This window comes from Thalia democratica, unplaced genomic scaffold (genome assembly GCF_965202585.1).
Source record: "Thalia democratica unplaced genomic scaffold, ktThaDemo2.hap1.1 HAP1_SCAFFOLD_67, whole genome shotgun sequence".
NCBI classification, from domain to species: Eukaryota; Metazoa; Chordata; class Thaliacea; order Salpida; family Salpidae; genus Thalia; species Thalia democratica.
Genome location: NW_028139251.1, coordinates 19,211 through 91,299, shown reverse-complemented (window position 1 = coordinate 91,299; position 72,089 = coordinate 19,211). Strand labels below are relative to the sequence as shown.

General features: G+C 27.0%; 3 protein-coding genes and 1 pseudogene across 3 annotated transcripts; 3 read left to right on the top strand and 1 right to left on the bottom strand.

The window, feature by feature from the left end:
• The first annotated feature begins 13,675 nt into the window (after window positions 1-13,675).
• Window positions 13,676-25,863, top strand: LOC145845461 (porphobilinogen deaminase-like). Its single transcript, XM_082952727.1, has 6 exons — window positions 13,676-13,843; window positions 18,139-18,319; window positions 19,570-19,748; window positions 23,101-23,309; window positions 24,455-24,590; window positions 25,681-25,863. The coding sequence occupies exons 1-6, from the start codon at window positions 13,772-13,774 to the stop codon at window positions 25,861-25,863; spliced, it is 960 nt and encodes a 319-aa protein (XP_082808853.1). The 5' UTR covers window positions 13,676-13,771.
• LOC145845463 (serine/arginine-rich splicing factor 5-like) lies at window positions 21,471-22,253 on the top strand (annotated as a pseudogene).
• Window positions 25,864-37,995: 12,132 nt separating the features above from the next.
• Window positions 37,996-42,638, top strand: LOC145845460 (ubiquitin-conjugating enzyme E2 J2-like). Its single transcript, XM_082952726.1, has 4 exons — window positions 37,996-38,118; window positions 38,654-38,800; window positions 39,488-39,695; window positions 42,337-42,638. Exons 1-4 carry the CDS (start codon window positions 37,996-37,998, stop codon window positions 42,636-42,638), a joined length of 780 nt encoding a protein of 259 aa, XP_082808852.1.
• Window positions 42,639-65,864: 23,226 nt separating this feature from the next.
• On the bottom strand, window positions 65,865-66,971 carry LOC145845459 (polyubiquitin-B-like). The gene is made up of 3 exons (XM_082952725.1): window positions 66,869-66,971; window positions 66,405-66,623; window positions 65,865-66,097 (listed from the first exon to the last, which is right to left on the bottom strand). Exons 1-3 carry the CDS (start codon window positions 66,969-66,971, stop codon window positions 65,865-65,867), a joined length of 555 nt encoding a protein of 184 aa, XP_082808851.1.
• Window positions 66,972-72,089: the final 5,118 nt, after the last annotated feature.

Genomic DNA, 72,089 nt, shown 5'->3' with positions numbered 1-72,089 from the left:
ATTTATGTACCACACAGAAAAAATTCGTCATGTTTTCTTAGGTGTTTGTAATGTATTAAAAAAATTAAACCATTTTTTTACAATTTAAAACCGCAACCAATTAAGTTATGTAACTTATATAGTTTTTTTCTAAAAGAAATAAATATAAATTAGTAAATTTTAATCAAAGACTTTTATTAGTAACAGCATTTGTTTTTTCACCGTAACTGTGAGTAAACCTTTTTTATTTTTATTGATTAATGTTTCAAATCGTCCAGGCGTTGTTGAATTAGCACGAAGCAACAAAATAAAACAACTGAATCATTTATACGTTGTTAGACTGAACTAAATAATTTAAACCAGTTAATGGAGATCTGTTGAGGTAATATATAATTTTTGGCTAATGTAACTTCAGAGTAACGAGTTTCAGGAACGTTAAATTTAAAATATAAGTTTTAGAAAAATTTAATATATAAATATTAATATCGGATAAAATTTATAATATTAGTTCAGAGTATACTTGAACTTCAGACTATGGAGTTTATTTTTTAAGTTATTATTATTTTTCTTAATAAACAACAAAAATCGTAGTTGAAGATTATTTTAAATTTATAGATTCTACACACATAGCCGTAAATATTAGGTTTTGAAATTATTTTTTTCTTCTATTGCAAAGTTGTTTAAAAACATACATATACAGAAAGAACATGTTAGCTTTGTATGCTTTTATTTTAAGAATTAAGAGATTGCACTTTATTTTTAACCGGTCAAAAGAATTACGTTTTAGAAAGTTTTTGTCACAAAACTTTGTTTTAGGAAATGAATAAAAACTAATAAGCTTTAAAACTATTTTCTACTTATGAATAAATATATTATGCCATAGTTCAGTACTTCAACTAAACCAAATTTAAAGCATACTGTAATTTTCTGTTACAAATTTATAAAAATATAGCATATTGCTTTTTGAATTTATGCTTTAGCTTTTCAAAATTAAGTTATTTAAAGTCTGTAATTGGTGTTTTTACATTTCCTGGCTAAATAGGTGTTTTTAAGTACTGTGGAATGGTTCTTAAACTTAAGGGTCATTCTGTTTTTAGTTTTAGTCAGTTTTCAACTAATCTTTTATTTATAAAAATGCAGCTACAGGTAGCTGTTCTGATGCAAAAAGTCAAATATCTAAAGATAATCAGAAGTTTTGCTTTTAAAATAGGAAAAGGTGTTGGTATGTTTAAATAATACACTTGTGTAAAGTGTACTTATTCTTGTATGATTTTATTTTGTGATTATTATGTGGATGTGTATTGTGAATGTGACCTTTTTTATGCTGTAAGTTTATGTTTTAAAATAAGTGAACAACAAAAGTTTATGTTTAATTTGTTATAATTAAAATATATAATTCATAATAGTTTTTGTATAAGTGTTTTAAAAAGATATATCAATTTTTAATCAATATTACTTAAAAACCACAACTATTAGGGTTGTTAAGATTGACATTAAAATTCATCATGATAATTTTAGAAGTAAAACTCAACTTATAATAGATGTATGTATATAATTGCTACTAGCATAATTTTGCTAAGTTTTTTTATTGTCTAAGTATAGTTTTTAATTCTCATCCTTTTTATTTGAATGTACTATTGCAAATAGTACGAAACACTTACTTTAGTTTTAAGATAACTTTCAATTTCAAGGTTTTTTATTTTGTATATTTTTCAATCCCTTGGTTTTAGTCTTTCGGTTTAACTCAGAGTGTTTTAAAGCTGTCATTTAGGACTCCTACGCCATTAGACCACACAAAAATAATAATAAAATGTACAAAAAATAAAATATATAATTCAAAACGAATTAGAAATACAAATTTTAAATACAAAACAAGTTAGTTAGTTTTACTTATTGTATAGTCTTAGGTTGTAAATACATAACTATCATTTTTATGTATTGTTTAAACTTAAATTCTTATATTTTTTTAGGAAACTCTTTCTTAAAATAAACAGTTTGATTAAAGTTGATGTATATGTTTTTATTTCTTTATTCAGGATTTCAATACACAGGTTAATTAGATATTTTTTGATAAATTTATAATATGGTGGGTATGGGACCCGGGTCATTAACTCGCGGGCCGGATCATTTTTATGCGGGCCGTGTTCCATTCAATTTTAAAAAAGGTTTTTCGGCCGGAAATTTTATCTCCGCAGGCTGGATCAGGCCCGCGGACCGTATGTTGCCCACTCTAGGTTGGGGTAACAGTGAAAGTAAAAACAAAAATAAAAATCAACCAATAAACATTATTTTAATATCAAAAATAATAATTAAAATGAATAAAAGCTACCGACCAAGGGTAATGGTTAGAGATAACAGTGATAGTATAAAAAAACTAAAAATGAGAGAAAAAAAAACAACAAAAACATATACCTACCCAGGGTAAGGGTTAGGGGTAAAAGTGATAGTAAGTTAAGATGAAAGGAAAAAAAATGAAATTAATAAAAAATAAACTATTTTTTTTAGTTTGGTTTTGTGACTGACAATTTTATGCTTTAGTTTTTCAAAATTAAATTCTTTAAAGTCTGTTGTTTGTTTTTTTTACATTTTCTGGATAAATAGTTGTTATAAAAGTATTGTAGAATGATTTTTTAAACTTAAGAGTCAGTCTGTTTTTAGTTTTAGTCAGTTTTCAACTAATCCTTTATTTATAGTATGCAGCTACAGGTAGCTGTTGTAAGGCAAAAAGCAAATAACTAAAGATAATCAGAAGTTATGCTTTTAAAATAGAAAAAAGTGTTGGTATGTTTAAATAATACACTTGTGTAAAGTGTACTTATTCTTGTACGATTTTTTTTGTAGTTGTTATGTGGATGTGTATTGTGAATGTGACCTTTGTTATGCTGTAAGTTTATGTTTTAAAATAAGTGAACAACAAAAGTTTATGTTTTATTTGTTATAATTAAAATATATAATTCATAATAGTTTTTATATAAGTTTTCTAAAAAGATATATCAATTTTTAATCACTATTACTTAAAAATCACAACTATTAGGGTTGTTAAGATTGACATTAAAATTCATCATGATAATTTTAGAAGTAAAACTCAACTTGTAATAGATGTATGTATATAATTGCTACTAGCATAATTTTGCTAAGTTTTTTTATTGTCTAAGTATAGTTTTTAATTCTCATTCTTTTTATTTGAATGTACTATTGCAAATAGTACAAAAAAAAACTTACTTAAGTTTCAAGATGACATTCAAGGTTTTTTTTTTGTATATTTGTCAACCCCTTGGTTTTGATCTTTCGGTTTAACTCAGAGTGTTTTAATGCTGTCATTTAAGGCCCCTACGCCATTAGACCACAAAAAAAAAAAAAATTTACAAATAAAAAAATATATAATTCACAAACAAATTAGAAATACAAATTTAGAATACAAAACAAATTAGTAAGTTTTACTTATTGTACAGTTTTAGATTGTAAATACATCACTATGATTCTTAATTTATTGTTTAAACTTAAATTCTTATATTTTTTGAAAAAAACTCTTACTTAAAATAAACAGTTTGATTACAACTGAGGTATATGTCTTTAGTTCTTTAATCAGGATTTCAACACACAGGTTAGTTAAATATTTTTTGATAAATTTGTAATATGGTGGGTATGGGTACACAGCTAGACAAATTCTCAAAAAAATGTTTAAGAACCCAAGTCTTAAAAAATCATGAATATTTAAAAAAAAAATTTTAATTAGTTAATTATCTACAGACGCTTTTTTTATTTTGCAAAATTTTAAACACTTTTTGAAATATGGTTAAGTGTGTAAAGACTTCAATAGTTTGTTTTGCATGTATAATTGTTTTATTAATAGTTTAGAATTACCAAGTTTTGTTAACAAAACTGATTTGAATGTTTAACTGTTGGTATTTAAACTCAACTTTATGTTGTTAAGCTACTCAAAATATTGTTAAAGTTTTTCTTATTCAGCTTTAGATTCTATGATAATGATTCTTGCTTTTTCCACACTTTGTCTTTCTTTTTATCAGAGTTCCTGGAAATCTGGAAAAACCTGGAATTAAACAATTTAGGCAAAAATAACCTGGAAAAACCTGGAGTTTTTCATAATTTTAACTTTCAGTAGTAAAATGCAATTTGACACAAAAATTCTATCATACAAATAAAATTTTTTGTCATCTTAAATTTTTTTTATTAAAAAATACTTTTAAAGTAACTTTACAGTATCTTTTCAAAGTTTTTATACTATTTAACACAGTTTCTTTTATAGAAATTAACTTAAAACTAAAAATAGACCCAAAAATGTGTTTTTTTTAAACCTGGAAGAAACTTGGAAAACCTGGAAAAAAATTTTAAAAACGAGTGGCAACCCTGTTTTATTTGGTAATGAACAATACAGTTTCAGACTACCTTTATTTACTTTAAATTATGTGAACAAAGAAAAGAATGATTTAAAATATATAGATCATGGTATAATGTATCTATTACTATCAAGATATGTCCCTAGAAAATAGTACTCTAAGATTATCTAAAACTTTTGGCTGTCTAAGTTAATCTTGCAGGTTAACTGCTTTTTGTACCTTTAAGGTATTAGTCATTAATATTTGTTAATATACATTTTAATAATACCCTTATTTTAAGATTGGCTGTTTCTTGCATTAGATTTCCTGATAACTTTGAAAATACTTTACCTGGCAATAAAATCCTAGTTTCTTCTTTATTGTTTTGACCACTAAACTTTTTGTGGATATGGAGGTGAATTTTTTGTAGAACATTAAATTTATTTCAAAATAGAAACACTTATTTATAATAAAATTGTAAATGGAAAAGTTTTTAATTAGTTTAGCCTTTGTAAAAAATTTTAGTTACAATACATTAAAATAAATTTGTTACCATTTTTATTTTAAGCTAAAAGTTTACATTATTAGACATATTTCACATATCTAACGAAAATAAATCAACAGTTTAAAATATAATCATAACAAGTTATACAGTATCCTTCTTTTATCCCACTGACATACAGGGTTGCCACATGGTCAGGAAAAGTCAGGAAATCAGGAAAAATCATGATTTTTTTTTTTATGACAAAAGTCAGGAAAAAATGGGGGGTTTTGACAAAAAGTCCGGAAATTCGAGACAATTTAAAATTAAAGTCAGATTTTTCAGTTTAAATTTACAAATTTACTTATTTTCCAAAGCCTTCAAATGGTAAAAGTTAATTAAAAATCCTTCATTGTCAGAAAAAAATCCAAAGTTTTCCTAGAAATATACAAAATTATTTAATTTCCACTGCCTTCATCTGGTATAAACTAATAAAATATCCTTGATAAAACTGCAAAATTTTTCTATTAACATACTGAACAAGTACCCTACTTGAACAAGCAGATTTTATAATCTTTTTAGTATTGATGATCTGTAGCAAGGACACTTCCATAGTGAAACTGTGATATATACACAAAAGTTTAAATGCAAGTGGTGTTCATGTACTCTGTCACTGTCAAATATGGAAAGAAAAGCACTCACTGTTCATATGAATGGAGCCGGACATAGAAATAAAAGGCGAGGAGTTCAAAGAATACAATAATTTTTCTATAATGCTGGATCAAGCTCCAATGGGGTAAGTGGTGAGAGCAGCGGCAGAGTAGCAAGTTGTGAGAGCAGTGGTGTAAGCCTATCAATAGGTTTGGTAAGTATGTCATAAACCACAACCACTGAAATTTTATAGGCATTACACACTGTCAAGCACAATTACTTAGCTAGTTTGTGTAACAAACTAGCTGAGCTGAACAAAAAATATTTCCTGACAGTGCAATAGCACAGTCATGTCAGATGGCCCGAACAAATACATGATAAATTTTTGCCTTGGACGCATTTCGAAAACATCTTGCTGGAATAATAATGGATAAGCTGTGTTATTAGGTAATAATAAAGTATTTTGCTGATAAAGTAGTTTATTGCAAATACATCAATCATACACAGATGGTTCAAGTGATGTAATGGAATTTTGATGATTGAGTTCAGCAAAAAAATGTTGTTTCAACCTGTATTAAAATTAGATTTAAAGCTTTATATAGTTTCAAGTGATAGATTATGTATTTTAGAATAAGTTTAAATTAAGAGTTTGATTTAAAAAAGTCAAGAAAGTTTTGATAAAAAGTCAGGAAAAAGTCAGGAAAAGTCAGGAAATTTATCTCAGCTTGATCTGTGGCAACCATGGACATATGTTTCAGTGTGTTAACAGGTTAACACACTTCAACTGAGCTCTGTAAAAAATGAGTGTTGTAAGAAAAGAATAGAAGCTAAAGTAGGTGTATACATGTGTTCATTAGATAAAAAATAATTGCCATAGATTTTTAGAGGTTAATGGTTAATAATAGATAAAATACCTAATGTTAAATCCGACTGATATAAAACTGTCTAATATTTGTTGCTATTAAGTCTAAACTAAATTAAATAAACAATAAAACCACAAATCATAACATAAACTACTTACATTAACTGAAAGGGAGAACTAATTCAAATTATTTACTGGTTGCTAATCATTGAAAATATATATATATAATAATTACCTCACAATATGTATAAACATTAGTGTTAGCTATTTAATTTATACTTTAAAGTTAGATAATTTATTCTTTAATGTTCAGAAAAAGCATTAAAGCGCTTAAATTTAAAAAAGTAATATGTGTTCTATTGTGAATAAAAAGTAAAACAACAAACCTTGATTATTGAAAAATAAATTAAACAACAGTAAAGGTAATAAAAGCCATAGGAACTTGGTATAATGTATATTTTATTTATTAAATGTTTTTGATGATCAAATCTAAACTGATAAATTAGTTAGATGCAATTAAGAAGCAGATTGAGTTTAAATTTAAAAAATAAAAAGATTAAGAATACAAAATCACAAAAAGCACAAAAAATAAACTTGTTATTAAGCTTTCAAAGCCCTGACCAATATTTAAGTTACAGCGACATACATAAAACCACAATGACTTAAACTGCATACATATTAGACATAACTAATAAAATAATTAATTATTTTTTTATAAAATTGCAGTCAGATATTAAAATTAAAGATCTTAAACAGATTTTTTAAATATTTAATAATTTACGGGCTTGTGTTTAAAATGAAAGTTAAATGTAAAACATAAAACAACAAGGTGGTTAAATGCCAAGTATAAACCTGCAGTAAAAAAAAACATATAGCCATTCTATTGGCGTAGTAGGTAAAAAAGCACGGTTTATCTATGATTTGAATACAGGTTTCCAATTAAACTTGGAACTTAACACACAAAATATGAAGAATTGTAGTCGGAGGGTAAAATGAATATACAAAATGTCGAAGAGTAGAAAGTGACATATATGAAATAAATATAAAATAATAAATTAATAAAACAAAGTTTTACTTAGGATATACAATTATATAAAAAATGTTAAGTGAGTGTGTGTGTTTATGTAAAAGGTGAATGAAAAATGAAAGGTGAGAAGTCGCAAAGGTGTTTTTTGAAGAAGAACCGTCGGTTGTGTACACAGTTGTTTAAAATTTATCGTCTTTTATTTAGTAACTGTTTACTATCTTCTGCAAAAATTGTCATTGGTTTAAGGTTGCATATTTGGCAGATCTTGCTCGGGCTACTGATGTTATTGTTGGTGTGGTGAAGAATGACCCATTCCATTTCTGGTTTGGTTCCATACCTGTCAAAATAGTGCCAAACTAAATCTGACAATCTTGTGCTATTCTTTTTATTTACATGCTTAAAAGTATACTTATGCAGAGTATACCTATTTTAAAAAAGAACTCCTGTCAAACCAATATACAATGGATACTTATTTTTATCCTTATTATTATTATCACTAAAATTACATTTATCACACAAAATGGTCAGATTTCGTTTGGCAGTATTTTGACATATATGGAACCAAATCAGAAATGGAATGAGGCATTCTTCACCACACCAACAATAACATCAGTAGCGCGAGCAAGATCTGCCAAGTATGCAACCTTATACGAATGACAATTTTTGCAGAAGATAGTAAACAGTTACTAAATAAAAGACGATAAATTTTAAACAACTATGTACACAACCGACGGTTCTCCTTCAAATAACACCTTGGCGACTTCTCACCTTTCATTTTTCATTCACCTTTTACATAAACACACACACTCACTTAACATATTTTATATAATTATATATCCTAATTAAAAATATGTTTTATTAATTTATTATTTTATACTTATTTCATACATGTCACCTTCTACTCTTCGACATTTTGTATAATCATTTTTACCTCCAACTACAATTTTTCATATTTTGTTTGTTAAGTTCCAAGTTTAATTGGAAACCTGTATTCAAATCATAGATAAACAGTGCTTTTTTACCTACTACGCCAATAGAATGGCTATATGTTTTTTTTTTTTACTGCAGGTTTTACTTAGCATTTAACCACCTTGTTGTTTTATGTTTTACATTTTAACTTTCATATTAAACACAAGCCCGTAACTTATTGAATATTTAAAGTATCTATTTAAGATCTTTAAAGGGTTGATCATGCCAATTCGATCATCAGGCCACAAGTATCAGTAGACTGAGACCGGTTTCGTCCTTATTAGGACTCATCAGTCAGTCACAACCGAAAAACTTGCAGTTGTCAATCTACAAACGGCGTGATGCTTTGACATGAAGCACCCATTTGCTGGCAATGATCAGTGACGTCAGCATTGTCGTTTGCCGTGCAACGTTTCAAACATTGTCCACTAGGCAAGACATCTGGTATGCTCGTTTTAGTACAATCAACGAGCGTACCAGATGTCTTGCCTAGTGGACAATGTTTTAAAAATTGCACGGCAAACGACAATGCTGACGTCACTGATCATTGCCAGTAAATGGGTGCTTCATGTGAAAGCATGATAAACCGTTTGTAGATTGACGACTGCAAGTTTTTCGGTTGTCACTGACTGATGAGTCCTAATAAGGACGAAACCGGTCTCAGTCTACAGATACTTGTGGTCTGATGATCGAATTGGCATGATCAACCCTTTAAAGTTAAACTTGAGCTTGTCTCATGGCAAACGAAAGTCCAGGCTTCTGCTCTGCTGACTTTCGCCGATGTATTTTGTTGACTGTTTAAGATCTTTAATTTTAATATTCGACTGCTCTTTTATAAAACAATAATTAATTATTTTATTAGTTATGTCTAATATGTATGCAGTTTAAGTCATTGTGGTTTTATGTATGTCGCTGTAACTTAAATATTGGTCAGGGCTTTGAAAGCTTAATAACAAGTTTATTTTTTGTGCTTTGTATTCTTAAATTATTTTTTTCAATTTAAACTCGATCTGCTTCCTAATTGCATCCAACTAATTTATCAATTTAGATTTGATTATTATAAACATTTAATAAATAAAACATACATTATACCAAGTTCCTATGGCTTTTATTACCTTTACTGTTGTTTAATTTATTTTTCAATAATCAAGGTTTGTTGTTTTACTTTTTATTCACAATAGAACACAAATTACTTTTTTAAATTAAAGCGCTTTAATGCTTTTTCTGAACATTAAAAAATAAATTATCTAACTTTGTAGTACAATTTAAATAGTTAACACTAATGTTCATACATATTGTGACGTATTTATTATATATATTTTTTTCAATGATTAGCAACCAGTAAATAATTTGAATTACAGTACACTACCGCTTAAGTACGCAAATTGAACCCGACCAAAAAGTGCGTACTTAGCACGGGTAGTGCGTACTTTTTGACGACATAGTATAGTATGAAATTTAGTTGTTTGTTTTCTTTCTTACAACTAGCCACCAAATAATTAAGCCAAACAAATAAGTCTTTTTATTTTAAATAACATTTGATACATAATTCTAATTTGTAAAATTTTTTTATGAATTTTTAAATGATTTATTTTTTCAATAAAAAGTTTCTACACAATTAATACATACATTTAATATAGAAAGTCAATGTCAGTCAATGATTTAAAAAAAATATTAAGCTACATTTTGTTTTGTTAGAGGAAAAGTACCAAACTACATTGTGTTTACCAAACATTTTCAAAACATTAATGTATGTACATTTAAATTTATTTATGACTTAACTATTTTGTATTTGTAGGCTTTTTTAACTTTGTCATCTATATTTTTTTATTTTATAGCATTACAGCTCAAATATCATTATTCTTTTTACTTTTCTGCAACCACTACATAAGTATTTAGTTTATTAACATTTAATAACAGGACTGTCACAATCTCAGGTTACTTTAGACTACTCAGGATTACTCACCCTAGTTTAAAAGTTGTGAAGTCTCAGGCTAACTCAGCAGGTTGGCCATTCTACCTAGAAACATAAAATAATCTGGAAAAACTTGATGATTGAAAATTTAGGCAAAAAAACTGGAATTTCTTATAAGTTCTAGTATAACATCCTTTACTTTGTCTTTCTGGATAAGTGCGTACTTAAGACGTGATGCGTACCAAAAAAAGTGCGTACTTAAGCGGTAGTATACTGTAGTTCTTCTTTCCACTTTATGTAAGTAGTTTATGTTATGATTTGTAATTTTATTGTTTACTTTAGTTTTTTTATTTATTTAGACTTTATATTTACAAATATCAGACAGTTTTATAAAGTATCGGATTTAACATTAGATATTTTATCTATTATTAACCATTAACCTTTAAAAATCTATGGTAATGATTTTTATTTTAATGAATACATGTATACACCTACTTTAGCTTCTATTATTTTCTTACAGTTCTTATTTTTTGTAAGAGCTCTGTTGATGTTTGTTAATCTGTTAACACACAGTAACAAATGTTTGTGCAATAAAAGAAGGATACTGTATAATTTGTTATCATTATATTTAAATTGTTGATTTATTTTCGTTAGATATATGAAAAAATCTAATAGTAAAAACTTTTAGCTGAAATTTAAATGGTATAAAATTTATTTTAATGTATTAAAACTAGGTTTGTTTATTTATCCACATACTAGTTATTAGGTATTATCGACTACGACTTGAAACTTATAAGTTTGATAACGACTTTTTTAAACTGAGAGTTAGGATTATAATTGCAGACAAAATTATAAAATTAATTATATCATTTACTTGTCCCATCAGACCATACTTTTTTAAATCAATTGCTTAATTCACAAATTAGTTGATTGAAAGTGACATTTTAACTTAAAGCAAGCATTATACGCTTAGTAGCGTTTATTAAGTACTACTTAGTCTTCATTTGGAAAATGACAATACCATTTTGCCAATTCTGCTCTAGACATTGTTTTACATTTTTTATCTTTGCTAACTGATATTAACTTATTTATTAACTAATGGTGAAAGAATGTTTTGAAATATACTTTAAAAAATTTTTAGTGTTTAAATAATTAAATTACAATTTTTACAAGGTTGTTGTTACAATTAAAACCACTTAAAGTATAATATTACAACAATGCAAGAGAAAAAAAAAAGAAAGAAAGTTTTAATTAACTAAGGAGAACATGTATCATATTTAGGCGGGATATTTTTATTAAGCAATGCTAGCAAATAAACAATACCCAAGCTTTTGTTAATTTTTTAGTTTGAATATTAGGTCTAGTTGAATTATTTACCAACAAAAGTTGATAAAGTCATAGTTAAGTTTAAAATTGTTTTAAGAAGTTGATAAAACTTTTAAATTTTAATAAGATGCTTAATATAGTTAATTGTTTTGGAAAGTATCAAAAAAAACATTTCAAAAAAATTTAAAACTTAATATTTCAAAAACTTGCCTTAAAATTTTTACTTTTTTATTTGACAAAGTTTTGTTTAATTAAAGAACTTAAAAATTTTTCAGGTGTTTCTAAATTTATTTTCAGGATTTTTTTTATTTTTAAAAAAGAATTAGCAGAAATAGTACAATCTTAAAAAAACAAAAAAAAATTGTTTTACTCAAATAGTTTAGATGTTTATAAATTATTATCTAAATTATATCTTTAAAGACAAATAGTCTTGAAAATACTTCTACATAGAAGATTTTAGCTAGTTTTTATTGCTTTGAATAGATATTTTTTTTAGTTTAGCAAAATTTTTATAACATTTTTTTAAGCAACTTGAAAAAAAATGCATTTTTTTGTATAATTTTAGGTCCTTAATCCTGTAAAGGTTGTGATAACCTAACAAATAAAGATCCTTAAATGTGTATAGTATTTTAAGTATTAATAGCCAAGACTTTTACTGTGAAGTTTTCTTATAAATGAATACACTTTTTTTTAAATACGATTTTAGATGATTCAACTACCCATACCTAAAAAAACTTATAAAAATCCAAAATTGCAAGAAAGTTTTTAGGACAAAGAAGTTTAAAATAAAGTACTACTAAGAAAAATGATGAGCTTCATATGGTTCTATTCGAGTGCTTTTTGAATATAGAAAAAGAGAAATTTCAAGAGAAAACCACTGAAGCATGCTAAATTCTGCTCTGAAACTGCATATGTTTAGCTCATCATTAGAAATATTTAGCTTTAGTATGTAGGAGTAGGTGTAAAGTATGTACGCAGGGACAATATTGTATGAAGATATTTTTGCACAGCGTCAATTTTGCACGAGGGCCGAGGGGTCACTTTTGCTCAATGACACTTTTGCGTGGGTTAATTTTGTTTTTATTTAATTTATTTTTATTAATTTTTATATTAAATTTTTTTTTTATCACTGTTACCCCTAAACCCTTACCCTCCGTAGTTTTTTTTTTGATTTCTTTAAAATTTTCTTTTTCTTTTTATATTTTCTTCTATTTAGTAGACAATTTTTACTTTGTTTTTTTTTTCTCTTTTTAATTAATTATCACTGTTTCCCCTAACCTATACCCTCGATCGGTATCTTTTTTCTTTCGTCTTTTTTGTTTTTGTACCTTTTTTTTTTTCCTTGATTATTATCTCATATTCTCTAAGGTTTTTACTCTTGTTCAAAAATGACCCTTGTACAAAGTTTACTCTTTGTGCAAAATAGACCTCTTGTCCAAAAGTGACCCTTTATGCACTAATGTCCCTTTGTGCAAAAGTTTTCGTTTGATAGTATTTGACCCTTGGTGCTAAATTGTCATCGCGGATATTTGTCCCGTTCCAAATTCATAGGCTACGATAAAATCTTATTTTTGTTGGTGTTCATTCATTGATTTTCTTCAAAACCTTGAAATAAATTAATACCAGTGGCGACAGTTGTTTTTTTTTTTGGCTTAAGATAATTTACAACTATTTTAAAAACACTTAGTTTGATTTAAAAAAAAAGGTATTAATATGATAAATAAAACTCAATTCCGAAATATTTATATCAAATAAAATTTTATTTAAAAAGTAATAATCTTTACAGCTTTATAATACTACTTTTTTTTTTTGACGAAGCATCTGCTCCAATTTTCGACAAAGGCGTTGTCCTTGATAAATAACCTTACTTTTAGTTTAGTTTGAAAGGGTCTAATGTGGCTTTAGCTAGATTTAAGCACAGTATTTCGTTTTACCCAAACTTAACAAAAATTTGTACTTTTGAGCTTTGTCAATTAAGTCTGCTACCTTAAGGTGTTGTTTTATTTTATAAAAGTGTAACTAGAATTGAATTTACAATGAGATAAGTTTCTTGAAAATCATTTCAGCTTTGTTTCACAAATAAATTATGGACGCTGCGCAAGTTGTACAGACCAAAACTTACAAGATCGGCACCCGAGACTCCATACTGGCTGTGATACAAACTGAATGGGTGAAGGCGAAGTTGTTGGAGAAGAACCCGGGTCTCAACATCGAAGTGGTGCAGATGAAGACCAAAGGCGACAAGATACTCAACAAGGCGCTGAGCAAAACGGGGGAGAAGAACTTGTTCACCAAGGTATGTGGAGTTGATGTTTTAGAAAATGTTTTAATTGTGTTTTGTTTATAACTTTATAAAGTGATGGTTAATAATCATTGAGTTTTGAACTTTTAAAAAAGTGGCGAAATGAACTAGTTTACCAAGGTTTTTTGAAAAATGGTATTTAGTGTAGTTTGAAAAATTTTAAAGTTTTGTACCTTTACATACTGTAATACTTGTTATTATAACACTCTTAGACTTTTATTTTTTTTAACTTAAATACAGCTATCACTCATAAGTTTAAACATTAAAAAAAAGTAATCCTTCCTTTACAGACAATACAAAAGTATTTAGCCAAACTAAAAACATTATACAATTGTTTTATATCATGTTTACAATTGGCAAAACGTAAATAAGTTAAATTTGAACTTTTGTAAATTGTGTGTTTAAAATAGTCACAAAAAAACTTTAACATATACTGCCTTAAAATTAAACATAAAAACATATCCCAAACTAAAGTTTTTATAGATTTTGATTTTAATTTCTGAAAATTTCAAATTGATCTAACACGATGATTGCAATTCTAAAACTGCATCTTCTAAATATCAAAAAGTTTTGAATATACTTATAGAACCATATTTTTAAAAATATGTATGTGGTACACATATGTTTTAAGTTTTGATTTGTTTTAAGTTTAAATTTGTTTTAAGTTTAGATTTGTTTTCTACCTTCAAAATATAAAATGACTATCTAGAACAAGTTAAAACAAAGCATGCTTAAAAAATCTTCAATCGCCTCAATGTTTTCTTTTTGTCCTACCACGATAGATTATCAAAACTTAATATTTATTCTCTAGCTAGAGTTCGAAAGACTCTAGCTTTACCTCATTAATTTTTTTAAGCTAGTTAGCGTTAAAACTGAATTTAGTTTACAAAGCCTTTTTAACCTGATGAAAAGAACTACTTTCTGAGGTTGAAAAAAAAAATACATGCAAACATCATTTCAATAATGATGTTTAGCATTACTCATTCGTTAATCGTTCAGTTAAAATACGGAATAGTCTCCTAAAATAAATAGTAACATGTAAAAACATTAACTATATTTATTTTGAAAAATGATTAAAATAAAAATTTTATCAGTAGACACTTTTGTTTTAATTTTAACTATCACTGATTAAGTTGATATGACCTGATTTATTTTGTAACCTGTTTTAAATTTTTAGCAACGCTTTTTCTCTATTAATGTTAGTTCCTTTTTTAAAGTTTCATTAAGTGTTTTTAAGGCTTTTTTTAATAATTTGATAATTTCCTTGGGGTTTTAAGCTTGTAAGTTTTGTAATTTATGTTTTCAAAGATTAAATTTTTGATGTACTTTACTGGGTAGGTGTCAGAAAAGCACAGCGTCACTTTAGCACGGGGTGACACTTTAGCACGAGTGTCACTTTCGCACGGCGTCAATTTAGCACAGAGTGACTCTTTAGCACGGAGTGTCACTTTAGTACGGCGTCACTTTAGCACGGGGTGACATTTTTGAACGTAATAATTTTAAATATTTTAAAATGTTGATTTAAATAATGTTTAGTTATCTAAAATAATTAACTTAACGAACAATTAATTGTGAAAATTAGTTCTAACACTTTTAAAAACATTGTCTTAAAAAAAATATAAATAAAGTCTAACTATGGACTTAAAATGAAATAAGAAACATTTTAAACTTTATATTTATCACTTTTTATTTAAAACTTACGCTTAAAGTTTAGTCTTATTAGAGTTTATTAAAGCAATTATTTTTTTTAATAATCTTAGAGCTTGTATTTATTGCCAACTTAATTAAATAGTTTTATTTCAAAAACTTTAAAGTAAAAGTATCAAAATATTTTCATCTGAAATTAAATAGTAAAGAAAGTTAATAAAGTTTTTATTTTTACTTTAGTTTTAGTTTAAAGTAAAGCTTTAACTTGTAACTCATTAAAAGCTTGTTAAGTTTAGTTTACATGTTGCATATTTCGTTTTTATATTTTTAAACAATACAGTACCTAATGTGATTTCAGCAAAAAAAAAATGCAAAATCAGTTCTGTGCTATAATGACACTCTGTGCTAAAGTGTCACTCCGTGCTAAAGTGGCACTCCGTGCTAAAGAGACGCCGTGCTAAAGTGTCACTCCGTGCTAAAAAGTCATTCCGTGCTAAATTATCACACCGTGCTAAAGTGTCACTCCGTGCTAAAAAGCCACTCCGTGCTAAAGTGTCACTCTGTGCTAAAGTGTCACTCCGTGCTAAAGTGTCACTCTGTGCTAAAGTGTCATTCCGTGCTAAATTATCACACCGTGCTAAAGTGTCACTCCGTGCTAAAGTGCCACTCCGTGCTAAAGTGTCACTCCGTGCTAAAGTGTCACTCCGTGCTAAAGTGTCACCCGTGCTTTTCTGACCCGTTCCCACTTTACTACTGTCCCTACCGTATATGTGATATTTTCTATGATAGTTATTTTTACTACATATAACATTTAGTATATAGTTTGCTTGTTTTTAAGATTAAGTTTATTTATTTTTATCTATAGCTTTTGTACTTAATGAACAGTGTTTATTTTTATTTTTTCCTTATTCGTGTGTCTTTAAGTTTAAGTGACCCAGGTTTTGGTGCCTTGATACAGCGTTTGACAATAAATTAAAAATAAAAGTCAACAAGGCTCTTAGAAAAAAACGGTTTATTAAATTTTTATTATGGTTAATAGAATTGGTGCATTTTAATCTTTTGTAAAATACAACAAGGCACAGTGGTCTCGGCAAGCGGACATTGACCGTTAAAGTGACTGATAAAGCACACTTGACCGGAAATCTATAAACAATTTACAAAATTTATATCTATAGGTATATAACTATTTTTTAAGTTTTAACAAGCAATATTTTGAGGACAATTTACTGTTTATTTTTTAAATATGTATTAATATAATAAAGTATGAATTAAAAAAATAAGGTATAAAAAGTTTAGTTTTATAATAACACACCTTGTTTTTTATATAAATAATAAAGATTTTTTTTTTCAAAGATTTTCTAGATAAGAATTTCGGGTACTTTTTGGTAACTTTCTGCAAGGAAATTTTATTAAAAACAATGAAGAGTTTTGAGTATTTTTTACTCTGTAAAAGGCAAAAACTGGTTGGGTTTAGACTTACATAACTTCTTAAATACTTAAAAGAGAAATTAAAAAAATCAATTTTAAAACAAAGAAATCAAGTTTCTTTACTTATATTTAACAATAATTTTGATCTTCTTTTCAGCAAAAACTTTTTTTATAATCGTGGCAGCTTGAATTTCTTTTTTAGCCGTCGTACAAGGTCTGTTTTCTAAGATATTACATTTTCAATTAAGACATCACTTTTAATAGTTTTAGAGCCTTGTTAACTAATAATTATAATTTATTGATATAGGTTTTTGATATACTTTTGTATTAATAAATGAAAGTTGTTTATGTTTTTTACGTTGTTGATATTTAAAAAAAAAAATAAAATAAAAAATTGTAAAAAAATTTAAACCACTGTTGAATTTTTAGTTGCTTGATAGTTACTTATTTATCAAACAAAAATTTTTTTTGCTAAATAAAGACTTATAAAATAACAATTTTTTTTATCAAAATTTCAAGTTTAAAATGTTGTAGTATTTACTTAAAACACAATATAACATATTTTCAATAGTTTCAAATGTTAAGAGCTAAAACAAAATGTATCAAACTATGAATAAGAAAAAAAAATTTAAATTTTATTTAAATAAGCTTTAGAACTGTTAAATATTGACTACATGAGAACTAAATTTATTATTCTATCAAATAATATTATATAATTACATATGAATCTTTTAGTTTCAGGAAATTTACTTTTAATGTGTTTCGGTTAATAAAGTATTGTATATAAAGCAGCAGATTAAGTTAAAAATCAACTCTGAATACATTTATTGTTGCATTGGAAAAAGTTTGTGACCGAATTTAATTTACTAAAAGTAACTCACTACCAACTTTTTTATGAGAACTTTAAGATTGGTTATTAATAAACTGAATAGTTAATAACAATTGACTGACCTTAAAAAAAATTAGTTGAAACAGTCAGAAAACAGAAATTATAATCTAAATCTAAATATCTCCAGGAGCTCGAACGGGTGGAAAGATTTTACTATTTTTTATTATTGCTGCACAAAAAAAGGTATACAACCGAAGTTATTTTTCAAAACAAAAACTATTTCTTCAAGTTTAAAGACTGCTTTTAGATGAATTGAAAAACAAACAACTTTTACCTGCTGTAGAATATAATGATAAAATAAAATCAAAATATTGCAAACACACAGGAGCTGGAAGACGCGCTGACGGACGGCAAGGTGGACATCGTGGTCAACTCGCTCAAGGACATGCCCTCCACCCTGCCCGACGGCCTCACCATTTCCGCGGTGTGCGAGCGGGAAAACCCCTTCGATTGCGTCATCATGAGGAAAGACAAGAAAGTGAAGAAGCTTTCCGAACTGGAGCCAGGTGGGTTGTTGAATTAATTGTTACTAAATTACAGGTAAATAATAAACTATTGCTGCGTATTTATTTTCTAAATGTGTTAATTCTGTTCTTTTTTTCTTCTGGGACACTGTATTGGTTTTACTTTTCGTTATTTTAAGTAAGGTTTTATCATAAAGCGAATTAGTATAAATACGCTAATTTTAATTGAGTTAGGAAAAAACTTAAATTTTAGCTAAAAAAAAATTACTTTTTATAACAAAAATTATGTCAGGCTACTTTATTAAGTATTTATTAATTTACAATACACGTGGGAAAAAGCTCGTACCTTAAGTTTGGAGACCAATTCCTTAAGTTTTTTTACGAAACTACAATCTAAACAGGCTAAAAGTGATAATATTTTTAAACAACAGTTATAGTATATTTACACTAATCATTGTTGAATCATTGTTTTTGCTCACTTACCTTCATTGTTTACTAAAACGTTGTAATGAACCTTCTGCGTTTACTTCCATATCATACTTTGAAGAATGAACATGTAGTTTTAGTAAACAAAATGACCATATCTAAACTTGTGCAATCAAGCATAGTATAGTACAGTGTATAGTTATAGCTACATGTAAATATACTAGTGTATTTTTATGGTTTAAATATAAGAAATATTATTTAACCAACATTTAATTGTTTTAGAGTTCTTTGAATATCTTGTAGTACACACTAGTTAAAGGTTTTAGTTTATTTTCACTTAAAATTAAATTGTTTTCAAGTTTCATTTATTTTAAGTTATTTTCAAAAGTAACTTAAATTATTAAAATAGAGATTTTTTAATACCTTTAAGAGGTTCTTTTTATAACAAATACATTGTTTAAACTGTCTTGTCTGATTTATACAAAGTAGTCCCAAATAGAATATAGTATTTATAAAATAGTAACTAAACAAGGTAGGATTTAATTATGATGAGTAGTACCAATAAATTAAGTGTACCAACATCTATACCTTAAAATATTATGAATTTTCTTTAAAGTACTTTGACTCAACCCATTTTTAAGATCTGATGTGTATAATACTTGGATGTGTAAATCTTAAAGCGCGTATCTATGTGTCTACTGTATACTTTACAGTACTATCTCTAATTAAAGTGCGTCTAAATAATAAACTTAATTCCATGTACTTGCATTTTTCTGATAAATATTTAGTTGAGCAACGTGTTTTTTGGTCAGAACCAGTAGTTTACTTTCTTGTTATACTCAAAAAAAAATATATTTTGAACACAGGAAGCGTGGTAGGAACGTCGTCGATGAGAAGAGTGGCTCAACTGTCTCGCGCCCACCCGACCTTGAAGTTCAGGAGCATCAGGGGAAACCTGCAGACGAGGTTCAGGAAGTTGGACGAAGCTGGCGATTTCGACTGCATGATTCTGGCCGTGGCCGGCGTGAAAAGGCTCAACATGCAGGTTTGATCATTTTGTGAATGAGCTGCAGTGAATTTGACATCTGAGCATTGTAACCTGACTATTAAAAAACAAGACAAAAGCGTAAAAGTTAATTAAACATAAAAATTTATAATTTTTGAAAAGAATCTTAAGGAAAGTAGGGTAATTTTATTTTCAAAAATAGAACAAAAAAGTTTTTGTTTATATGATAACTTTTATATTTGATCATAAAAAAAATTGCAAAGTTGTTGTTCAACATTATAGCTGTAGAATTGTTAAGATTTAGCTCTTTTCAGTTTATATTTTTATACTTGTTTTGTTACAATGTTATTAAATTCACTTAATTTAACGAGGAATTTTTTCATGTAAATATCTTATTATGGTTGTGATAAAGTGCCTATTCAATAATGCAGCTACCAAACGCCAGATGAATCATGTGAGTTAGTTTGCAGGCTTCTGGACCTGCAGAAAATTGAGCATGAAAAGAATTCTGGTTTATCAAAAATTGTATCAATGCCAAGTCAACTGCAACTAATTCGGCCAAGAGTGTACCATGGAATCAGAGAAGAAACATTGCTTGCTTTCATTCGCAGGTAGGAGGCATTCAAAATTGGTTGAAACATAAGAAGCCAGAATGCAAGCATACAACTGTTTCAATGTGCGCATGAAAAACTTAATGATCTCATGTTGGCAAATGATCCTAGGTTGATGGCCAAGTCAGAAGATTATGTAGCTAAATTGATGGAGTCAGTAGCAGTCATAAAAGTTGCAGTTAGTATCAAAAGAGCAGAACTGGTGAGATTATATCAATACCATGATAAACCTTTCAGAACATTTGCAACCCGTGTTCAAAGTAAGGCAGAAATTTGTAATTTTACTGCAGTCAGTGAGTTTGAATGTGGAAAGAAAATATTACAATTTATATAGAAGAAGCAATTAAAGAAGTGATGATTGCAGGTGTAGGTGACGAAGATATTAGAAGAGAAGTTTTAAGCACTGAAGATATCTTGTTCAGGTCATCGTTTGAGGTAATTTCAATAATTAAAAGTAAGGAAATGGAGAGACATGCAACAGAGAACTCTCGGAATGTATCAGCGGTATCTTCATTTCATCAAAACAAATTCAAAAAGCAATCTTTTAAAGTAGGGGATAAGGCTAAATATGTACTTTGCCAGCGCTGTAATAAGTTGTTTTATGCATTCAAAGGAAAATGAACTCAGAATGTAAAATCTTTCAGACATTGTTTTTCTTGTTGGCGCAGCCAATCATAGAATGTTAATGCTGTTCAAACCTATGATGATAGTTCCTATTTTATGCAACAGAATACACAAGTAATGTCATTACAGGCTAATAAACGAATAATGTTGAACAACATGATTTTTTACAAGACAAATTTGCGTAGAAGCAAGACATTCAACCATCCGCATGCATCAATTAAAGTAACTGAATACGGCACAAATAATTTTTTAATGGTTAGTGTGTTAGTTTATACTGGTACATATTCAAATCTTAGGGGATGGAAAAATTTCAAGATGCTGTTTTTGGTAAGAATGACCTACTTCCTGTATCAATCACAATTCGGGCTGCTAACAAAACTCCAATAAATATTTTAGGTGCAATCAGAGCTACTGATAGTGGAATGTCTTTAAAGAATGAGGTAGTCAGCTGCAACAGTAATATTTATGTAAGTGACTCAGAGACTCGGTTTTTCTCTCGTTTGAAACAATTGTTGAACTTCTAATCATGAATAGAGATTTTCCAACTATTGGTTCTCAGCTGCCTCATCAGAATTCTAAAGTTATTACAAATTTGAATGATAAAGAATTGTCATCTAACAACGGCACTCGCGTTTTCATTCGTGGGCTTTTCCCCGGAGCAAAAGAGTTTGACGTGGAGCGCTTCTTCAAGGACTTTGGCAAGATCTGTGAATTCAATCTTAAGCAGTGTTACGGGTTTGTGGAATTTGACGATGCCAGAGACGCTGACGACGCAATCTATGAGATGAACAAGCAGCCAACATGAGAGAATCACTGTTGAGCATGCCAAGGGAACTCCTTGGTCAAGAAAGTCTTACAACAATAGGGGAGGTGACAGATACGGGGACCGCGGAGGCGGTTATGGCGGCGGAAGAGGAGACTACGGTCTTGGTGACCGCGGCAGCTTCAATGACAGAAACAGGTCCAAATACGGTCCGGCTTCAAGAACCAAGTACTGGTTAATTGTTGAGAATGTGTCGTCCAGGACAGGCTAGCAGGACTTGAAAGATTTTTTCCGCCACGTTGTTGAAGTGGCGTACGCTGAAACTCACAAGAGCGTCAGGGGAGAAGGGATGTAGAGTTCCACTCTCAAAAAGATTTTAATAAGGCAGTGGACGAGTTTGATGGAACTGAACACAAAGCTAGGAAGTTGCGACCTTTGTACGTTGACAGTAGGTGTCTACTGAGAAACAGAGCGGCACTTATCAACGTAAATAAGACAGGAGTGGAGTTGTTATGGAGGTGCTTCCACATGCTCAATTTGTGGTAAGAATCGACTGCTCAATGAGATTTACGCAAAGGAATAGAAGGTTTTCGAGGTTGTACAACCCAATCTCAACGCGTATTGATACAAAGGCATTCCATTGTTGGCTTCGAGATCAATCTAACTCACAGGAAGATAATGTAAGTCATCAATCTTCTGATTCGCCTTCAATGTTGTCAGAAAGCTCGATTGATGCCAGAACTGATGTGACAAATGAAGCTGTTGAGGATCATAAGAATTTTAAGGAAGAAAACGAAAGTACTACTTGCTCTAAAAGGTTAAAAGACTTTAATGCTCCAGGTCTAAATTAGTGATATTAACAAAGAGAGAAGGGATTCACGTTAAATTGGATATATTTAGTAGAATTTAATTTTAATGTTATTTTTGTTGTATTACAGTTATATTATTTATTAATTTAAATTAATATCCTAATGTTTTAAGCGTTTCTTTTGTTAGGGCAAATTGAATTTTATAAGTATATCCAATTTATTTCAGTTTTTAATAAATGCATTTGTCACTTATCTAGATTTCCTTACTTCAGCTTTGTTTTACCTTAAGTTTATTTTTCCTCAAATGAGCTGAAGGGGATGTTGAATTTTTAAGCCTTAGCTCATATTAGTTTATATGTTTATACTTGGTTTGTTTTAAATACTTACTTTCTTATTAAATTCACTTAACTCAACAAGGAGTTATTCTTCATTAGCAGACTTCTATTTTAGACCACTACGATGTTTTAGAACTGCCTATTATACTATTTATTACTACAATTGCAAAAAAACATACTGCGAACCATACATATTTTATTCAGAACAAAAGATAACTGCTTTGTCTATATCGAAAAAAATCTTCACAGGATCGCATCTCCGAAGTGCTCGACCAGGACACTTGCCTGTACGCCATCGGTCAGGGCGCGTTGGGGGTGGAAACGAGGGCTGACGATGACGTCACGATACGGTTGGTTAGCAGTTTGCACTGCAAGAACACCGTGTTGAGGTGCGTTGCCGAGAGAGCGTTCCTGAAGACGCTGGGTGGAGGTTGCTCCGTTCCACAGGGTGTTTGCAGGTCGGTTGTCTTATTTATTGTTAGGTGCATCACAAAAATGCTGTTTTAAAGTTTAAGTTATTTATTTTATTTATAATATTTTGTTTATGGCTTAAGAACTTATGCACTACGATCTATGATACTTGTAACACAGCTTTTGGATCATGTGATACCTTTGTGATTGACTAATTTTTTTTTCGTTATTTGTTATGTTTAATAAAGCATATGGCTTGTTGTTCTTTTATTTGAATTAGTGTTAGTATTTCATTCGTAAAATTAGAAAACAAAGTTGACTGCTTATTACTTTAAAAGTTGTAGCTAAATTTTATTGTACCCTTCCTACATGTGCATTATAACTTTTTTTTCTGACTAGTTTTTATTTGTATATTTTTTACTGTTAGTTAAATTTTTAAATACAGAAGAAATATTATGACTTTCAATTTAGGGATGTATGTGTTTATTTGACTTGATAATCAGTCGATTTAAATCACCAATAAAAAATAATTTGTTACAATAATGATTAATTTAACATTAATAATTTAGTAATGATATTTTAGTATATAATATGTATATCACAACAATTTCTCATGAAAATCTTATAATATTTGAACTAGTTCTCCAACTACTTACCACCAGGGTTCCAGTAATTTTACCAAAAGACCCCTTTTGAAGAAATAAAAAGGCTATAGCCCCTCTCTCAAAAACCTAATGTTAAGTACGCCTAAGATATTTTTTTAGCTCTTCACCATAAACTTTAAAATATCTAGTATAAGTTTCAAATTAACGTCTCATGGCACCCCCTTTTGGCAACTTATAGCCCCTAAATTTCTATATAGCCCATTGGAAAACCCTAGTCTAGTACAAGTTTCATAACTATCCTTAAATACGCCTAAGACCTTATTTTTTTGTTATTTACCATCAGCTCAAGAATATCTAGTACAAAATTTAAAATTTACCCTTTAATATGCATATTACCTTTTTTTTGCTCATCACTGTCTACTTTAGTATATCTAGTGTAAGTTTCAAATTATGGCCTCACGGCCCCCCTTTGAGCCCTTTATAGCTTTAGGAGCCATATGGCCCACTTTTGGAAATTTTGCTCTATGTAAAAAAATGTATAAATTAGTACTACTTTGTAATTTTTAAAGACTAAAAACTTTATTCAGCGAGATATCCGATGACGGGTCGAAGTTATCGCTGACTGGTGGAGCGTTTAACTACGACGGCAGCAAATCGGTGATCACAAAGAGCGAGGCGAACCTCAACATCTCGACTGAAGCGCAGTTCCTGAGACCCAATCAGGTTAAAAAACTTTTTTTTTTTAATAACTACTAGAAATTTTATTTTTATTTTACTTTAAACTTTAACTTCATTTTTTTAAACTAGTGTAATTCAGTGTTCTTTAACACTCGTATTGACTCCAATAACTTTAGTGTGCTTTTGAAAAAAATAGAGTCTATATTTGTTCTCCTTTTAAATACAGGGTTGCCACAAAGTCAGAAAAATCAGAAAAAGTAAGGGAAAAAAGACAAAAGTCAATAAAAGTAATGAAAAGGTTTTTTTTTTAAACAAATTCAGGAAGGTCAGGAAATCTTTTAAAAACATGCTCATAATAAGAAAGTTTGTCATCTGTATTTCAAATTCTTATATGATCTCACGTAAAGACAAAGTGTTTAACTGCCAAAAAGTAGTTTCAGTTTTACCGCTGGAAACCACACTTAAAGTGCCTAAGCTTTCTAGAAGCTGTTTTATGGTGTAAAAATTGAGAGATGATTTGGATATGAGTTCTAACTTTTTGTATTCTGTTATATATATTTTTTTTGTTTTCACACAACTCTATAAAAAGTTTGTTATTTCTTAATTGCGTGAAACTTTATATAACTTAAAGTCTTTGGTTATGTATTTTTGAATCGGTCAAGGTTAGTCAAGAAATTGATTTAAAAAGTTCAAAAAAGTTAGAAAATTTGTTTTACACCGACCTATGGCAACCCTGTAAGTCAGCGGTTCTTATCCCGGGGTAAATTTAACCTTAGAGGTAAACTCCCTTGTTTTAGAGTAGTTTTTTTTTTTTCATAACAAGTTATGTAAGTTAATATTTAAAGTTTAAACTCTTTAAGTTTTATGATCTTTTATAAATAACAAGTTTTGAATTCAAACAAACTAGTTTTTTTTTCCTCAAAACTAAATACTATTTTGTATACTGGGGGTAAAACTGGTAATCATTTTCCATAAGGGAGTAAAATTGGTAATGAAGTTCCCAATCGGGGTAAAACATGATAGAAAGGTAAAGAACCGCTGCTGAAGGTAGTACAGACCTCTAACTGTATTTTGAACAAAAAAAGCTATTTTCAACTACTACTGTTATTTTTTTGTAACTCAACGTACATTGCAGTCCGACAAGTGCTGCGAGGCCTCGTCGATAACCGCGTGCCACTCCTTCCTGCACCCGCTGCTGCTGAAGATGGCGGCCCACCTGGGCAGGGACGTGGCCATCAAGTGCTTGAAGCAGGGAGCCGCTCAGCTGTTGCACGAGGCGAGGAAGACAAACGAGAAGAAAGTGGACGACACTATTTAATCTGCAGGATAATGTAGTTGATTTGTTAGTTATGATTTTAGTGAATACGTGTTTAGTGAAATAAAGTAACGCAATTGAAGTATCGTTTTGTATCTAAAAGTAAAGTTTTAATGGTTGGTGAATTAAAGTTATGCGTTTCAAGTATGATTTTATATCTGAAAGTAATTTTTTAATGTTTAATTGTGTAAAGTATTTTTATATAAAGCTGTAGCTGTTAACATAAGCCTAACGTTTTATAATCCAATTACTATTACTTAATGAGTAATTAAACGAAAAATCAGTAATAATAAGTTATATTAAGTAACCATAAGTAAAAAGAAAAAGAAGGTGTTTAAAATTTCAAACTTTTGTAACGAAAGCGTGTATAAATAGATATTTTAAACAGAGTTAAGATATACAATACTTTTTTTTGTTGAAAGATAAGGTAGAAAATAAAAACAGTTTCGTAGGCATATCTAAACTAAAAAGATTTCTTAAGTAAAACTTTCTTATATATAGAGTCTTTTATCTTAAAAAACAGACCAGGTATTGATCTAACAAACAATTTAAAGTAATAGAAGTTTGTTTTAAAAAGTAGATCCGGTTCGGGACCAAATAATTAGAAAGGAGTAGTACTCATTTTTTTAAAGGGAAACAAAACGTCTATATTTCATTTAAATCTCAAAAAGACACAACTTTACCATCAAGCATCAACTAATTACCTTAATAGAAATTTTACTGTAAGGTATATACTAAGTTTAAAAACTTTATAAATAGCTTTTCGTTGCTAAAAATCTCAAAAAAGTAATGAAAAATGAGAATATTAATTTTTAACTGCACTTTATCGGCATATGTTTTGCTTTGTGGACCTAAAAAATCATTTGATTGGTTTGTTTGTAGTAATTAATCTTTCTATCAGAATACATACGAATTTTATTTTGCTTATGTACAAATTTATTTTTTTTATTCTTGAATAGTTTTATCTTTGTTAACCTATAGTAGGATCTGAAAGCATCTATATTCACTGAGCCAGATGTGCCAGATTTGTTGGACGTAGACTTTTGCGGGTCCTTCATAAAACAAAACATTTATAAGTTTTGTTTAGTCTGAAGTGAGAACTCTACTAATAGTAGAAAACATATAACAAAGTGCAACTCGGCACTTAAAATATCATTAAGATACACCGCATTTTCACGCACAAGATAAGAGCTCGGCAGCCTTTCATAATTCGTGGGCCAATTTTCCTAGCAAATTTTTCTTGCAGGCCGCAGTTGTATAATAAGGCTACAGTAATTAGTAAAAACTACTATTTTAAACAACAAATTAAAGAGTATTTAACCAAGCACTATTAGATATCTATTACCAATATATTAACCTAATTATAAGTTTTTATAACACTACCTTTTTATATACATTTTTATACATTTGTATATTTTAGGCCTGTCTGAAGCGTAAGCTGAAAAGTGCATTAAGGCTAATATACGCTTTTTCTACGTAAAAATCAAAAATTATTTTCAAGATATTAGACAAAAAAAGCTAAGCTTTTCATCGATCTTAGATTAGCCGTTTTTCATCAATAAGTATTCAGTGTTCGGTTGAATAGCGAACACTTTATTTCTAACAGCCCTATCATTCATTTATAAATGATCATATGGTTTAAGTTTGAAAACTTAATAAAGTATTTTATGATGTTAGTCGCTTAACGTTTCTTGTGATGATTTTTTTTATTTTTGTTTGAAAATGTTTCGCAAGGGTAACGATTTTGTAATAAACTTAAGAGGAACTGATAGAAATCAATACTCCTGTAATAACAAACGATGCTGGCCTGTAATTTAGCGAAAGTGAAATAAAACGTTTAAATAATACTTGAAACATTACACCGGTTATTCTTTTATGTACTTTTGTGTAACAATCGTAATAAGCATTGTTAGATATTGTTATCTAAATATCACTTCTATATAACTAGTACTCAACTGTTAATAGTTCATATTATGAACTTCATAATACCATCAATATGACAGATTAAAATTTTAGTGTTTACTCAGCTCTGAATACTTATATATTATAACAAAACATCTGTACGTATAATTTATTTATTCACGCTTTAATAAAAACATTTTATTACCACGTTTAACTTGAAACAAAGGTGTAAAAAAAGTTAAGTTTTAATTTAAATACAAGTAATATAAAATACAATAAGTTAGTTAAAAAATAAAATGAAAAAACACTTAAACTATTATACAACATTATAAACATTTTCAAACAAACTTTCTAGACTGCCATATAAGTATATAATCACAAAATGTTACATAAACCATCAAAAGAATTGTCATTAGGATCCGTTTCACGATCATATGCAGGACTGTCAGGATCATTTTCGTTGCTTTCGATATCTTCTCTTTGTCCTAAAAACAGTAATGCAGTAAATTCTGCTTTAAGTAACTTATGTAATACTTTATATACTTTTTTAATTTACTATGTGTCTACAGTCCAACAAATACACAAACAATACTGTAAAATTTGAATTTAAACCACGAACTTAACTGAAATTCTAAAATAATGTTCAGACATAAGATTTTTTTAATTTACATAGTTCAATGAAATAAAACAGTAGTGTTAAAAGATTACACAACTAAGTTAATTTTGTACTTATAAAATCAACTACAATCAGATTTTCATTAAGTTAAACTTTGTCAGGTTTCGAAAAAACATAGAAGTTAAAGCAGTATGTTGAAATAACTCATAACATTTCATAAAGACAAATGTAAAACACTAAATTTAAATAGATTATAAACATCAATTAAGTAGTACAAACCTTGATTAGCAGCTGAACTAGGTACGTTTTCTTCATTTCTTGCAGCAGTTGTTTTCAGCTCGTTTCTGCTTTTGCTACTGCTTGATTCATCTAAAATACAATGTGATATTGTTAAAAAGAGATGTTCAAATTTATTTACATTTTGTAAAGTTTAATTGGTATCAACCAAAATTTTACTCTTTTTAGTATATTATTTAAAAAGATTCTAGATTAATTATTATTAACATTAATTAAGCAAACACTTTTATTTGAAAAACTTTTTTTTAATACTTTTGACTTGCATCGTAAAGAAGTCAATTGAAAAAAATTTTATTTTTACGGCGCCTTAATTATAAACAAACTATGTATATTTAAGATAAAGTTTAAAGTTTATTTGGACAAAAATATTCTCCCATACTTAGATAAGTTTAAAGAATATTTACAATTGAAGTATTCTTAAATTTTTATTAAAATAAATTACTCATTGTACAAACACTAATCATCATGAACCTTGTGGCAATGCAACGTGTTTCAAAACTGGTACTGACTTCAGTTTTTGGTCAGAAGATTTTGGCATTTCGGTTTCTTTTTCCAGTTTCTCAGCATCCTTTTTCTTGGCCTTTTCGTTTTTTCTTTTCTTACGTATATAATCATCAAGTAGTTTTTTGCAGTTTAAGTTGGCTTTAGGTTCCCAAGTAAGATGTTCAGTGTGACTATAAGTAACTTATATGTTCAGTATGACTTTCTTTTGTTGAAATAAAACAACTTAAAAATTATAGTTTTTTCAAGTTATAAATCAATAAAATAATTAAGTGAATTCGGACAGAAATGCATATTTAGAAAATTATTTTTAATTATCAAGGTAATGGTTGTAGATGTATAAGTTCTTTGTTTTCATTAATCTGAAGAGCATTAATTATTTTCGCTGGTTATTAAAATATTGCACTAACTATACAATATCCTTTTAATCTAAATAGTCGATAATAAGTTTAACTTAAGAAATTAACATAACGGAAGTCAAAAATACTAATGTTATTTCTCAATTATATACATAAACTTCTCAGTAGAACATCCTTTCCATTTTATACGATACATTGTGACAACCTTTCCATTCAAGTCAGCTCTTTCCTTATCGCGCAATATTTTCTCAACTTCATACTCATCGTTTTTCATCTTTTTTTCCTTAGAAGAAAGCATAAAGACTTTTAATACTTTAAAAAGAATATTTACACTGAAAACATTGTTTATAGTTAATAAAATACTATAAAAATATGTTATTATTTAAAATACATAATAATAAAAAGCTTTACTTAGTAATAAGGGATTTCTTTTTTGTGTGGTTTCTCATAACGAGCTTGTACGCAAACAGCTTATTAAAAGCTGCAAACATATATACTTATAGAAGTTTTTAATCTAGTAGTGTTAAAGTCGAGTAGTTCAAACTAGATTTTGTTTTGGTCTAAAAAGTAGTTAGAATTTTAAAGAGAAAAAAATAGCATAAAAATCAAGCTAAAAAACGTGCGGAAAGCGTTTTTTATATATTCAAAACAAGAGCAAGTTTGCTGAATGGATGCACAAACCTGAAACTTGCTTAAATTAAGGTTACTTAAAGATAATACTTTATAAAACTAACTAAAACAAACATACTTTTATTTACTATTTCAATAGAAAAATACTTCAAAAAGTTAATAATAGCTCAAATTAGTACATTAGTACAAAAGTTAGTAACAGTTGTGAGTAATCATGATTTAATGATATATTTTATTATAACTAATTTACTATTTAATCAACGTTTGTTCAGACTTTCTAAATGATAAATTTTTAACTGCTTATAGCTTTTGGAGTTTTATCAACAATTAAAAACGTAAAAACTTGAACAGTTATTTTAATAATGTAAACAAGTAGATTTTGGTATATGAAATAGATTTCTAGAAATAAAGAATTATTTGAAAAAAAACTTGTTAGTTTGTTTTTAACTTAAAACTTATCAGTAATTGTGTTGCAATTTATTGTAAAAATATGGCAATTATCCTGGGAAATATGGTAAAAGTTTAAAAAAAAATTTACCTTAATTGCATCAAATTTTGTCTATTATTTATTTTTTTATGCATGTAAGATTAAAAAACTAGAACTTATATTCATAAAAACTTGAACAAATTGGCAACGTATCAGGTTTGAAATTTTAGCTTGTCAAGTTACTATAAAGTTGATCAAATTTTAAAATACTTTTTAAAGTATTAAAAAACTTTAAAAATTTCATTTACAAGTATCATTTTAAGTGAAAAACTGTAATTAGTTAGTTTGTTACAGTTACTCATAAACAAAGGAAAGCGTTTTTTGTTATTAGAAAATTATTAATTACAATTATTTGTTATCTTAATTTTTATTTTTTTGATAAATTTTAGGTTAATATTTATGAAATGTTATTAGTTTTATTTTCTTGTAAATAGAAACTATAAAAATATTTTTATGCTAGTTAGATTTTTTTGTGAATGTTGAACTTTCTTTTTACAAAGTTTACTTTAAATATATTTTAGGGTTTGGTGAACTATTATAATAACGTTTTAGGGTTTAGTGAACTTTGCTTTAAAATCAGACTTATTATTTTGTTTAATTTTAGTTGTAGTTTGTACACCCTTAAAAGCATTTTTTTATTGTTAAAAAACTGTTTTTTGTAGTTTAAGAAATGTCTTTTTAGCAAATCTATTTCCTAGTTGTTTGAAAAAAATAACTGAGAAAATGAATTATATAAAGTTAACAGTTTAAACCTGGCAATAACTCTATTTTATATAACTTTTTCTAAATAATTAATAATAAGATCCTAAAGCAAAAGTTAAATTCTTCAAAAGTTATACTACATTTTAATTGAAGTCCCAAATTAGTTTGGATTATTTTGAATATCATTATTCTTGGCTATTACTGGAAAAATTTTAAATTGTAAACTTATGTTTTCTAAAAACTTAATTTTCAGAATGATATTAAAGCGAAATTATTTTAATTTTAAAGTGTAATAAACTAAAATACAATTTTTTAGATGTTTAAGAGAATATATGAGCTCTTCAATTTTTATTAACTACCTTGTAATTTTTTTAACAAAGTTGTATCAAACCTAAAGGGTTAGTTAAAATTTTTCAGTAATCATGTTTATTCTTAATTATTTTTGTTTACAAAATAATTTTTTGTAAAATAAATTTTTTAGAAGTTAGTTTTTATCAATTCATATACAATCAAACAGGTTGCTTAGTTTGTTTAAAGCTATTTAGTTAGTAAGTTAGTAAACTTAATTGACTTTTGTTTTTACTTAAATTTTGTCTATTTCAATAGACTGAAGTAGTTTTAACTGTAATTGGGTTTTAATTTTTTATTTACACAAAATAAACTTAAACCTATAAAAGTATTCAGGAGGCATTGACATTTGTTATTTTAAAGTTTTAATTTTATTGATCCTAATATGCTGCTCCTAGTTTTAGTTTAACACTTACTATAGCAAAATATTTTCATTGCATTATTTTTAATGCTAAAAACAAAACTAGAGGTGGCTTTAAACTGATTTTTAGAGCACCATAAAAAGTAAAAGTGTATTTAGACTAGGGCTATGAGGAAATTTAGGGGGATATTAGCAGCAATGGGGGTCCATGAAGTCATAATTGAAACTTAAACTAGATATTCTGGAGTTGAAGATGAAGAGCAAAAAAGAAAACTTGGAGGTTTTTAATAAAAGTTATTTTGAGTAATCCTATAACAGTGGGCCATAGCTTTTTTAACATGTTTCTTTAACAGGGGCTTTTTAAAAAAGTTTGTAAAACCCTGATGAAGACTTAGTAAAAAATTTTGGAATCAGAAACTTTAAATTTACCTTTTCTTCAACCTAAAAAAAGAAAAAAAGTTAGCAATAATTAACATTTTTAATAAAAGTTTATACCTGATTTAACTTTAAAAACAAAGTTTGATGTTGTTATATATTTTTCTTTACATTTTGATATCCTATTGAAAAAGTTAAACCCTGTAACATTTTCCATATTAAAATACTAATAGATATTTTACGTAAAAAAAAAAGTGGTGTACTGATTTTGGGCTTAAAGTTCTAATTTTGCTTATAAATTGTCCAAGTCTACTTTAAAAATGTTTAAATACTCTTTTGTCAATTTGTAAATATATGTATGTCATTTGGATAAAGGTTATATTTTAAAAGATTTCCGCACGCTTTTTTAATACTTTTCTTTTATAATTAAAGTTGTTTATACTTTAAATTAAGTTACTAAAGCATATATGTTTTTAATACTGTTTATACAATTTAGCTTTCGAATACGAAATTACTGCTGAGATATTAAAACTTTCTTGAATTTTCCATTAAGTTAATTAAAACTTGCTCTATTTTCAAAGGACAATTTTATTTAATAAGGCTAAAATATTTTGATTTGATCAATATAACATTAAAGCATTTAACATTAGATTATCCTTTAAAGTTAAGCTAACCTTATTTCATTAACTGATTTTAAAACCTTTAAAAAAGTTTTAAAAAAAGTTATTATATCACAAAGTAATGTTTATAAGTTTTGATAGTCTAAATTACATGATCTGATATCAGTGCAATAAATGACTGAAAATATTTTTAATCTCAAGGTTAAAGTATCTATTTATTACAAAACTTGATATTAGTTTACAAAAAGGTTTGGTTTTAGTTACTTTTACTTTTAGCAACACATAGTAATTTTAAAGTTATTGCTTTCATTGTTGAACCAAATACCCAAGCTTTTGGAGTTTTTTATTAAACATAGTTTTTTCTGTCTATAAACTTGATGTTTTATAAACTACTAAACACTTGAAAATACTAGAGCCGCTCCTGCTGTAAGGTATGTGTGTAAAAAACTGACATGTACTTTTATAAAAAAAAATTGTTTTACAAAAGTAAATTGAAATTTTTTGTGAAAAAAAATAGAAAAAACATCTATTAATAAACTGTTTTTAAAAGTAAATAAAAAATGAACAGTAGCTATACATCAGTTTTTTTTATCTAACTATTGAAAATCTGTACATAGTATGAAAAAGAAAAATTTTTTGTTCACTAAACTGTTAAGTAAGTACTTGTCTTATTAGAATGTTATTTATAATAATAACTTATATAAGCTTTAGAATTTTTCGAAGTTTTTTTTATTTAAGTTATTGATGAATAATTAGAAAGTTCACTCAATGAAATAGTTTATTTTAAGTAACTTATTATGTGTGTTTGCTTTCTAAACCTGGTTTTTGTTTGTGATTTTAATCATGTTTAATCCAACACCTAGGTCTTATGCTAGAGCTTATAAGAGTTTATGTGTATTTTCTTGTTTCAAAAAGTTTTGATGATAATTTAAGTGTACAACTACTGGTCAATTGTTTGTTGGTTTTAAAGAATATTACTTATAATACTAGAGAAAGCTGAGCTATTTATTGTTTTTAGTGAGAGAAGCTTGGTATGCTCATCATTATGTTATCACCTCTGTTCACCAAAATTTGCATCATAACTTAATAAAATACACAAGAAAGTAATTTTTATTTACAAAAGTGTGTTATACTTAGTCGTTGTTGTTTGTAAACTAATTTCTAAATTTTGAGTATCTTTCATTATAGTTTTTCTATTATTATTTTAATGTTTAAAGGTGTTAAACTATCATTCTATTTATTAAGAAATTTTTACTACATTATTTTAATACAGTTATCGTACTCCTGAGTAGAAACTTTGGACAGAGCAAAAAAGTTAATTTTTAAAAGCATGTGTTTAAATGAAAAATTTAATGTTGAACGCAAAATTTTTGACTGCAAAATAGTTACACAAACTTTTTAATACATTTTAGTTTGATTCTTGTTTCTTAGTCTGTTTTAGCTTCTTCCAGGGTTGCCTCATGGTCAGGAAAAGTCAGGAATTTTTTTTTTAATCGACAAAATGTCAAGAAAAGTCAGGAAAAAATGGGGGGTTATTAAAAAAAAGTCAAATTTTCCAAGTTTAAATTTATAAAATTCCTTTTTTTCCAAAGCCTTCAAATGGTAAAAATTGATTAAAAACCCTTTAAATTCATAAAAGAATTCCTAAGTTTTCCTAGAAATTTACAAAATTATTAAATTCCAATGCCTTAATTTAGTATAAATTAGTAAAATATCCTTTATAAAACTGCAAAAATTTTCTATTAATATATTGAACATCTACCCTACTAGAACAAGCAGTTTTTATAAACTTTTTAGTAATGATAATCCGAAGCAAGGACATTTCCATAATGAAACTGTGATATACACACAAAAGTTTATCTAGCATAGTTGTAGTATCAAAGTATTTTTTGTTAAGTAAATCATTGAGTTCTTATAACTAAGCATTAAATAAGTTTAGTATTATATGTAACAAACTGATAGGTATACTTTACGTCTTTATTTTTTTTTAAATTGTTTAAATTTATAAAATAAGTTATAAGAGAAGTATATGCCAAGATTAAGTTTACTTATTATTTTATTTATGTAGAATAACTTAAGTTTAGATAAAAAAATATATGAGTAGATTTATTTGTTACAAATTTTATACTAAATGATAAGAGGAAAAACTTTACACAACAGATATATAGTTTACTTTTTTTTGCAGTTACTTAAGTATATTCTTTTTTAGTTGATTTTTTGTTTAAGGATTTTATATCAAATAGTTTGGGTAGTATTTTATTAAACTAAGTGAACAATTTATATAAATAAAACATATTTTAACTAAATATTTTTTGTTATTAGATATTTTTACCTTCTAGGTTGTTTTATAACTTTTATGCTAAGTCTGACTAAAGTTTACTTTTTTATTTAGATAAAAAGCTGGTTACTGGTATAGAGAAATTATATTTTTTGTATTAAGGTGTTAGATTAGAATTACTTCTACAGAAAACTATTGTTATGTGTATTGGGTTTTCAAACTCAGACTAACCATTGTTATTTTTTTCAGATCAGTATTTCAGATGGTTTATTTAGATACATTTATGCTAGTAAATACTAGAAAAATGTGTGCTTTATTTTTTTAAGCTTTCAACTGTAAAAGTTTGTTATTGTTTTAAGATTTTAGTTGTGAAAGTTCGTTATTAATTTAAGGTTCTAATTGTAAAATTCCCTACGTCGTTTCGTTTAATTAGATACATTTATGCTAAGAAATACTAAAAAGTTGTGTCTTTTTTCAGACAACCTGTCCTTATAAGGTAACTATACTAGTATTTGTTTATTTCAAATACATCAATCATACACATAAGGTTCAATGATGTAATGGAAGTTTGATGATTGAATTCAGCAAAAATAACTGTTGATTTAACCTGTTTTAAATTAGATTTAAAGCTTTATATAGCTTCAAATGTTAAATTATGTATATTAGAATAAGTTTAAATTAAAAGTTTGATTTAAAAAGGTCAGGAAAATTTTAGTAAAAAGTTAGGAAAATTATTATTATAATTATTATTACTATTATTATTATTATTATTATTATTATTATCATTATTGTTGTTGTTATTATTATTATTATTATTATTATTATTATTGATATTATTATTATTATTATCATTATTATTGTTTTTATCATTGATATTATTATTATTATTATTATTGATATTATTTTAATTACTAGTATTATTGTAATTATTTTTGTAATTTTTATAATTATTGTAATTATTATCACTATTATTGTTGTCATTAATATTATTATTTTTATTTTAAATATTATTATTATTATTATTATTATTATTATTTTTATTATTTTTATTATTTATATTTATATTATTATTATTATTTATATTATTATTATTTATATTTATATTATTATTATTATTATTTAAATTATTATTATTATTTATATTATAATTATTATTATTATTGTAGTTATTGTTATTGTAGTTATTGTTATTATTATTATTATTATTGTAGTTATTGTTATTATTATTGTAGTAATTATTGTTTTTAAACTAATGTCTAAATTTTGAGTATCTTTCATTATAGTTTTTCTTTTATTATATTAATGTTAAAATATGTTAAATTATCATTCTATTTATTAACTAATTTCTACAATATTAAGTTGTAAAATTTTTTAAACATTATTTTTATTACAGTTATCATATTCTTGAGTAAAAACTTTGAACACAGCAAAAAAAGTTAATTTTTAAAAGGATGTGTGTATCTAAAAATTACAGCTTAAATGAAAAATTTAATGTTGAACGCAAAGTTTTTGACTCAAAAATGCAAATTCAAATTTTTGAACACATTTTGATTTGACCCTTGTTTCTTCGTCTGATTTGGCATCCTAAAGTGCTGTTCTTCATTCTTTTACATTTTTTATTGATAAAATATGGTCATTTGTGTTCGTACTTGTCAGCTACTCTCAGTCATTAATGGCAACACGTAAGATCTTAAGGCCATGTTTGCAGACGCCCTTTAAACGCAGTCTAAACGCTTTTGCGTTTGCCAATGACCAATAAGCTATACAGCGGAGTTTGGCGTTTGTTCGTCGACCGTTCTCATAACATGATCAAGCCAAAGCCTACGTTGGTTGCGAAAAAAGTACATAGTGGCTAGAGTGTTTCGTTTCAACATTTCCTCATACATTTTTCATTTGTTGCTACTCATTTCTAAGGATACGACAAATGCACTGAAGGTATGGTTTTCTTCCCTTCCACCTTCGACACAACAACGTTTCACCACCATATAGCAGACTACTGGATACTTAAGCACAACAAACGTTAAGCTTTGTACAAACACAATTTTATTTATTTCAAACTCTTGCAGACAGACGACTAAACGTCCCTTAACAATGTAACAACTTAGTTCTCAATAACAATTCCTCTGAAGACGCATTAGACACAAAATTAGAGCAAAGGTGTAGAATGTTTTTTTACACCTTCATTGTCCTTAAATACTTTTCATTGGAACTATTCTTAATACCTAAACAAATGTCACAGTACAAAACGGAAATTTATTAATATGACAAATTTTTAATATATTTTTCTATTGTACGAATTTACTCTTCTTACAGGGTTGGTTAAACTATGTTAATGGTTTATTTACTTTTGCTAAAGAAACTAAAAGAAATATTGTTTACTGTGTAGCTTATACAATCTATGTCATTAAATAAAATTCAATAAAATTAAGTTAAAATTCAGCTTTTCCTATTCTATTCCGACAAAAACTTTTTTAAAAACATTAAAAAGTACTCATATTTTTAGTCATACTATTAACTAAACAATCGTTTTTCATAAGTACTGTTAACATCAGAAGTCTTAAGTTAATCAAATTTTATTTTTAACCATTTTAGAAACAAATAGCCTATGATGTTTAATATTTGGAAAAAAAAATTTAGAAAGTATAATATAAGTAAAAACATGGCATCTCCAACGGCTACTAAAAGATTACAAAGAGAGCTTCTAGAACTCAATAAGAATCCCATACCATATGTCAGAGATGTAAAACCACTAGAAGACAATATACTTGAGTTTCATTTCTGTGTAAGTTTATTTTTTGTAATTTAACTTGAAATATTTCATTTTATCAAAACATAATATTTTTTTCATATACTAGTATATTTTTTTAACCAAAATGTGTTAAAATCTTTAGTTAATTAACAATTTTTAGATAAACATAAAAGTTGTATTACTTTATATTATTAATATAATACTTCATTGACTTCAATATCAGAATGAAAACTTGTAACCGTCATAAATAATGATGTTAATTGGCTGGGATTTGGTAGGTTAAGCTGCTCTTAAATAAGATTACTAAAAACGTATAGTATTACAGACGATCAGATGGAACGCCGGCTTAATTTTATACACTAGTACTTACTATAAAAGTGATGTAATAAACCTAGTTGTTAGTGCCTATACATAATAGATATAAGATTAATAAACCTATTGTAAAATAATTAAAATAAAAGAAATTACAATAAAAGTGTTACCAATGACTTCCAACAAGAGCCCAGTAGGCACATTTACTCAATACTAAACATTGTTGACATGACTGAAAATAAACTCGACGAAAAAGTTTTTATCCACTTTCAACAACAAGAACTCCCTTCTCGATTGTTCTTCATACGCTTCGCTAAATCCTATCGTCAACACGTCGTTGTGTGCGTTCTCCTTGCGTTTTGCGTCTCACCCGTCAATAATCCGACTCGCATCTGCAAGCCAAGTTTTAAACTCTTTCTTTCAAATTTACTTCACGCATCTTTTTTTCTTCTGAACACGAATTTTGACATCACATAAAATATTGAAATTCTTCAACTTTAATTCTATGAAATGATTAATAAAACTAAACAGTAAATGTAATGAGTGGTTCGTTATAAACCTTTTTGTTAAAAATAGTTAGAAAAAGTTTATTTAAAATGTAAGAAATTTTAACAAATTTTTGATACTCTAATGTGTGACAAAAAGAATTAAAAATCCAATATTAATTTTTTTTTTATCATAATATTTATCAATTTGATACAACATTGTTCAATAGTTACTTGTAAAAAGAAAGACTTTTTTTAGTATAAACAAATCATTAATAAAATTTTTATAAGATTCCATAACTTATTTTAAACGGTTTTTCTTTTTTGTTTCAATTCTTACAAGTACTTCGTCATATCATCTACCTCTATCAAAATATGCACTATATCCTATTCTTTTTGAAAACTGCACCTAATTTTATATACGTGGTAGAATATTGTCGTAGTTCATTTATACCAAAGTCTTTGTTAGTTAAAATAACTAAAAAAAATTTAGTGCCTTAATGAAAGCATTTTGTTATATAGAAAATTCTTTTAATACTAAAATTTGGATTGATCTTATATCTTCTTATTATTTATTACGGTTATTAAATCATAAAAGTGTACAGGTAGAAGGACCTCCAGACACTCCTTATGAAAATGGATATTACCACGGACTCCTCATGTTTCCGAAAAGCTACCCATTGAAAGCACCGGAAGTTCGAATGCTTACACCCAGTGGTAGGTTTACACCAAACAAAGCTCTGTGCATCTCAATGACTAACTACCAGCAGGAGTCTTGGAGCCCTGCTTGGACTGTTGGAACTCTTATAACCGGTAAGCTTTTGTTAACAATAGCTGATTTGTTCTAAACATTTTAACGATAATTGTACAATAAATACTTTAGGATTTACAAGTGTTGAAGAAAAAACTTTTTAACCTCAACTATTTAATACTGTAAACTTTAGCTATTTTAATATTTTACATTTTTTGTTATGTTCGTTTCTTCAATACAGTTATTCACCTGTTATGAAAGTAACCCACCGTAATGTTCTAAGACGGCGTGGGGGGTTCACATCCGGTTACCAACTCAGCTTCTATACCTGCTTGCTGGGCGATTATTCGAATGCCTTTTAAGTTCTTGTTAAGTGACGTTCTTGTTCATGTGACACTTATCACTTAATTCGGATAATTGAATAGAATCCACTCTAATCAAATTTGTCTGAATAAATGAAAATTTTATAACACAATAAAAAATGTTCATTAAAAAAAATATTAAATTAAACCACAGTAACAGTTAATAAACATGAAAATGTTTAACTGATAAAAATAAACAATAAGTATATGCAAGGATTATTCCTTGGGCACAACAGGTCTCAACAATTTTAATTTCGGAGACAAAGATAATATTAAGTTTATTTATTCAAAGTAAGACAACAATGTTCCAACCCTAAGGGATCTTCAGGCCTGCAAAATAAAATAAATATAAGACGATGGATAACTAAAAATATATAAGAGTGCAAGAAATTATAGTTAAAATCAAATTAAATTAAAAAAATTCATAATATCAATACAGTGTTATTACTAGATAATTAATTAACAAAATTAAAAACAATAATAATGAAAAAAATAAATAAATTTCAAATAGTATTTATAATAACAATAGCTGATTTGTTCTAAACAGATTTAGATTTAGCTTATAACAACACAAAACAAAATGGCGTTTAACAAGTAAGGGTATAAGCAATAACAAAAAAGGTGATAAAAGTTTTAATACGCTAAGTTTTAAAATAAAATTTCCTACGTCGTTAATAAAATAAATAAAGTGCGGTCAGGTGTAGAAGAGCTCTTGTCTTTTGTTTAATATTCTTTTTTTTGTTAGCAAGTGCTATTTCTTTTTTATCCAGGTTGCAAGTCTTGCAGATTTTACCTGTATTTTTTATTTCTCTAATCTTATTCATGATTTTCTATCTTAAATTGTAGCAAGTGTTATTGTTTTTTAATCTCCAAATGTACTTGGAAAGTTCTGTTCTCTTGTTATTTTCATTCTTAATATCACTCATGTGTGCATTGGTATGAATCTCTTTTTGAATTGGTCTCCTTTGGATCCTATATATTCCCTTGTTTCTATCTGACTAGTGGTTGTCGCTTTACATACAACATTCTCCTGCAAGCATTTGCCACTTAAGGGGCAGGAGTCTTTGTCGCGGCAATTGCACGTTTTATCCTCTTGGTCGTTCTTATGATTCAGTTTACTTAGTATCTTCTTATTGTGGCATGTTATTAATGATTTGACATTTTCCATACAACAGTACGATATTTTGCGATTGCTTCTGTTGAAGATCTTTATCATGCTCTCTGTTTTGAAGTGTTTATCAATTAGATCTAAGAATTTTCTCCCAATGCTAGTTCGTATTGATTGGCAGTATGACGGATTTAAGTACATAATTTTTCTTGTTCGTTTACGTTTTTTTGTCAACAGGTCGGTTTTGTTTTATATTCAAGTTTGTGATTGAAGTTGGATTGAAGTAGAGCAATTTGATAGCTATACTTTGCATTATCAAAGGTTCTTAGGTCTGTAGACAGTCTATTTGTCTTTTCTCAATCAGTTTGGGTAAGTTTTTCTTGATTATCGTCGGGTGGTTGGAGTTACTGCTGATGTATCTGACTGAGGAGTTTTCTTTTCTGTATGGCATATGATTATAGGTAAAATCTGCAAGACTTGCAACCTGGATAAAAAAGAAATAGCACTTGCTAACAAGAAAAGAATATTAAACAAAAGGCAAGAGCTCTTCTACGCCTGCCCGCACTTTAGGATATTTTATTTTAAAACTTAGCATATTTAAAACTTTTATCACTTATTTTTGTTATTGCCTGTACCCTTATTTGTTAAACGCCATTTTGCTTTGTGTTATTGTAAGCTAAATCTAAATCTGTTTAGAACAAATCAGCTATTGTAATTATAAATACTATTTGAAATTTATTATTTTTTTTATTATTGTTTTTAATTTAGTTGATTAATTATCTAATAATAACACTGTATTGATATTATGATTTTTTTAATTTAATTTGAATTTATTTATAATTTTTTGCATTATTATATATTTTTAGTTATCCATCATTATCCATAATCCGTCCTTATATTTATTTTATTTTGCAGGCCTGAAGATCCCTTAGGGGTTAAACATTGTTACCTTAGTGTGAAAAAATAAACAATGTTAACAGCTGATATCTAAATAAAGACCTCTTAATCTTTCATGCGTAGCTATGTACAGTACTATCACAAACCATTTTTACTTACATTCCTTGTATCTTCAACAATTCAGAACCGACTGCCAAATAGTATAAATAAAAGATTCAACTTACAATATTTTTATTTACAATAGATTAATTGCTTGATGTTTTATAAATTAACTAGTAAGAAATCAGCTAAAGTCAACAAATTAATTCTAACCTTAAAGTTCTACTTTTTCAACAGGATTGTTATCTTTCATGGTCGACAGGGACTCTTATCACATTGGAGCAATGCACAGATCAGACAAATACAAGAAACAACTGGCACTAAAGTCATTACGTCACTGCAGTGATGACGAGCAATTCAGTGAGCTGTTTCCTGAGTTGAAGCAGGAAATAGATGAAAAATTGGCGGCAAATCCTGAAAAGTACGAAGCTGCTAAGGATAGTTTGATCACCACTGAAGATAAGAAAGCTTGGTTGTATCCTTTACTAGCAGCAGGAGCTTTTGTGGTTATAGCAGTTATAATTGTTGCTGTTAAATAAATTTCTAACTGCAATTTTAGTGCCAATAAAGTTTATTAAAAACCTTCATGATATAAAAAATAAATGTTTGAATATTTTAAAAGACACTATATTTCAGTTTTCAATTAAACTATTTAATTAAAATAATGGATGAATGATGTCTAATAACTTAGTTTTTATTTAAGTTATTTATAAATATTATATAAAGGGTTTTTTAAATTTACATAATTCAATGAGGTGAGACAGCAACTACAAAATAATAAATATTGCTAAAATACAATATAATTAAGTTAATTTTAAACTGATATAAATAGCTACCTTTAGTTTTTCAACAGTCAAAATTCGTTACATTTTATAATGATAAAAAAATACAATGAAATTCAATATACTTTACCTCTAAAAAAACAAAAAAATCTAAATTTAAAGGGGTTTTTAAACTTTAATTTAATAGTACAAACTTAAAATAGCTGCTGAAATAGGTACGTTTTCTTCAGTTCTTGCAGAAGTTGTTTTCAGCTCGTTTTTGCTACTGCTTGATTCATCTAAAAAACCAATGTGATATTGTTAAAAAGAGGTGTTCAAAATTATTTTTGTTTTATTAAACTTAAATAATATTAACCAACATTTTGTTCTTCTAACTATAGTATTTAAAAACATTCTAGACTAATTATTACTGTACATTAACTAAACTAACACTTTTGTTCAAAAAACATTGCTTTAATACTTCTGAACTGCGTTGTAAAAAAGTTAATTAACAGAAGGTTTATTTTACGGCGCCAAGATTAAAAACAAACTATGTATATTTCAGATTAACTTTTAATGATTTTTTTTGGTAAAAATACTCTTCCATCTTAGTTAATTCTAAAGAATATTTACAAATCGAATATACTAACTTTTTTAATAAAGTAGATTGCTCATTGTATAAACACTAATCGTCATAAACCTTGTGGCAATGCAAAATGTTTCGAACTTAATACTGATTTCAGTTTTTGGTCAGAAGATTCGGGCTTTTCGGCATTTTTTTTTCAGTTTTTCTGCATCCCTTTTTATTTTTTTCTTTTCTTATGTTTGTAATAATCATCAAGAAGTTTTTTGAAGCGGTTTAATGTAGTTTTAGGTACTCAAGTGGGACTATTAAAAATAACTTATGTTTTCAGTATGACTTTCTTTTATTGAAATAAAACAATTTAAAAGTTATAGTTTTTAAAGATATAAATACCTACAATTTAAAAACTCAACTCAAACAGATATGCATACTTAAAAACATCTTTTTAATTTTTAATGTACAGGTTGTAAATGTGTAAGTTTTTTTTATGTTTCATTTATCTAAAAAACTATCTTAACTGGTTATTGAAATTTTGCAACAAACTACATAACATTATTTTAATCTACATATTTGAAAATAAACATGAACTTTAAAAATTAACAAAAAAAATGTTGATACTTATAATGTTTCTCTACTATATAAATAAACTACTAATGTAAAAATCCTTTTTATTTTATACGATACATTGTGACAACCTTTTACATATGAGTTTTTTGTTTCCATATCCCCTAATATTTTTTTAACTTCATACTCATCTTTTTTCATAATTTTCTTTTTTCCTTTAGAAGAAGGCATAAGGACTTCATACTTTAAATTAAATAATTTACACTGAAAACATTATTTATATTTTATAAAATACTATAAAAAATGTTGTTATTTAAAATAAATGACATAAAAAGCTTTGCTTAATAAGTAGATAATGTTTGTTTTTTTATTTATCTTTGTGTGATTTTGGTATTTAAGTCAAATGAAAGTTTTATGACATAAAAAACGTGTACGCAAACAGCTAACCTTATCAAAAACTGCAAATATGTATACTTACAAAAGTTTTTTATCTAGTAGTGTTAAAGTCGAGTATTTCAAACTAGATTTTGTTTTAGTCTAAAAAGTAATAAAAAATTTAAAGAAAAAAATTGAACTTAAAAAATTAAGCTAAAAAACGTGCGGAGAGCTTTTTTTTATAATTTCAAAATTTGCTAAATTGATGCACAAACCTGCAATTTACTTAAATTAAAGTTACTTAAAGATAATACTTTCTAAAATTAACTGAAATAAAGATACTATTTTTGACCAATTCAATAGAAAAGTTTCTTCAAAAGTCAATAATAGCTCAAACATTATATTACCTTTGAAACATTATGACATGTATCTGATATAAAAAAAACTGGTACTTGGAAAAAATATGTGAGTAAGTAAACTTTATAGTTGTTAGTGTCATAATAGAACATAACCTACAAAAATATACAAACTTATCTGTTTACAATCTTCATAAGATCTTGAAATTAGTACAATAATTAGTAAGAGTTGTAAATAGTCATAATTTAATGACATATTTTATTGCAAATAATTTACTCTTTAATCAGCATTTTTAAACTTTCTAACAGTTAACTTTTTTACTGCTTATAGCTTTTGAAGTTTTACAAACAAATTCAAAACGTAAAAAACTTGAATAGTTATTTTCATAATGTAAATCGTAAGAGTTTAATATATAAGTAAGATTTCTAGAAATAGATTATTTAAAAAAAAATTGTTTATTTGTTTTCAAATAAAATTTATCGAGTAATTGTGTGAAAATTTATAATTAAAATATGACAATTATCCTCCTAGTAAATATGATAAAAGTATCAAAAAACAGTGTACTTTTATTGCATTAAATTTAGTCTATTATTTAATTTTTTTTATGCATGTAGTATTATAAAACTAGAGCTTAATTTTATAAAAATCAGAATAAATTGGCAACGTGAGAGGTTTGAAATTTTAGCTTGTCAAGTTATTAAAAAGTTAATCCGATTTTTAAAATACTTTTAAAACGGATTTTTAAAACGTATGACACAACTTTAAATATCTTATATCCAAGTATTAGTTAGTTTGTTACAGTTACTCATAAACAAAACTAAGCATTTCTGGTTATTAGAAAATTATTAATTAAAAAAAAAATCATACTGCATAAATTGCATAACTGAATATTGAAAATAAACTATATCAAAGCCTATATTAGGATAAAAATTAGGGTAACATTAAATTTCTTAAAAAAAAGTGAGAACTATTAATTCATAGTAATACAGTTGTAATAACTTTATGGTTAGTTATAATTGCACAAAAAAGAGCTCAACTAAAAAGGAGCAAATAAACATTAATTAGACAATTCAAATTAAGATTTTTTATTCTACACAGTGTTTCATGCAAACGTAATGATCACAATTTAAAAGAACCCTATAAAGTAAAACAGACAAAGCCATATATACTACTATTAGGAGCTAATGATTATATTAATATAGTTCATAGTTCTTGCAGAGTCTAAAATAAAAAAATTTATTTATTTATTCATCTATATATAAAAAAAATTTCTCACTACAGCTCAAGTAAGATGTTTTAAGTAAAAGTAAACAAAAGTTTAATCAATATTTAGAACTTTTTATTTTTGGGTATCTGGCAATTATAATATACAACAAGAATATGCAAATAAAAGTAGTTAGAATAAACCTTAAATACGTATTTAAGTTAATGTAATAATATTTATATACATGAAGCATTAATTGTCTTTCTTTTTAATATGTAATTACAAATCATTCAGATTTTGTATAATCAAGAATTAAGGTTCGTCGTAAGTCATCTCCGGTAAGGTAATATTTAAAAGAAATTATTCTACTAGCGGACATCAAAGTTTCATTTATTACTAATTATTTATTATCTTAATTTTTATTTCTTGATAAATCGTACGTTAATATTTATGAAATGTTACTAGTTTTTTTTTTTTTTGTAGTTAGAAACTATAAAAATATTTGTATGCTAGTTAGTTTGATTTTTTTGTGAATGTTGAACTTTCTTTTTGTAAAGTTTACTTTAAAAATATTATTGAATAGAAATTTATATAATATTCATTCTTTAAACCGCCATGCTTTAGTTATTTTAGTTGTTATTTGTACACCTATAAAACCATTTTTGAAACCTTGAATAAATATTTTTTGTATTGTAAGAAATATCTTTTAAGCAAATCTATTTCTTAGTTGTTTGAAAAAAATATAACTGAGAAAATGAGTTATAATAAGTTAACAGTTTAAACCTGGTATTTAGTCTATTTTATATACATTTTTACTTAATAAATAATAATTAGATCCTAAAACAAAAGTTAAATTCCTTAACAGTTATATCTTATTTTGATTGAAGTCCCAAATAACTCTGGGTTATTTTGGATATTATTATTTTTGTCTTCTAGTAGACAAATTTTAAATGGTAAACTTTTCTTTTTTTTTCTAAAAGTTTAAATTTCAGGATGATTTTAAAGCAAAACAATTTAAATAATAAAGTGTAATAAACTAGGTTACAAGTTTACTTTATAAACTACCTGGTGATTTTTTTACAGAGGTTTATCATTCCCAAAAGGGTTAGTTAGAATCTTTAGTAATCATGTTTATTCTTGATTATTTTTGTTACTAAAATATATTTTTTAGTAGTTAGTTTTTATCAAGTCATATACAATCAAACAGGTTGTTTTATTTGTTTAAAGCTATTTAGTAAGTTATTAAACTTAATTGACTTCTGTTAGTCCATCTCAATAGACTAAAGTAGTTTTGGCTGTTTTTGTTTTTTAATTTTTTATTTATATAAAAATAAAATTAAGCCTACAAAAGCATTCAGGAGGCATTTAAACTAGTTATTTTCTAATTTATTTTACATTGGTTAAATCCACTTAAGTAAATTAAATTTTGCTCTTTTTTTAACAGACAATTTTATTTACCAAGGCTAAAATACTTTGATTTAATCAATCTAACATTGAAGCATTTATTATTAAATAATCACTTAAATTTAAAGCTAATACTATTTCATTAACTAAAGGTTTTGAACATTTAAAAAAGTTTAAAAATAGTTGTTATATAACAAAGTAATGGTATTAAGTTTTAATAGTCTAAATTACATAATCTGATATCAGTGCAATAAATGACAAATATTCTTTTTATTTCAAGGTAAAAGTATTTATTCATAAAAATTCTTAATTTTACTTTAGAAAAAGGTTTGGTTTTAGTTATTTTTACATGTAGCGACACATAATGAATTTGCAGTTATTGCTTTCATTGTAAAACCAAATACCCAATTTTTTGGAGTTTTTTATTAAACATAGTTTTTTCTGTCTATAAACTTGATGTTTTATAAACTACTAAATACTTGAAAATACTAAAGCCGCTCCTGCTATGAGGGATATAAAAACTAGTTTTATGTTTTTTATATACCTAACACTCTAATTACAAAATTAAATTTTTAATATATTGTGAAAAATGTAAAAACATCTGTTAATAAACTTTTCTTAAAAGTAAACAAAAGATGAACAGTAACTATATATCAGTTTTTTTATCAAACTGTTGAAAATCTGTACATATTATGAAAATGAAGAATTATTTGATTAAGTAAGTACTTTTACAAAAATGTTGTTTATAATGTTAACTTATGTAAGCTTTAGAATTTTTCGAAGTTTTTTTTCACTAAAGAATTAATAAAAGATTAGAAAAAGGTTCACTCAATGAAATAGTTTTTTTTAAGTAACTTGTTATGTAGGTTTTCTTTTTAAACCTGGTTTTTGTTTGTAACTTTAAGGTTAATCCTGTTTAATCCAACACCTAGGTCTTATGCTAGAGCTTATAAGAGTTTATGTGTATTTTCTTGTTTCAAAAGTTTTGATGATAATTTATGTGTACAACTACTGCTCAACTATTTGTTGGTTTTAAAGAATATTACTTATAATACTAGAAAAAGTTGAGCCATTTATTGTTTTTATTGAGAGAAGCTTGGTATTTTCTTTTTATTACTTATTCTGTTCACCAAAATTTGCATCATAACTTAATAAAATACACAAAAAAGTATTTTTTATTTACAAAAGTGTGTAATACATAATTGTTGTTCTTTGTAAACTAATGTCTAAATTTTAAGTATATTTCATTATAGTTTTTCTTTTATTATTTTAATTTTAAAAGGTGTTAAATTATCATTCTATTTATTAACAAATGTCTACTACATTATTTTGTAAAATTTATTAACCATTATTTTTATTACAGTTATCATATTCTTGAGTACAAACTTTAAACAGAGCAAAAAAGTTAATTTTTTAAAGGATGTGTGTACCTAAAAATTACAGCTTAAATGAAAAGCTAATGATGAACGCAAAGTTTTTGACTCAAAAATGCAAATTCAAATTTTTGAACACATTTTAATTCGACCCTTGTTTCTTCGTCTGCTTTGCTATTCAAAAGTGCTGTTCTTAATTCTTTTACATTTTTTATTGATAAAAGATGTTCAGATGTGTTGGTATTTAACAGCTCCTCTCAGTCATTAATGGTAACACTTAAGATCTTTAGATCACGTTTGCAGAAGCCTTTTGAATGCAGTCTAAACACGTTTGCGCTTGCCAATGACCAGTTAGCTGTACAGCAGAGTTTGGTATTTGTTCGGGGACCACTCTCATAACATGATCGAGCCAGTGAATTCTACGTTGGTTGAGAAAAAAGTACATAGTGGTTAGAATGTTTCGTTTCAACATTTCCTTATACATTTTCCTTTTGTTGCTACCCATGTCAAAGGATGCGACAAAAGCACTGAACGTAAGATTTTCTTCTCTTCCACCTTCGACACAACAACGTTTCGCTGCCATATAGCAGACTACTGGATACTTTTGCACAACAAACGTCAAGCTTTGTAAAAACACAACTTTATTTATTTCAAACTCTTGCAGACAGACAACTAAACAATATAACAACTTTTTCCACAATAACAATTCCTCTGAAGACGCATTAGACAAAAAATTAGAGCAAAGGTGTACAATGTTTTTTTACACTTTCACTGTCCATAAATACTTTCATTGGAACTTTTCTTAATACCCAAACAAATGTCACAGTAATAAATGGAAATTTATCACTATGACAATTTTTTAATATATTTTTCTATTGTAAGAACTTACTCTTCTTACAGGGTTGGTTAAAGTATGTTAATGATTTATTTACTTTTGCTAAAGAAACTAGAATAAATATTGTTTACTGTGTAGCTTATACAATCTATTACAATAAAATTCAATAAAATTAAGTTAAACTTCAGCTTCTCCTATTTTATTCAAACAAAAACGTTAAAAACATTAAAAAGTATTCATATTTTTAGTCATACTATTAACTAAACAATCGTTTTTCATAAGTACTATTAACGTCAGAAGTCTTAAGTATATCCAATATTTATTTTTGACTATTTTAGAAACAAATAGCCTATGATGTTTAATATTTCAAAAAAACATTTTTTAGATAATATAATATATGTAAAAACATGGCATCACCAACGGCTACCAAAAGATTACAAAGAGAGCTTCTAGAACTCAAAAAGAATCCTATACCATATGTCAGAGATGTAAAACCACTAGAAAACAATATACTTGAGTTTCATTTCTGCGTTAGCTTTTTTTTTGTAATTTAACTTGAAATATTTCACGTTATCAAAACATAATATCTTTTTTATATATTAATGTAATTTTTTTTTCAAAAAATGTTTAGTTTTTTAGTAAATTAAAACTTTTTAGATAAACATAAAAGTTGTATTACTTTTTATTATTACTATGATGTATAATTGACTCGAATATCAGAATGAAAACCTGTAACCGTCATCAATAATGATGTTAATTGGCTTGGCTTTGATAGGTTAAGCTGCCCTTAATTAAGATTAATAATAACGGTTATTTAAAGTATTACAGACGTTCAGATGGAACACTGGCTTAATTTATATACTAGTACTTACTATAAAAGTGATGTTATAAAACTACTTATAGCTTTACTTATAGCGCACATACTTTATATACAAGATTAATAAACATATTGTGAAATAATTTAAATAAAAGAAATTACAATAAAAGTGTTACCAATGACTTCCATTAGTAGTCACATTTACTCAATACTAAACCTTGTTGACATGGACAGAAAATAAACTCGACGAAAAAGTTTCATAACATTCAATAACAAGATATCCCCTTCTCGATGTTCTTCATACGCTTCGCTAAATCAACACGTCGTTATGTGCGTTCTCCTTGCTTTTTGCGTCTCACCCGTCAATAATCCGACTCGCATCTGCAAGCCAAGTTTTAAACTCTTTCTCTCAAATTTACTTCACGCATCTTTTTTTCTTCTCAACACGAATTTTGAAATCACATAAAATATTGAAATTCTTAAACTTTAATTCTTTTGAAATGATTAATAAAACTAAACAGTAAATGTAATGAGTGGTTCGTTATAAACCTTTTTGTTAGAAATAGATAGAAAAAGTTTATTGGAAATGAAAGAAATTTTAACAAGTTTTTGATAATCTTTTGTGGAACATAGAGAATAAAAAATCCATTATTAACTGTTTATCATAATATTTATCAGTTTATCAACAACATTGCTCAATATTAACTTGTAAAAAAAAAGGACTTTTTTTAGTATAAACAAATTGATTAATTACATTTTTTATCAGATTCCATAACTTATTTTAAACGGTTTGTTTAGTTCTAATTTTTACAAGTACCTCCTCATATCAACTATCTCTATCAAAATATACACTATATCCTATTCTTTTTGAAAACTGCACCTAGTTTTATTTACGTGGTAGAATATTGTTGTCATAGTTCATACATACCAAAGTCTTTGTTATTTAAAATCACTAAAAATTTTTTTAGTGCTTTGATGAAAGCATTTTGTTATATAGAAAATTCTTTTAATACTAAAATTTGGATTGATCGTAAATCTTGTTGTTATTTATAACATTTGATAAAACACAAAAGTATACAGGTAGAAGGACCTCCAGACACTCCTTATGAAGGTGGATTGTACCACGGTTTCCTTGAATTTCCCAAAAACTATCCAATGATAGCGCCTGAAGTTAGAATGCTTACACCCAGTGGAAGATTTAAACCAAACGAAGCTCTGTGCATCTCAATGACTAACTATCATCAGGAATCTTGGTGCCCTGCTTGGACTGTTGGAACCCTTATAACTGGTAAGCTTTTGTTTATAGTCTACTTTAATATAAAAAGCACACATTTAAACGTTAAGTATACTATAAATACTTTTAAATAAATAAGTTTTGAAAAATAAAACTTTTTTAACTAGAACTATTTAATATTGTACACTTTAGCTATTTTAATTTTTTACATTTTTTGTTATGTTCGTTTCTTCAATACAGTTATTCACTTTTTATGAAAGTAACCCACCGTAATGTCCTAAGACGGTGTGGGGTTCACATCCTGTTACCAACTCAGCTTCTATACCTGCTTGCTGGGCGATTATTCGAATGCCGAACGATCTTGTTAAGTGACGTTCTCATTGATGTGGCAGTTTTTACTTGTTACTGATAAATAAATAAAGTCCACTGTTATTGATTTTGTCTAAATAAATGAAAATTATATATCACAAACAAAAAGTTAAATGGAAAACAAATATTAAGTTAAACCACAATATCAGTAACTAAACACGAAATGATTAACTATAAATCAAAAATACAAACAATGTTAAGACCTCATAATCATTCATGCGTAGTTATACACAGTATTATTACAATCAATTTTTTACTTATATCTCTTGTATCTTTAACCATGCAGACCCGACTGCCAAATAGTATGAAAAAAGTATTCTATTCTCAAAATCTTTTTATTACAATAGATTAATAATTTAAAGTTTTTTAGATTTACTAGTTAGAAACCAGCTTTTCACCAGCTTTCATCAGCTTAAGAACCAAAAATTAATTCATCCCTTTAAGTTCGAATTTGCTTTTTAACAGGCTTGTTATCTTTCATGGTCGACAAGGACACTAATCACATTGGAGCAATGCACAGATCAGAAGAATACAAGAAACAACTGGCACTGAAGTCATTACGTCACTGCAGTGATGACGAGCAATTTGGTGAGCTGTTTCCTGAGTTGAAGCAGGAAATAGATGAAAAGTTGACGGCAAATCCTGAAAAGTACGAAGCTGCTGATGATAGTTTGATCGTCACTGAAGATAAATTGGTTGCCACTGAAGAAAGAAAATCTCGGCTGTATCCATTAATAATAGCAGCTGTTGTTTTTGCAGTATCAGTTTTAATTATAGCTTTTACATAATTTCCTAACTAAAGTTTTAAGTGCCAATAAACTTTATTAAAAATATAACTTTCCATCTTCATGTTATAAAGAATTTAATATTTGATTATTTTAAAAGACGTTATATGTTAGTTTTCATTTAAACTATTTAAGTAAAATATTGGATAAACGATATTTAAATAATTTAATTTTTGATATGTTTAAGACAAATTTCTGAAAATAAATTAAAACGTTTTCTTACTTTTGATGTTTATTTATTATACGGAAAGCTTTTTTAATTGTGGTGCTGATATAAATTAGTTTAATAGTATAAATAACTACTTCAGATATTTAGTACATCTTTTTAAAATACAAGTAGTAGTTATAACTTTTTAGTACTACATATATTAAACAGAAATTTGAGACATGATTCTTTCAAAAACATGTTTATTAAGCAAACAAGTAAAATCGATTTTAGCTAATATTTATCAACTACTTTTGTTAGCAACTAGTTTTAAAATAAAATTTTGAGTAAGTAGACAGTTATAAGTTTCGTTAGAAAATATTCAATTAATACTTATAAGCAAAATTAATTACAGATAAATTGTAGATTTATAACTACATAACTATATATAAATTAATTGGTAATATAGATAAGATAAGCAAACGTTCAAAAATAAAACAACCAATAAGTAAAATAAAATAAGCAAAAAAAAGTTTGTTAATTTAAATTATTTTTAATTATACTAACTAGTTAATTTGTTTGATAATAATTTTGTAATTTTATAGTTGTATAGAGTTTATTAAAACAAATTATACAGTAACCTTCCTTTATTGTACCGACATATATTTTTGTGTGTTAAAGAATCAACACACTTCAACTGGGTTCTGTAAAATAATAAATACTGTAATGAAAGAATAGATGCTAAATTTGGTGTATACATGTGTTCATTAGAATTAAAATTATTTATACATATTTTTGGAGGTTAATAGTTAATAATAGGTAAAATACTTAATGTGAAATCCGACTGTTATAAAACTATATAGTGTTTGTAATTATTAATCTCTAAAAGTATGTAGAAATTATTTTGTGACCACAAATTGACAGTCCTAATTACAACTGTCATTTCCAGCCAGATTTGGCAAATTCACAGAAGGATATGGTGAGGTACTCCATGTAGCCTTTCTCAAATCTTGAACCGGAACCAGAATGACCCCTTCCTGAAACACATTAAGGTAAAAGAGTTAAAGCGCGAGGAAGAGTTTATAGCCCTTTAGCTAGAGTTCTTTGAAGGTTTATGCTTGGAACGTAATGTGCAATCAGACCAAGGTCGTTACAAGCTGCTTGATAAGTTTGTGGTATGGGGGGATAAACAAAATTATAGAAGTCGATATGGCCGGGATCATCAAAACTATTATACCCTTTAAGAACACCTCATAGGTGGTGAAGGGCTTTTTCGTAGATCTGAGAAACACTCGGCCTCTGGCCAGGACTTAAATGCTGAGATAAAAAAAATCATGGCGAAGTTTAGGGATGTGGCAATCTTGAAGAAATTTGTCACAATCCACTTGGCACTCCCTAGATAGAGGAGAGGAAGATAAGAGAAATACTCTACCTGGATATAAAAAAATTGACCTTTCCGTCAAAACTACCATAGAAATTTCAAACCAATAGGCAAAAACAAGGGCCATAAATGTAAATTATACAAACCAGGGGGCTGTAACGAACGAAACCCCAACAGACCAATCCAAACTCATCAGCATCGACCGCCTACCAAAAATTAAAAATCAGGGTTCTCTTTGCCACAAGCACCTTAATTTTGGTGAGAGAGCCTACTATTGTGCAAACACAGAAAAGTGCAGTATGCGTCATGTGAGTATGGGGTATCCTCCATAAAACGGGCACCCAAATTCCTCGCAGTGAGAGTGGTCCTCGCAAACCAAAGCTGTCCACTCAGTAATTAAGACCACCCCCGGAAAGCTAAACCAAGACTCCAGTTATGGGGTAGCCAGTAGCCAAATCAAAATACCAACCCTACCTACCCAAACAAGCAAATCAGAAGTATTATTGTCATTAAAAAAAAACAGATCCTGCCAACGTACCAAATGAGAAATCTGTTGAACCCGGAAGTTTAATTAACAGGGATGATGGTGTTAGGGCAAAGGAGCTGCTAAAGGAAACTGTATCCAAGAGTTGCATTGAGGGAAGCTGTAATTTTGTTCCTAGAGCAAAGTTCTTATCAAGGAACGTTCAACCCGGAAGTTAAACTAACAGGGATGACGGTGTTAGGGCAGAGGAGCTGCTAAAGGAAATCGTATCAAAGAGTTGTACTAAGGGAAACCACAGTGACGTCCCTATGGCAAAGGGTTCAGTAGGGAATTCAGATTCGTGCACGAAAATTAATTGCTGTTTAGTAGATGACAAGGAGTTTACCAGTAGGAATGAGTGATGTAGTTATAATACCAAAGGTAGACAAATCAAAAGTAAGCCTGATCTAGGAATTAGGGTGGAGAAACAAAATGTGGAGAAGTGTTTAACATGGTTTCTCTTTCACAGATGGCCATACATGACTAAAAATGTATTTGAGAGCAGTATAATATTTAAACTTATAAATAAAAAAAGCCACATTGAAGTAGAATAATTAGGATTAAATAGCCTCTATTTTTTGTCTTGTAAAGTTTCATTCTCCATCTTTCACAGATGGCGGCAAAAATAATTTAAACTGATTAATTATTAATTATTGGGAAGAAGTAAGTAGGATGGTACATTAATTATTAGTAACAGCTTGATTATTTTTTTTTATAATTAACTAAAAATGATAGTCTTGTAATAGTTATATTGCTAGTATAACTAAAAATGATTATTATATTGTTGTATAATATTACTAAATAACAAGTAATTTTTCTAACTATTTCGGGGTTGCTTGTTCATTGTGTCTTTATGTTTCATTTATTTTCCTACAATTTTTTTTTTGTGGACAACATAAAATGACTTTTTATATTTTGGTAGATGAAAATTAGTTGAAAGTTTGTTTAACCCCACCTTCTTTCAGGGTTTAGTCAGAATTGAACTAAAATATATTTTTTAGTGGAAAATGTTCTTTCAATTTCCGCTGCAGTAGGCTCTGGCCTCCTGATGTACATATTTTTTTGTTGTTTTTTCTTCAATGGGTTAGTCTTTTTGCAACAGTGTTCTCAACAGCATGTCATCAACCGTTTGTCAGTTTCAGGTAGCAGTCGGTTGTTACAGACAGCCACTGTAAGATGACGGTAGAAGTGGTCTGGCTTCATCTATAATGATATAAATATTCAGGGATAAACAACTAGTAATAATAAACACAATTGTTCTGTGAATGATTGTGGTAGTAATAAGTTAAATGTTACAGCTGACGAATTGTAATTGAAAAATTGTCACCTGATGGTTTTTCTCACAAAAAGTTTGAAGTTAACGAATAACATTGATGGATAATTAATTGATACCGATTTGCTAGCTCTAATTTTATATGACATAAAATCTTAATGGGAAATGCTGTTTTCTGCACTTAAAATGACATTATTTTGTTTTTATCAACATAATGATAAGATTGTAGTTTTGTACTTGAAAAGAAATTGGTAGTTTTTAAAATATAGTAAAAAGAGGATAACTCTATTAACCGTTGTAGTTTGATAAGCTTAATGCAGAGTAAATAATTATATTTTCACTGCTTACAGGAAATAAAAGAAATTTCACTGCTAAAACCGTGATATCTACTGATAACGATGCAGAAATCTGCCAAAAAGAAGACATGGAAATCGCTGTGTACTTGTTGTAACATATATGATTAGAAAAATTCTTCTTAAAAAGTGGTTTGGTTCCATCTAAAATTGTGGAAATTATTTGTATTCAGGGATAAACAACTAGTAATAATAGACACAATTGTTCTGTGAATGATTGTGGTAGTAATAAGTTAAATGTTACAGCTGACGAATTGTAATTCAAAAATTGTCACCAGATGGTTTTTCCCAAAGTTTGAAGTTAAGAACAAAATTTATGGACAACTAAATTGATCCCGATTTGCTAGCTCTAATTTATGATGACATGAAAACTTTTAAAGGAAATGCTGTTTTGAGCACATAAAAATGACATTATTTTGTCTATTTGTAAGTTTTCATTATACCACTTAACAACCATTAGCTTTTTATTACAAAGAGTAAAAAAAAAACTAGTTCTAGGTTAAGTTTTAGGAATACAATTATTCTGTAAATCTTGAAGGAATAGATCTTTTACCCAATTTTTTTGCACTTTGAACCATTTATGCAGTCCCTCAAACATAAAAATATTTCAAGCTAATATTTTTAAAACCTGTTTGCTTTTTGAACAGATCAAGAATGAGGTATTGTGTCGAGTTTAAAAATAAAGTTAAAAAATAGGCACTTCTATGTAATATACATGAAGAAAAAAAAATCATAAAAATTTAAAAGTGATCATAAGAAGAAAACATATTGTTTCTCTTTTCTGCTGAATATAGATAAAAAATTGCCTCTTTGGACAGTCGTTTTAAATGTAGTAATTATCTTTGATAACAAAAAACAATTCACTTTTTAAAAGGACAAAGAAAAAATTACGTATAAGTAATAAAAACATACATAAAAATATTCATCACAAACAAGAAGTTGATGTGTTGGGAGATGAAACAATAGAGAAATTCCAAGCACCACAAATTCTCTCTCCTGCAAACAAGGAAAATATCCAAAGATCACCGTTTGTTGACGATTTCAGGGTTTGTACCGATGAAAAATATCTTACTTCTGTTAAACTTGTTCTTAGAAAATATCAGAGGAAGTGCGTAAAATCAAAAGGGCAGAGCCGGCCATGGCACACAAAATGGTCTGCACCTGTTTTGAAAGAACCTGGGCTGCAATCGTACCCCTGCGGACAGCCATCCTCTTGGTCTTGATGGGAAATAAAATTGTTTTTAACAACTAAGTGCGTTTATAAATTGATATTTTTAAAAGCTTTGAAATTAAAAAATAATAATTTCAGAGCATAGAGAGCTGGTTTAGATCTTTGAAGCACAGAAATATGGACAAAAAACAGAACAGAAGGCGGTTTAGACTTAGATAATTATGATGGAAAATCAAGATGGTCGTACCACATTTATCTTGAAAAGATAAATATATCTACAGGTAGAGAATAAAGTATAATAATTTTATTAACATGTTTTAACCCGTTTAAAAATATTGTTGTTTTTCAAACAGAAGAAACCAAGACTCCTACATAGTAAACCACGGTTTAACATTGCCACGAAAAGAAAAATCAAAAAATAGACCGCTAGAAGACAGTTGGGCAACTACAGCTAGTAATAGATAACCAGGGAAGAACAAATTAAATACCGGAATGCCCAAAACGTAAATTTCAACTTAAACCAAGTACAAAAAGCGAAATCATTTAGATGTATAATGCTTAATATATAAAAGAATAAGTTAGTACTGATATTAAATATAAAAAACTTTGTAGTTATTCACAGATTTTTGTTCAAAGGTTACACATTAAATGAAAATCAATAAAGTTGCTAGTATATTTTTTGGTTTTCTACAGAATTGAAAATGTTTGTTTTATAATAAACGAAAGATCTCTTCAAAGTGCTTGTATAAGACTGTGACTGATTTTTTTTGATGGTTCTCATGATTTTTTATTTTGTATAAACGAGAATCAATCAGACAAAAATGCTTGTTGGATTGGTACATAGCAGATATAGCTTTTACTACGTTAAAACACATGAAGAGTACCAGATGTTAAAAGGGCAATGACAATATCGAGCCAGATAATATATCTTCACCTAAGACTGAATATTCTACCTAACGGTAATTTTTAAAGAAAATAAAGGACACTATTGTAATCTTAAATATAATGAAACATATTGATAAATATTAGATGTTTAGATACCTAAATGCTACAAACCCTATAAAATTCAAAATCGCATTAAAAGGCCAAAAAGAAATCAAACTAACTATTAGGAAGAAGAACAAATTTATATGCCTATGGATTTTTAAAGAAAGTGTTGTCTTTTTACTATGGCCTTCAGTATTTATTTTTGATAAACAAGTACAATTTACTTCTAAAAGTCTAAGAAATAATTGTGTATGTTAGTAATTTAAAACATAAAAATTATTCATTACATACAAGAAGTTGATGTGTTGGTAGATGAAACAATAGAGAAAATCTAAGCAACACAAATTCTCCCTGCTGAAAACTTAAGCAAGGAAAACCTCCAAAGATCACCGTTTGTTGACAATTTCAAGGTTTGTACCAATAAAAAAATCATCTTACTTCTGTTAAACTTGTTCTAAGAAAATATCAGAGGAAGTGCGTAAAATCAAAAAGGCAGAGCCGGCCATGGCACACAAAATGGTCTGCACCTGTTTTGAAAGAACCTGGGCTGCAATCCTACCCCTGTGGACGGTCATCCTATCGTTATTAATGGGGAAAAAATTGTCTTTAACAACTAAGTACGTTTAATATTATCATAAATTGAAATTTTTTAAGGCTTTGAAATTAAAAATAATAATCTATAGCATAGAGAGCTGGTTTAGATCTTTGAAGCACAGAAAATGGACAAAAAACAGAACAGAAGACGGTCAAGACTTAGATGGTTATGATGGAAAATCAAGATGGTCGTACCACATTTATCTTGAAAAGATAAATATATCTACAGGTAGAGAATAAAGTATAATAATTTTATTAACATGTTTTAACCCGTTTAAAAATATTGTTGTTGTTCAAACAGAAGAAACCAAGACTCCTACATAGTAAACCACGGTTTAACATTGCCACGAGAAGAAAAATCAAAAAGTAGGCCGCTAGAATACAGTTGGGCAACTACAGCTAGTAAAAGAAAACCAGAGAACGACAAATTCAACTACCGGAAGCCTCAAAACGTTAATTGCAACTTCAACCAAGTACAAAATAGAAAAATCGTTAAGATGTGTAATGCTTAATTATAGAAGAACAACTTAGTACTGCTGTTAAATATGAAATAAATCATTATAGTTATTCACACAGATTTTTGTTCATAGCTTAAACGAGAATCAATCCGACAAAAACGCTTGTTGGATTGATGCATAGAAGGATATAGCTTTTACTGGGCTAAAACACATGAAGAGTACCGGATGTTAAAAAGGGCAATGACAATACCAAGCCAAATAATAAATCTTCACCTAAGACTGAATGCTCTACCTAACAGTAAAAAATATATAAAAATAAATAGGACACTACTGTAATCTTAAATATAAAGGAACATAATAATAAATTTAAGATGTTCAAATAGTTACTACACCTTAAAAAATTCAAAATCGCATTAAAAGGGTAAAAAGAAAATTAATAAAACTATGAGGAAGGAGAACAAATTTATATACCTATGGAATTTTAAAGGAAGTGTTGTCTTTTTTTATGGCCTTCAGTAACTACCTTTGATAACCAAGTAAATTTACTTTTTTAAAAGGACAAAGAAAAATAGTGTATATATGTAATTTAAAACATAAAAAAAAAAAATTTATTACAAACAAGAAGTTGATTTGGCAGATGAAACAGTAGAGAAAATCAAAGCAACACAGATTCTCTCTGTTGAAAACTTAAGCAAGGAAAACCTCTAAAGATCACCGTTTGTTGACGATTTCAAGGTTTGTACCGATATTGAAAAATATCTTATTTCTGTTTAACTTGTTCTAAGAAAATATCAGAGGAAGTGCAAAAAATTCAGAGGGACAGAGCCGGCCATGGCACACAAAAAATGCCAAATACTATGCACCTGTTATTTAAGAACCTGGGCTGCAATCGTACCCCTGTGGACGGCCATCCTCTTGGTCTTGATGGAAAACAAGTTTGTCTCCAACAATCAAGTATGTTTGACAGTTTTGTTACGCAAGCTTTCTATTCAAAAATATCAAAGCATAAAAAGTCGGTTTGGAACGTTAAGGCAAAGAAAAGTGGACGAAAGTTAAAAGGGAGGATGGCGAATATTTAGATTTCTCCCGTTGCTTGTGCCACGTTTAACTTGAAATATACATGACACATACAGGTAGTCTGAAAAGTAATAAAAAACTTTGTTACCCAAAAAATTAATCACATTTTGTTTAAACAGAATAAATCGAGACTTGAACATGCTAAACCACGATTTAATATCACCATTAGCAAGAAAGAGGCCACTTGGAGACAGTTGGGCAACTGTAGCTAGTAAAAAGAAACTTGGGAACAATAAATTCAGCTACAAGGAAAGCTCAAAATGTAAACTGCAACTTTAACCAAGTAGAAAACAGCAAAAACACTCGGGCTGCGATTCTCCCCCCATGGACGGCCATCCATCCTCTTGTGCTTCATGGGATTTAAGGTTGTCTTCAGCAACCAAACACGTTTGATATTCTTCAAAATTTATAAACATTGAAGCTGTAAGCTTAAAAATATGTAATTTTAGAGTACAGAAAGTTGGTTTGGAACACTGAAGCACATAAACATGGGTAAAAATCAGAAAAGAAAACGGTAAAGACTTAGATGATTATGAAACAAAACCCAGATAGTCGTACCACATTTATCTTAAAAAGATATCGACAGGTAGTAGTAATAAGTACAAATATTCTATTAACATTTTCGAATCAATTATGATATGCTATTGTTCTTCAAATAGAAAATGCCAAGACTTCAACATGCTAAACCACGGTTTAACATTACCAGTAGCAATAAATGCAAGAAAGAGACCACTAGAAGACAGTTAGGTGTGTACAGCAAGTATAAAATTTAGTTATCGTTAACCGTAAGATAATGGAAGACAAAAAATGGGTATTGTGGAAGTTTAGAATGTTAAGTAATCCTAAATAGTTTTAGTACAATATTTTGTAAAAACAAAGTAATTTTAACGTATCTAAAAAAAATTTAATTTTTAAAGAACATAAATAATCTGTTTTTAGAATGTTTGAAATAATGTTTTATTGCTGATTGATGCAACTGGTAAGAAAGTGAGTTAATCGTTTTAATACTTGGCTAATTTTTTGAATAGAAGCTTCACCTGATTTATTGACGACATTTTGAGTCAGGTTTTTAAACTTTTCATTGACTCCCTTTCTAAGAATCACGTACAACATTCTTAACCTTTTTATACTATTTATAATTTAAAACAATAGAAAATAGCAAAAACACTTGGATGTATAAACCGGTATTTGAAAAAAAGCAAGTTAGTACTCAAACAAAAAAAAAGAAGAGATTGTTAACCTTAATTTGAATTACAGTTAAAATAATTAAGGAATTATACAGAATAACTCATGTAGAGTACCAAAAATTAAAAACTACAAGAAATTAAATTAAAAGAAGACAGTTGGGGTACTACAAAGAAAAAAAAACAAAACTGGCGACAACAAATTTAATTACCGATATCCTGCTACAGAAGATGTCTATACAAGAAAGTACTAACCTGCACACAGCAAAAAAAATGTAAGCAATAAGCTTATAGAAATAATTAATTATTTATAACTGAATAATTTTTAAAGTTGAAAAACTTATTAAAATTTCCAACATAAAAAATTATGGTTGCAATAGTTAAGAAGAATGATCAAATCTTCAGGATTTCTCACCAAAACATTTGTGCCTGGTGACAGGATAGCTATTAGAATACTTGACCTTCACTTTGCTTTAACGCTCTTGTACAGAAAGATTTTACTAAAACTTTTTTTGGGTAGACATACCTATAACCTAAATGCTAATCTCACCACCGTTAAATTTAATATTATATATTGTATTTGCTTTCTTAGATATCAAAATACTGGAAGGAGAAAAAACTGAAAAATGGACTTCAAATGTAAGGGGTATAAAAGAAATCAATGATATTGTTATAGAAAATGATAAAATACTAACTATAACTATTAAAATTGTTTAGTAAGTATACTTGGTTGCAGATCAATCTCATTAAAACACCTGTATCATGGATACTTTCCCTATGTTTACATTAATCAGTAGAGTAGAATTTTTATGTTCACTTTCTAATATTTTCATTTCTTTGAGACATATATAAAATTTAGTTATTTTTGAACTTCACTGCTATTTATGTGCATCTTACAATAGTACAGCAGTCAAATTTGTAGACTAAGAAATTATAGAATCAAAATTGTAATACTTGGCTAAGGAAAGTTATTGTAGTTTTGAAAACTACAACTGAGTTTTGTTTCAGTACTAAGCATATAAAAGTATGTTAGTAAAAGTTTTAGATTGTAAATCCAAATGTTTTAGTATCCTAATAAATAGTTAGAATAATAGACTTAGATTGAAATAAACTATAACATCTTAACTACACTATCAATAATTAAATAAACTTTCTTAATAATACTATATACTAATCACTGACAAAGAAATTTCTGAGCTTGAAATTTTTCAAATATTTCAGAAAGCCATGGTCTGTTAAGGTTCAGAAAAACTTTAGAGATAGATATCATTGCCATTTTTATTAAAAGACATATAAATTAGGCAAAGCTCAGCTAACAGGCTAAAGTTATTCATCAAATGTACCTACTTAGTGTTTACATATGATCCTAGTAAAACCTAGCAGAATTTTTTGACAACTTTGTTCAGAATATAAATGAAAAAATGAATAAAGTTTCATATTTATTATTAGAATATCAATTAATTTCAAACTAAAAAATCTGCTGCTAAGCTATTTGATGGCACAAACTTTTTTAATTCAAACCTTAAAAACGACTTATAGTCAGAATATTTTTGTTAACCTACAAAGCAAACTTTGTTACACGTTTTTCACTTATGTGTCTGTGTCCTAAGCGCCTGCAGTTTACAAATGAACAGAAGAAAAAAAATTGTTCAGATTGGCGCTTTTGCATGATGACGTAATAATCAAAACTTACTTAAAAATTTTCATTTGAAAAGTAAGCGCCAACTTGCAGTTTTAGAACAAAATGTCTTAATTCAATAATTTACCAACTCTAACAAAGAGTTTATCAGACTAATACATTTTGCACAAAACCTTTAATTAAGTTAGTAGATTACTAACTTAAAATAATCTATTTCTATTCGAGATTCGCATTCTTTTTAAATTAAATAACTACAATTTTTTTAGTATATTTTAAAATTGTAATTGTGTTTAAAAACGATAGAATTATAATTTTGCTTATATGCAACAGTTAGCTTTTCCTTTTTAACTAACTAAAGTAGAGTATCGAACTTACAATTTAAAAAAAAAAAGTTAAGTTTAAGTTGTTAAAATAAAAATACATTGTTAAAGACACTTATAACTTAGTCATTTTATCTAAATTAAATACTATTATAACTTAAACGGAATTTTGAAATAAAATATGTGTAAGTGAAAAGTAAAATAATAACTTGCCCAGATATACGCTTTAAGTTTAAATTACAATTATGTTTTGTTTTATAAGCGTAAGAATATTTTGCTAATTGTTTGACATTATCAGAGTTGTTTTTTTGCAGAACCGATTATAAAAACAGTTAATTAGCATGTTTATTACTTTTTACATATAAATAATAATAATAATAATAATAATATTAAACAAGTTTATTGACGTTTACATGTACTAAAAGTAAAAGTTAATTTGAAAAGCTTAAAATTACTTTAAAAACTGATAATGAAAAACAAAACATTATCAAGAAATGTATTACTGTAAAAAGTTCAGTCATTGTTTTCGCTTAGGTATTTTAAATAACTCACTGCTTCCTTTAAATAGAGCAATTTACTTTTAATGTTTTAAAACCAGTAAAACTGTTTTATTTAAACTTTATTAAACTATTTAACAAATAATAAATAACGTAAACGTATAGTAAGTTTGTTGTAGTAATAAGAAAATAGGAGTGTTTTAAAATATATGTACTCATTTATTAAAAACAAGATACTTTAATAAGTAACACTACGATTATTTTTAACAAGCTCCTAAAAAAAAAAAATTAAACCTTGAAAAACAAGTTATTAAAAGTATAAAAGAAGTTTTTAAAGATTTAGTATTGTGAAAATATACTTACGTAACCTATATAAACTTTCAACTTAATTATTGTTTGAAGGTTTAGTTTGAAAGCCAAGAGTTTGATTGACACATTAATAAAAAATGTACCTCTAAATAAAATTTGTTTTGAAAAACAATCTAACTTTTGATGATCTTCTTCAAACTTTGCAATATTTCTAATGCCCTATCAATTTTTTAATTTTTTACTACAGAAAATTCAATCATAAACTTTTAAATGAATAATTAATCTACTTAATTAACATTTAATGATACTAAAAGCTATGGTTGCTATCAAACAATTAAAATGAATAAATATAAATTTAAATTCTTCAATGACCCTTTTTTTATAATGGTTGAGTTTGAAGGTTATTTCGTTATTCTATTTAAAAAAATATCTTTGGGTATCAAAATGTATTGAAACAATTTTCAACATTATACAACAAACTTATCTGTAGTTTATGCATTTATAGATAACTTTATGAGAATTTATTAAAAATGATTTTTTCTGTTAATAGTATTACTGAAACTTAACATATAAAATAATACAAACTAAAACAAGGTTAAAATTTCTATAAAGTTTATTGTCTCAACTATTTTAACAATACTAATAAACATCAAAATGTATTGAAACAATTTTGAAGATTATACAACAAACTTATCTGTAATTTACTCATTTATAGATAACTAGATGACAGTTTATTGACAAAAATAATTTTTTCCGTTAATAGTATTTTTGAAACTTAACTTATAAAATAAGGTTTTAATTTCTACAAAATTTATTGTCTTATCTATTTAAACAACACCCTTTGCATAATCCCGAACCCGTCTTTTTTATCAAGCGTATAGTCGATTCTTCTTTGATTTTGTAGTAGGAAAGAGTTGCTTTGTCACAAAAATTAATAAAATCTGCCAATTCTTTGTCTTTGAAAAACAGTCGTTGTTTGCAAGGCGGAAGACCTTAAAAAAATAAAAAAATTAGTTTTTAACATAATTTGTTCAACTTATATACATAACATATTCTTTTTACAGGTTATATAACAGACTTTTGTTCAACATTTCCTAAAGTTAACAATAGTTAAATTACAAAAAAGCATGATAAACTGGCTGTTTACTACAATAATAGTTTATTATTTTTTACCGTATGGTCACTAAACAAAATTATTCACCTATTCTGTCTCTAATCTTAGTTTTGAGAAGGTCAACTGTGTCAGAAGGTTTTACGATGAATCTTTTAGTTTTACCGAGATGTGTCTGCACAAATACCGTCAGTTTACCATTAAGTCTCAAGTAAATAGATGAATCATTTTCAATGTCCAATTCAGACACTACCCTTCTATTGTCCAAGTTCAAGAAGAGTGGAACAGATAAAATTTGTCTTTCATAAGGGTAGTCTGTATTATTTCAAAATAGGTCACTACAATTTCTAATTTAAATTAGGTTTGTTGAGTTAAAACATTCTTTTAAGTCTTTTTTTTTTATAAAATTTTATAAATCAAAATTTTGTACAATATTACACTAAAGTTTGATACTATTTAAAGCCTATAAATAATAAATTTCGACATCTTAACCAAGCAATTTATTCAAAAAAGAATATGGTTATTGGTTATCTACAAAAATTTTGATTTAAGTTTGGCACAGAAGCTGTTTTATATTGATATATTTTTTACTTAAATTATATAAAAGCTTTTAGGCATTTACCTTGTTGTTCGTCGATTCTAGCTTTTATGATTCCAACTGTTTCGTGAGTTTCAACTTTCAACTTGAATTTCTTACTATTTCCTTGCACTTCAACAATCACTTGCAATCTTATCACCAGCAGAAGAGTTGATTCATTTTTGACGTTGTAAAATTTCAAGTCTTTTTCATCTTTCAACCTATTACCGGCAAATAAGATGCGTTGTTCGCCAAAAGGGATACCTAGAACATTTGTCATTGTCAATTTATTAAACAGAAAAAGCAATAATATGTATTAAACTATGTACTTTATTAGATAAATGTTATCATTTTAGCTATTTTTTACTTAATTCAAAATGGTGCTTTTTTAGTCAACAATTATCTTTATCAATTAACTTTATATGTTTTATTGGGAGTTTATGGATTTATATAGTTTTAAATGTTATAAAAAAGCAAAAAAGAGGTAAATTTTAAGTTAGTTTTGTAACCTTCTTGATCTTCAATTTTATTTTTTACCGCAGCAACTAATTGCCAAGGCTCAGCTTCCAATATGAATGTACAACCAACCCATCTTTCCACGTATATTTTCATTTTAATTCATATAGGTTTTGAAGTATTGATAAAAATCTATAAAGCTGGGTCTGTAAAATTGATATACAAGTGTCGTTTTTTCCCCAAAAATAATTATTAACAAAATTAAACATAATTAAAAAATTTAAGATAAACACAAAAACAAGTTAAATTTCGATTATTTATAGTTTTTACTTTTATGGAGCATTATGTTTAGACTTAATCATCTAAATCTAACAACTTTTTAACTACTTATTCAGTCAATTATAAAATTGAAATTAGGTGTGACTTTACAAAACATGTTTGCTTTTAAAAAATAATTAATTCTAAACAAAACAAAAACTAAAACAATCCTTTAAGCCATAACTCTTGCTCTACATCAGAGTTACCCAAAGTGGGCCATTACAGAAATTTAAAGGGCCAAAGGGCGGTCATGAGCTGTAAAGGGGTCACAGGGGTGGCCATAACTTGAAACTTACACCAGATATACTGGAGTTGAAGATGAAGAGCAAAAAAAGGTCTAAGGAAAATTTAATGGTAGTTTTTTGAGAAATCTTATAAGAAGGGGCAATTACTTTTTTAATTTCTTTGAAAAACCTTTTGAAAAAAGTTTTGTAAACTTGCTCTATCTATATGAACAACAGCAATTTAACATATTATAAACTTGACAATCGGCAATTATAAAACTTTAAACTAACAGGTTTTTTTTATACAATTCTTCTACAAAACATTCCAAAATAGTGATTTATTGAACAAAAACGAAATATTGCTCAAAATTTTTTGGTTTTAGGACCTGGATATGCAAAAAGAACTCTCGGACATCGAGTTGCATACCCAACTTAATCAAAATTATAATGAATATGAAAAAATACAAATGAAAAAAAAAGAAAAAAACTTTACAGTCAAAATTTAAACTCTAAAACGAAAAACTCTTTGAAAAATTAAATTATTTAACTTTACAACATTAAACATTTTTCTAAAAAAATATCAAAAATAATAAATTTTTTTTTATACACACATGTCTAACATTAAATAAACAAAAAATTTATATTAAACTCTACATCAAAAAATTAAATTTCTATCTGAAATGTTTTTAATTTTAAAATGTATCAATAACTTTAGCAAATAATTTAACTTTTTATATGATTTTGAAAAAAAAAAAAAATTGATTAAAAAGTAAATTTGAGGTTTTTTTTTAAGTATGTTTAATAATTTAGACTCTACGATCAACTTATTTCAACTTATTAAAAAGTAAGCAAAAACAAATTCAAGCTATAACATAAATAGAAAATAAATCAAATAACAATAAATATATAAAATAAAGCTGCAATATTCAAAAAAAAAGTAAAATAAAGCTGCATCCATAAACAAAGTTGCTTAAACTAAATAAAAATTATAAAATACATATTATTTTAATTAAAACTATTAGTTTTTACAATCTTGAAAAAATGTCTAAATATGGAAGTTTAACTATACCAAAACAATTATGTAAACAAACACAAAAAAAAACACTTAAATAGTAAATAAGTCTTTTCTTTGAAAAAAAATTAATAAAATAAATAATTCATTTTCACATTTTATCATTAACAAAACAATGTTTCACTCCTATATTGGCATATATGAGATCATCAGTTGTAATATAAATCTGAAAAAAAATTGTTGAACAAAATAAATGGAATTTATGCAAAAATACTAAATAAAACAAAATGAAAAACAAAGTATTGAACTTCGAGCTTTAATTTTGAACTTTAATTTTCAACAGTCAATGTAAAACTTATAAATTGCAAATATTGTGTTTATTATTATTATATTTCTTTTTTTTTTAGCAATATGAGTCCTGTTTTATTACTATTTTAACTTATTAACTATTATTTTTTTTAGTCTATATTACCAATAAAAATTTTTAAAATGTAACATAAGCATTAAATTTTTAATTAATTTTAGCATCATTAAGCTAATTTTTTTTGTTAAACCATAAGTTCAATACTTTGTTTTTCATTTTGTTTTATTTAATACCTTAAAATATCTTCCATTTATTCTGTCCAAAAACTTTTTTCAGATTATATTACAACTGATGATCTCCTATATACCAATATAGGAGTGAAACTTTGTTTTGTTGATAATAAACTGTAAAAATAAATAATAGATAAAAATCTCCTTAAAGATATTTAAGTCGAGAGCTTTGAATTGTTTGATTCAAAACAAACTACAATACTATAAAATCAATAAGATAAAAAACACTAATAATCATAAAGTAAGTCAACCTATTACTAGTTTTGAATTTTATCAGTGATTTCAGCTCATGATTTAAATACTTAACTTTCTTTTTTTTTCTAACAAAAATATATTTAGTGGCTAATAATTTATTTACACAGATAAAATGTATACTATGAAATTTTTTACTAATACACTAACAAACCAAAAAAAAAAACATATGTATATTATCACTTTCTACAAACTAGACTAAGAAATATATATAACATTTTTTAACAGATTATATTTTTAAGCTGCAATTTTAATGACTATAAGGATAACATTGAAGTACTTAAACAATAGTTATATAAAATTAAAGTGTTTACATTCACGATAAATAAAATAAAGTTATCAGTTTTATAACCTAGATTTAGCCAATTTTTACCTCCTCTTGTAGTTGAAATTTTAGCTATACATTCTTTTTTTTTCACCACACTTATCTGAAAATTCTACTAACTTAAAAGGAATATTTAGAAAATTAATTGAGAATAGTAAAATAGACTTATTTTACAAGTTTTAAAAGAAATAAAATGTTTATTTAAACTTTACACAAATCAAGTGCAAACATTTTTGATATCTTATTTTTTGAATAAACTTTTATCACGAAATTACTGTTTCAATTAAACTGAAGGTTGCAAAATTATTATATCAAATTTAAATCAATAGCAAACTTTTAATTAGTTTTGTTTTATTAAACTAATAACCCACACTTATAAAAAAACTACAAAATAAAACAAGATTTGTAAGTGTTCACAAAATACCAGCATCTTGTAAACAAAGAATTCAAACCCTAATACATAAAAACTTGACAAATAAAGTTAAACTTATTGCTGCTGTACTAATTTCTAAAACCATTGCTATTGAAACCTGTAATTAATTTAAACTAATGTATACTAGCGAGAAACTAATATCTTTTGAAAGTTTTATAAAAATCCTCACGAGCAGTAATTATCAACTTATACTGACAAAAATAAAGGTATATGATGTAAGTTATTTGTAAATGTAGTATTTATGAAACAAAAATTAAAACTAAATAGATAAGACAAAACATAAAAACATTCTTATTCAAAAATCATTAAAAAAAATAGTGGCATAATTGTTGCACCAATTTGGTAAAGAGTAACTGTTTAAAAAAAATGTTAAACAAATTTTAATAAAACCATCTAGCACCGGGCCTACTTTCTTATTTGTTCAATAAAAGTTTTTATAAATTATTGCTAACAAAAAATGCACGCAAAAATCATAACAGCTAGGCAAAGTTAACCTTTAACTTAACACATGTTTTTCAGCTAACTAATATTACTAAAAAATAAACAAAACAAGTACTTATAAAATAATTTTACTTAAAAGTGTTTATGCAGAAGGTGCTATGTATATGATGAAAAGAATTCAGGTGCAACCAGAGGGTTGTTTTCACAAGTTATCTTAAGTCTGTGCATCTGAGAAAAAAAAAACAACTTTGTTTATTCTTATACATACATATGTTATTAAACTTGACTAAGCTTTTGCTAAATTTTTCAACAGTGAATTTAAAATTTATAAGATGTAAAGTCATTTAAGTTTTACAATTGGCTCATTAACTGCTAGCTGTCAGCTTAAATATAACTGAAAATAAAATTTAGTTATAAAACGATTGTGTATTCATAATTTAGAAAATCCAATTTGTAAAAGGAGTCTTACTACTAAGTTACTTATAGCTTTTAAATGAAAGAGCTTATATACGTAGTAAATGATTATTGTGTATTGTTTTTAAACTAAAATGTAAAATTTTAGTTTAATAATATAATATGTAAGTAATAAAAGTTTGACTACATTTAGTTGCTTGTAGAAAAAAAAGAAGAAGAAAGCTACTTCTTATTTTAATTATATAACAAATGACAATTTTGTTATATTAATGAAAACTTCCCATGCCTTTTACTATAATATTTTAATATAATTTTACTATAATGTTAAAAGTTGTTTTTTATTTGTAAAGTTTTAGTCTTATAGTCAATTTAAAATTGACCACATACTTTCAACTTTTCCACCACAACACTAATATTGTGACATTTTCTATTTAACTAAAATACCTTATGTTTCTTTATGATTTTGTTTTATTAATAAGGTTTAATATTAGAACTAACATTAATTAAGTTGCATTTCAAATAAAAAAAAAATTGTATAGTTTGAAACTAAATAATTTTACTAACAAAAGATATCCAAGTTTAATGAAAGTTAAAAATTAAATTGCAAAAAAAATATAAAAGCAACTGTAATAATGATTTTAAGTTACAAAAAATCAACATTAATATAAAGTTTAGTTACTATGATTTTGTTTAAAAGTTAACTTTTTAAATAGTAACTAAATAAATGTTTATTTTTCAAAAGAAATATAATAGTAAACATTAATATTAAAATAGATAATAGTTTTTTTTTATTAATAAGTATTTTATTTATATTATAATAAATGAGTACTCTAACACAATAGCAGATATTTACTTTATTTTCTAAAGTACTTTACTCAGGGTTGCCACTCGTTTTTTCAAAATTTCTTCCAGGTTTTTAAAAGTAAACATTTTTGGGTCTATTTTTAGTTTTAAGTTAATTTCTATAAAAGAAACTGTGTTAATTAGTACAAAAAAATTAAAAAGATGCTGTAAAGTTACTTTGAAAGTTTTTTTAATAAAAAAACTTTTTTATGATGACAGAAAAATCTTATTTATATGATAGATTTGTGTGTAAAATTGAAATTTTAGTACTGAAAATGTTAAAATTATTAAAAATTCCAGGTTTTTTCAGGTTTTTTGATTAAAATTCCAGGTTTTTCCAGGTTTTTGTCAAAATTTCTCAAATTCCAGGTTTTTTCAGGTTATTTTTGCCTAAATTGTCGAATTCCAGGTTTTTCCA

Bases quoted from the DNA above. Each gene is read 5' to 3' on its own strand.
- LOC145845461 (XM_082952727.1), top strand. From the start codon at position 13,772: ATGAAGACCAAAGGCGACAAGATACTCAACAAGGCGCTGAGCAAAACG. The intron at 13,844-18,138 runs GTATGTGGAGTT...GCAAACACACAG, and splicing joins AGAAGAACTTGTTCACCAAG to GAGCTGGAAGACGCGCTGAC. The intron at 18,320-19,569 runs GTGGGTTGTTGA...TTTTGAACACAG, and splicing joins GCTTTCCGAACTGGAGCCAG to GAAGCGTGGTAGGAACGTCG.
- LOC145845459 (XM_082952725.1), bottom strand. From the start codon at position 66,971: ATGAAAATATACGTGGAAAGATGGGTTGGTTGTACATTCATATTGGAA. The intron at 66,624-66,868 runs GTTACAAAACTA...CAAATGTTCTAG, and splicing joins TAAAATTGAAGATCAAGAAG to GTATCCCTTTTGGCGAACAA. The intron at 66,098-66,404 runs GTAAATGCCTAA...GAAATAATACAG, and splicing joins TAGAATCGACGAACAACAAG to ACTACCCTTATGAAAGACAA.
- LOC145845460 (XM_082952726.1), top strand. From the start codon at position 37,996: ATGGCATCTCCAACGGCTACTAAAAGATTACAAAGAGAGCTTCTAGAA. The intron at 38,119-38,653 runs GTAAGTTTATTT...TCGACGAAAAAG, and splicing joins TACTTGAGTTTCATTTCTGT to TTTTTATCCACTTTCAACAA. The intron at 38,801-39,487 runs GTTTTAAACTCT...AAAAGTGTACAG, and splicing joins GACTCGCATCTGCAAGCCAA to GTAGAAGGACCTCCAGACAC.